Genomic DNA, 72,089 nt, shown 5'->3' on the forward strand with positions numbered 1-72,089 from the left:
GCTCAACTGCAGTGTGCATAGTATCCATGAGGATGCAACCTACAACTAAGGTAGGTTGGTGAAATGATGAACAACACTAAGACTACAATGAATTTTTAAATGATTAAGTTTCACTTTCACTGAGCTTGGCGCTCTGCTGCTCCATCTGTACCCAGAGTACACTCTGCCGTGAGAGAAAACACAGCTTGAGAACAAGAACATCTGTATTTGGCAGCGGATGCTGATGATGTGGCGGTGCGCCACAAATAAATGAATGTGTGGTAAATTCTGGCATCTGTATGAGACACACAAGGCTTTTAACTAGAATGTAAACCCATCCATCATGACATTATTCACTGGGAGCAACTGATGGAGTATAGAGAGCTAGAGAGTCTGCACGGGGAGGAGGTTGGGGTGGACAGATGTGTAAAACAAACACAGGTGTTTTTACCAAGGAGACAGGTGTTCGTGGCCTGTGTGAAACTTTTGGTTTCACACGAAACCATCATCTTTTCCTAACAAAGCAGTTCTGTTGCTGAAACTTTATTTTTCCTGTGATCATGTACGATTTCTTTTAAAAAGGCCCCATATGCATGCAACGAGCAGAAACTGACAAGACAAAAACTGACACTATAGAGGTACCTAGAGTGTCATAGTTTGAAGCTTTAGTGCCACTGACCAAGCTGCTGTATTTGATGAGATGGGAGTGAGAACTTGTTGGAAAACAATCTGTAGGAACTTAATTCACAGTATGGCTGTACAGCTCCAAAATTAAAGCACTGTTTCAGTTATGCCCATGATGTAAAAAATCTTGTGGTTCTGCATTTTGGAATACTTAAAAAGAAGTTATCATCACCAGTCCACTCCTGTTCATGACAAGGCTGTTCAACAGCCCTTGTGAGCTACCGATTCTGATGTAAAGCACTCTGTGGACCTTTATTTTTAATCTTGTACAGTCGTAATCTTAATAGCTAATTAATTTTTTTTGTTCTTGAATGTTCATTTTGTCAAACAATCTGCTTTTGATCCCTTTCGGTGAGTCACTTTTTCCTTTGTATCATTTAAACCTATAGATTGAGCACTTATGTATGGTGCATGATGCCACAGTGGAGTCAGAATAAAATGTACTTCATAACAGACCCTTACATGGGAAGTGTGTTGCTAGGAAACAACTGGATCCAAGCTTACATCCTATAAGCTGTTGACAACACCTAACAACAAACACTAACATGACCTAAACTTGAGTCTGTAAATAGTGTTTCTCAGTGTGTTTGCAAATATGTCAAACTGTAAAATCATCTATAAATAAGTAAAAATGGACGAACCTACTTGGACATTTACCACGCTAGTTTTCATCACCTTTTAGATGGAAATGTAATATCCTTGTATTTTTTTCACTGTTTGTCTTCCAGTGTTTATTTTCTGAAAACATAGCTTGTGAACAAAATGCTGTTCACGGACAGAGAGGCACACAGCCCACAACCGGAGGATCGCAAATATGATTGCAAGGGTTCTCAAAAATAGATATTTAGAGCCTTTATATTTTGATCGCAACATCCAAACACAGCTTTAGGAACACTATGATACACCAAGGAGCAATTTCAATTCAAATTTGTACTGTCACCCATTCAAAACAGGCTCAAATCTCAGCATTCCTGTGTCTAAACCAATGTGACAAGCATTGCATTGAGCACAAGTTACATACACACAACAACTTCCTGACCCCTGACAAGTTCACACAGTTGTAAGTGTTTACTTACAGTCCTCTCTGTCTGTCTTTCTTCAGGCCACAATTGGTCTTCTCCACTCCAGGTCCGACTCCAAGGGTTGATTCCTTCTGTGGACAAAAAGGGAAAAAAGAGCTGTTAGTGCAGCTATCTCAGAGGTTGTCAAAGAGTTAACAGGTCGTGGGGCCATCTGGAATAAGTGAAGAGAAAAGCAGGAGGGCCAGAGTGGTAAGATAAGGATGCTGGGATTTCACCGTTTACTTTCCAAAACCCAGACAAAACCCGACACTTCTTCAATAGGTTTGCCAAAAAGACTACAACAGAACAATTTAACAACCTGGCACAACATACAACACCTGCATCAGCGTGTAACAGTGAGTCACCGCCACATACGTCAGTTCTTCCTTTGTCTCGTCTGATGGGAAGTGAACGGGGGAAGCTGCTGGCAAACCAGTGCACAGATAACAGCGTTAACAGGATGGTGCTTCTTTGAAAATGTAAAAATTGACCTGAATTGAATTCCCCTCACCTATTCTGCAAGGAATATATGGACAGGATCAAGTTTTTTGGCCAAGATCCTAAATCAGTTATTTTTGCCAATATCCAATAATTTATTCTGACTCATTTTTGCCAGTTGCCTATGCACATGGGCCTATGCTTTTCCACCTAATGCAGAGAACATCAGGTCTCTCCTGTAGTTGAATTAAATTTTTAGGCCTGCTCTTATTGTGATGGCCTGCTGGTAGCAGATGCAGACCTAAAATACAATGATTTTCAAAAAATGTAGACATTCACTGGGCAAAACAAGAACACTACTTTAACCTAGGTTACATGTCAATATATGTTATATCTATTTTTTGGAAACAAATTTTAAACAAAACTGTAAATTCTATAAAATAATCAATAGCTTTTTTCCTTCCATTTCATTTTCACATGCTTCCAAATACTGGAGGCCTCGATTCAATAGCAGGCCAAGACCAATTACTCTGTTTGAGTTGTTGGAACTACAACTTTAATTTAAGACCGAGCATTGACCATTGAAAACACACAAAGGATATGATGGGTTTTTTTTAACAGATGTGTTATTCAATTTTATCTGTTCAACGTTTATTTAGAAACACTATTTACCTCTGTAATCTGTAAATGTTTATGAAAATGGATGTCTTTGTTTAAAATACTACCACTCCTGTCTGTCTGTATGTGAGAGTCGCTGTGATCCATCTAACAAAATCCATATGTTCTTCTGTTGAAGTTCTCAACCTTAAATAAACACTGAACAAACCATCCAGTAGTGTACAGCTCATTTCTGTACCCTTGAATATAGTTTGCTCAACAACAGAGCAAAACACAGATAAAGGTGTTTTAATATGAGAAATGGAGCTATTGGTTTTGTGCAGCTGTGTACAAACAGTATTAGGCCCACGAGACTCCCCAGCAGTGACGACGAGGAGCTGGCTTGTGTAGAGAGAATAGGATTTCTAAGTTGACGTAAACAAAACTGGATATGAACCTCCAGTTCTGGGAAATGAACAGATGCCCAGACATGCTATCCAGCTGTGTGACATTCAATAACCGTGAGACAGAAAGATGGTCGACAGAATGCAAAACCTCACGAAGCAGGATTCTTATATCGGCTTTTATCTGCAATGAAGTGCAGAAATGAAAATTTTAAAAAAAACACACAAAACTGAAGCTCTCAGTGTTTCACAAAAATGTGCAAAATTAGCTTCTGGGGAGCCTCGGAGGCCTATTGATTGGAATGCACGCCATGTGACATGCATCTCCAGTTCGATTCCAAGTGGGGACTGTTAAGCATATCGTAATTTTCTCTCTATGAAAAAAAATAATAAATTGTAATATCGTTACTCAACCAGAGTCACTTTGACTCAAGAGTAGATTACTAAGTAGGGATGCCACAGTGAGACAATTTTCCCACACGTTAATAAACTCACCAGAGATTTTACAAAAAAAGATAGTCATCGATGACGCTCAAAATTTGTAGAGCGCTATTGAGTTACTGCTGATGCACAACAATTCCTTCTGCTGCAGCTTCACACCAAAAGCATTTAACAGGTGAAACAAGAGTTGACTGTCATTATTAAGTAGTCAGAGTTAATGCAATTTGTTTGTCAGTGAGATGAGCAGTACTACTATCATTCATCCAAAAGGCATCTGCAAGTCAAGAAGATGATCTTTTTAGCATTTGTTGAGATTAGCAGATCAGTTTGAAACATTTCAGAGAGCAATGGAACAAAATGGAGCAGCCACAGAGAGAGCTGAAGAGCTGCAGGCGACAGGCAGCACACCTTCAACTTCTTAGCAATGTAACCAGCTCCTCATTAACATTATCAGGTTCCCTATTAGCATTGGGTTTAAATCCAAAATATTGCCAAATATTTTGCTTTGGCTTTGACACCAAATCCTCTGCCATGGTCTTGTTGGTCAACTCTCAATAAGTGAAACCTGACTCCTGCTACTCTGTGCTGTGACTCTGCTGCTGCAGGGAGCTGCACACACTCTGACTTTATAATTGCAGTGTCTGACTTATAAAACAATGGAAGGGGCAGTGGGGAAGTAATGTAATCAGTGTAAGCCTGAACAACGTGTAACACCCACTGCAGCAAGCCAAGTACTAAGAATACACTTATTTGTGAGCCAGAGCACAGGGCTGGACTAGTGAGTTTGATCTCTAAAACCTACTCTATTCAAGGTCTGGCACTTATGTTTTGCCCACACACCAGCAAACCCCTGTGTTCAGAATCAAAACAAGCAACCTTTAAACTACTATATCAGAGGATATAACCCAGAGCTTTCTAGGAAAAGATCTGAATGTTTCCCAGAGGCCTTTGAGTGAGACACGCACAGAAGTCAAGGATGCCTGCAACTTTAGTCTGGGTCAACTGTGTCTGGATGATGTGCCAAATAAAATGCGTCCACATGGAGGAATGCAACTGCCGTATTTCCTGGCCTCGGTTCAGTTTGAGTAACTGTGGTTCAAATATGAGAGAAGCACGAGCTTATGCAACTGTTTTCAGTGAACAAAATTGTTGCTCTCATCCAGCATTGGTTGTGGTAAAACAAAACAAGTATCTCAAGTTGTGAATGCACTTATGTGTGCATTAATTAATTACAGCAGAGCTGTGTTTCTCTATGTCATGATTGAAATTTTAGTAAAGGTATTAACCCCAATGGACATCCTTTTCCTCTTGATTCTCTAGATAACAAAAATACATATATTTGGTAATATTGCATAACAAATTAGCAAATATATATCAAAAGTAAAATAAAGCTGCAACAAAATAAAGTGAATTACTGAAGTTACATGACCATAATAGCACTGCATTAGGGTCGTCTTCAGAATACTACTGAAATTTTTGGTTTTGTAACATTTAATTGAAACATGGCTACATATTAGTAATGGGTTAGTAATGAAATTTCTCAGGTATTCTGCTTCTGCCTTGACTTGTTTGTCAAAGCACTTTGGAAGTTTTTTTAAAAAGGTGCTATAAGAATAAATTTACTATTTTAATAATTTATTTACAATTTACAAATTGTGTTCAGTGTGGCCAAGATGGTCTTCCATGCAGATTAAGGGACATAAAATACACTCTCAGCATACCTCACACCACGGGATGAACTGTCAAGAAGGCCAAAAAAGAGTTTGATTCTCAAAGCAAAACATGGGGGGGGGAACTGTTTTAGACTTCAGCAACTTTACAAGTGAAATACGGGCCTTTAGTTGTGGAGGCTTTAATTGTCTCATCTTTATTATGAAGCATTTTGAAGGGTATAATCTAAGTGATCATTACTGCACCATGAACAGCCTGCTAACATTATTTCTGAAATGCATAGCTAACAGCTAAATGTTAAATATTTTGGAGTGGCTAATCTAATTTTTTAGCAACGGTTTTGACTGTAATCTTAATACACCAAGAATATTGTACATTATAGATTATAAATTGTCATTCCAGCTCGGACTGACAAACCTTGAGAGGTGTTACAAGAATGTCTTTAATTCCTGTTACAGGTGTGAACTTCGAGCCCGGTCTGGTTGACATGTTTTCACAAAGCAGTTCTGTGAGTCTTCACCAGATTAATAATAAAACAGGCCTCGTCTAGTCACACTGGATCTGTGCTTAAAACATGACTCATTCTGGATTTTCTCAGAATTTAGTTTTAGTTCCAAGCTCTGTGGTCTACATGAGAGCTTGGTTCAGGATGTTTCCCCCGAATTAAAAACCACAGTCTCAAACGGATGAGGATGCCAAGGAAGGAAATATGCGAGCAGGGACGATGTGATACTTAAAAAAAAAAAAGCTAGCGAGCCACAGGTGAATCTTCAAATTAGCAACTATCAGTGAGATTATTGTGCAGTCTTAACTTGGCTCATGTTGCACCTAATGACTTCCTTTCGATGTGTATGCTGAGGTGGGTTCAGCTTAAGTCGGGGAACTGTCTGGAGCAGCTGCAAACATAGCCAGCGGTACAGACAGAATGAAAGACACTTCATAAATCACTGCTGGAATGCAGCCTCATTTCCTCTCCGACCCCACCTTCTCAACAGCTTCTTCCTCCGATTCCAGGAGCTTTCTGCACCAAGCAACAGAAACCTGACCATCACAATCATGACACAATTTGCAGCTGTGAGTCTCAGTGCTTTCTAAAGAAGAAAAAAAAAAAAGATTTCCCCACAGAAAACTAGCTCATATTTCAGTCATGCAGAGCAGGCGTTACAAAGCAAAACAGACACTGATGAGAGGAGGCAAAACTAATGATAGAGGCCGATCATACATGTTTGGGTTAGGCAGTTGATTCAGAGTTGATTTATGTCATTACTGCAAAGAAAAATAATTTCAAGCTTTTGCAGACATTGTTCTCATCCTTTCAAGTTTCCATTACGGATTTGAGTTCAGATTCTGTACCGCTTAACTGGCTCTGCAAAGATTCACAACAACTTTTACTGATGAATAGTAACCTCTGCTTTTTTTTATTCATTATTAACTGTGGCAATAGTGATAACAGTGGTGGTGGTGATGACAACAACATAATTAAATACACTGCTTTTCATTGATGTTGTTCTTTGAAAGAACCGACATTAAAGGTGACAACATCTTTACACCACTTGGTTTAATTAGTGTTGCACAGTGAACTGAATGAACCTCAAACCTCCGACTGCAGCACTCTGTCCCACAAATGCATACAATGTGCAGCTGGTTTAAAATGGTAGCCAACTGGAGGGGAATCTGCACTCCGGGTCAAAACAGTATACCATGACAGAGTTTGATGTAGTGAAACAAGGCCCCAAGTACGCCATGCTCTGTTGAAAATTGTACATAGTGGCCAAAAGTGGAATTACACCTTCAAGATCCTTCACATGATGCCCACTGGCCGAGAAAGCTGTTTTCCCATTGACTTACATAGGGAGAGATATGTCTGTAAATCAGAAAATAATTTTTTTGTAACTGTCAAAACCCCCGTGAAACGACGAATTTCACTATCTAGATCAAAGCCATCCAGCTCGATAACATTTGGAAAGTATCTAAAAGAGCCACAAGATTACATTTTTGGACCGCCATTCAAGGTAGAAGTCAGTGGAAGTCAGTCACTCCAACAGCTTAAGTTACCCACTCAGGCACACTCGGCCGCGCTTGGCTGCCGCAAGTCTCTAGTGCGCGTTAACTCAGCTTGTTTCTCTGATATCTAATGATCCAGACATCTGATCCTTCATCAAAGATTAAAAAAAAGGTTTAGTTAAAAATGACCAAGATTTTAAAAGCGGCAGTGACATGACTTCAAACAGTCAGAACATAGTTTGCTAAAAATGTTTAAATGTCGAGCCATCAGGCTGACAGCTTATGGAAAACTCTGATACAGTGGATGTAAGAAAGCCCTCCCACATGTCATGTAGAGCCTCAAACACACATCAACAGGCCAGACCGGGTCAATTTTTAAAATACAGTCACCCACTCTCAGCATCACAAAATTTTATTTAATATTTTGTCTCATGCCTAACTGTATCCAATAAGTATTCAGGCTGCAAATATGCAGCCATAGTTTTCAAAAACAAACTGGAAAGAAAAGCAATGAATCATTTAGTAGAACTTCTAGACAAGTGAAAGTCTGAAAGGTCTGCCAAAGTTCAAATGTTAGTGCAGTGAACACTATTTTTTACTTGCAAGCATTTAACTGTAAATTGGGTTCAACTACCTACAAATAATGTGTGATAGTGTCATATAATGGGCATGTAAATATAACATTTATCCAGACAAACAGCAGGTCTAAAAAAATTTATTATTCACAAGTGTTATATCCTATAATTTAAAAGATGAATAATTAATTTGCATGATACTGAGAGGGACATTCGCCAACATGTGTCTACTGCCAGAGAAAATATAGAAACATGTACATGACTTGACTGTCTTCAAAGGCATGTCATCTTTTGTTCTTTGTGTGATTTATTCGTTTCTTTTTTCTGTTATTCCAAAAAACTAGTCCAACAGTTAAGTGAAGCTTGTTATCAGAGGTTTCACTGATCTTTATATAGTTTCTTTCACGAACCCTTTTGTCTCTGCATGACACCAGTAGTTTGTATTAAATATTAATGGTACGTTTGGCAAGATTTATCTAGCAGTGGATTACATGGAGGATGTACTTGTATAATGGTCTTTTTTTCACTGGGGACAGTCAGTGGCACAGAAATCTACAGGCGGACAAAAATGTTCTTAGACAGAAGATTAAGAGGTGTTTCATCCCAGAGGAAATCATGAGGAACCTGAGCAGCAACATGCTGCTACCATGGAAACGCTGATAAGCCAACAGGTGCCATGACTTTGAGCAACACCAAAATACTTTAATACTCTATAGAGCAGCCATCCATCCTCCAGTGTATGTGTGGGATGCCCAGATCCACCAATCAGAATTGGCAAAAACAGTATATTAGCATTTATATAACAGCACTGATGTAAGTAAAATGATTGGAATATAATTTTTGTCATTTTTAAAGCAAGTTTAAAGAGTATTTGAATAGTGTCACACTCATTATTACATTTATCTAGTGTTTATACAGCTTGAGCCAAAAGTGAGTCAAATTATGATTTCACAGAATCAAAGAGAAAAGTAATTGCTCTTATATCTTTCTGCCAACCGCAGTGTCATGAATCAAACTGAATTACTCTGTAAGAAAACAGGGATATTTGAGCTTTATAATTACCATGTGATCACTCACGCAGGCATGCAGAGGGTGAGACAAGATGTAATCAATCTTTCATTCAGTAAAATATATCATTGTTTTTGAAGAAGTAATGACAGTGTGGAAGAATATTTCATTTTAGAAAAGCAACTGCAAAAAGTGTCAAATTAAAATGATCACAAATGGGGAGATGACTGTTAAATAAAAGAATGATGAGTTTAACACTCATAAATAATTTCAAATTAACTTAATAAATGTGCCTTTGATTGACATTTTACAGAACAGCGTGCATCCTGCAAAAATAATAACACAATCTGTGTAACAGGCAAACAACCTTAAAAAACAACATCACTTAGAGCCACCTCAGCTAAAAGTGATGTATGACTCGTCGGAAGAATGCATGAGGTGTGCACATTCTCACCGCATAGTCCTCCTTCATAAATGCCGGGCTATGGGTGGCAGTTGTATGCATGATTTTTGAGCATACACATCATTCACGGCTCTGGCCCCTGGTGCGTGAAGAACATCGCAACAGTTGTTTTGAAAGGTTTTGGGGAAAAAAGTTATTATAATTCATTATTGTATTGTATTATTGTAAGTATTGTCCTCTACTAGGGCTGCCTCATGAATGCCAAATATTCATATTCATATATCAGATTTTTTGAAGGAAAGCATCAGGGGAGCTTTTTTTTGTTTTTTTTGTTTAGTTTTTTTGTTTTTGTTAGTCAGTGTTTAGTGTACCTCTGGGGATGTTTTGGTTGGCAGATGAAGCTGCATAGCAGGCGCTTTACTCTCTTTCATGCTGCTGTCCGTACAGGAGGCTGCAGACCCAAACCCAGGATGAGTCTAAAACCCTTTTAAACATGGGTAAACCAGCTAAGAATATTTTATAGACTGCTTTTCCATTGAGAGTAGAGCAGAGCTGGATACACAGCTCTGCAGCAGACAAGTGTGGCTTTTTGTGTGTGGCAGGGTTTTTTTGGTGTCAAGTTCTACATCACAGATGGGCTGGACAACAGGTATACATTAGAAAGGCATGGATGAAAACCTTTGAAAACATTATGGCTGTTACTTCTCTTTATATATCTCTTACTTATTCAGTCTCTTTTTCAAACTCAGTCCCACCTAAGTTTGGATTGATGTTTTGAGTGCTGATGGTAATTGGTAATAGCCAGTCATTGCATCTTGCCGGTAAAGACGCTAAAATTAGCATGTTAACCCAGGTGTTGTGTTTCCATTAATGCTAGTTGAAGATGCAGGCAATAATAACCTGTGACTTCTGCAGAGTCATTTGATGCAGGTATGAATGTGGATTGTAACCTTCCCTATTAGATTAAAAAGCGATATGTTAGTAGACGTAAGCAGGTTTTTGGCACCGTGGAAACAGCGTCTGGCTTTTGTTTGATATCTAGTGTCAGCAAAACATGTTGTTGCACATGTCATTAGCTTAGTTAGCCCACATCAGCTCAGAGGGCCAACTCAGCCTGTTGACATTGTTACAAAAACACCACTGCCCCACTGAACCCATTTCATTTTTCAAACTCTATAAGTTACAAGCAGACAGTAGAAAATACATATTGAACAGCCAAATTTGATCTGACTGACATTATTCTGAGTCCTAGCTTCTACAGGACCTTTAACGCAGAGGCATCAGGTGTCAATTCAGAATTCAAATCAGACCGGTCAGTTCAGTCAGTCAAACATTATGTATGGATATGAATTTCACTAAAAAAAATTAGGACTCCTCCTTTGCCCTTTGGCCATAATACTCTGAATAACTAAATGCCAACAAGTTGCTCCTTCCTTTTTATATTTTCAAGTTCCACGAGTACACACAAATGCTGAGAGACAACAATGTCGCTAAAGTGTACATTTCAGCCAGGGGCTCTAAAGAACAACAGCCAGAGACATACTAGAGGAAAAAACACTATGAACAGCTGCAACAAAAAAACAAGAGTAGCAGAGACAGTTTGCTATAAGACACAGAAGGGGCCGAACCTTGTCAGTTGAGGGACTGCGTAGGGGCTCGGGAAAAGCTTGCCGGTGCTTGGGGGTACAGCGTGTTATCTGCAGCACCGCAGACCTTCCCCTTTGAAGTGATGCTGAGCCACCGACTGAGCCAGGGGCACTGGAGGTGGAAGGTGGGAGGCTAGAAAAGAAATGTAGAGAAAGCAATAAAAGGTGAGAAAACAACTATGGGTTACAATAGAGACAGAAACTGCAGAGAAATGAACAAATCGTGCCTGTTAACTTTCATCGTGTAATGTCAAAAAAAGAAAATGCACCTCAGAGATTGTTTATGGCAACTTAGAGCAGAGATAAAACTTTGAGGTCATGTCATTGTTTTCCTGTGTGTTCTACGTCTTGTTTAGGCAGGCCGTCTTTCCTTTTAGGGAGTAATGCAGAAAACATATGGTGGCCATGTGTTGGAGAGCGATAGGCTGCATAGGGAGGGGATGTACGATCAGATGGTAAAAGTGAGGAAAGTGAATTGTTTTGCTGCTCCTTCTGTTCACTGCACTCTCCCTCATGGATTATCCTCTCTAATAGACTTAAAGGCACTTTAACTGAGCCGCCAGCTGCCTGCAACCCCAACGGAAAGCCACCCAGGTCAAGTTTGAGGGAGGATATCCTATCATGACAATGCAACACATTCCTTTAGTGCCTTTACTTTGTTATGACACCCAAACAACCTGTTACTATACTTTGATCTAAAGAATAAGCAGGTAAAATGCAATTTAAACAACAAAAGCTATAAATTAACTCAAATGTAGATATCTAAACAGCGTTATTATTGAACATGCTATTCATGTATTTTGGGTGCATTCATGTCTGCTTAAAGCTGTCGACTTGGGATCAATTCACACAAGATGCATTTTAAAGCTCCAGTAAGCGTGACCCAGCCTACTTTAATTTTGATAAACAGTAAATAATTCATCCAGAAGAAAGGGAATGTGGGCCAGAGAACTGATCTACATAGCTTCAAACAGAGACGACTTCTATGTTGGCAAACTGCAGCAGGAAAAAGTCATAAAATGAATCCACAAACTGACTAAATATAATGTTTTAGACTTAACTGTCTCAAATGGTAAGGTTAGTTTTTGCAATTTTAAAGCTAGATGGGCAAATTCTACCATACTGTGCACATTTATTGTAGATATTATTTTCCCCAAAACAGTGCAGCCACATAACGGTGCAACCACATTTTTAATCACAATCTGGAAACAGTATGAAGGGCAGACGATGAGGAGTGTGCCAGCTGTAGACACCTGCGTGGCGGAGAAAAGACAAGGACGGGATGCTGCAGTGACCTTGGCTTTTTAGTTGATTAAACTGAATTTGGAAATGAATAATCAGGTCAGTGGTTCTCTTTCCTGCTCCACAGAGTACAGACTCTTGCTGGTTTCCCTTCAAGAATCATGGTCTAATTTAGACAAACGACCTGTCTGAGTGTATACAGCATCACCAACAAAACACTCTTTTCTTTGTGTCACAATATATTTACCTCTGTTATTACTGGGTTAGTCCTTCCTGACACCTACTGGGCTGTTGAAATGCCAGCTAATTATCAATTTATAGCTGTTCAACATTTGAATTTATGGAGGCACTACAATATTTTGAAATGATTGTGATTGTAAAAGCAAAAGGCTTCCGCTTATGGCTTACCACGACAACAACTCCTTTTAAAATGCAGATAAATGGAAAATGAATCCCAGAAGACATTCATTATTGGAAGTCTTATTCTCAAAAACACTGATGATGCTGATTGATATTTTTTCTATTTCAACCTACATATAAAGCGAATGTAATCCTATTCCGGTCAACATTTGTATCTTGTCACCCAGCAAGCTGTTTCTTCCTGACAAATTTGTCAAAATGATTGTCCTGTCTTTAGTCTATTGTTTTTTAAAGATATTCTTTATTGGTTATAGCTCATCTAATCTGGAAAACAACAGATTACTCAGCCTGTGTTTTCCACAGAACTTGAGTGTCATTCTGTGTCCCCTTTCTAAATTTAGAAATTTTTGTGGCTTCGTGAACGCAGCGCAGGCGGAGTTCTGTTTTTTCTTCAACAGCAGTTTGTGAGTCACAGGGCAGATTATTAATCTGTCAATACATTTAGAGCTGATCAAATAAAATCGATTACTGAGTGCAGATGCTGCTGCCTGGGAATTCAAACTTTTAAACTCAGCAGAATTAACAGTTAAGTTTCACTTTCAATACGCCCGCTGCTCCCTGTGCCCGGAGTATGCTCTGCACTCCAAGAATGTGGTGCAATCAAAAACTCAACTGAATATATATTGCAACAGTGCTCTAAATTAACAGTCCAGCTCCAAAGTAGAAAATGTATTTGTGGCAGCGGATGTTTACATTTTGGCTGGCTCCCACAAGTAAATGAACATGTGGGAAACCCTGAGTCAACTAATTATCTTAAAAGGCACAGCATTAGTTGTGATGAACTGAACAGTTCATGTACAAGAAGCAAAAACAATATATTTTACACAGTATTTAGTAAAATATGCAAAAGCTGAGAAAATCAACATGAACGCGTCATGGATCCAGTTCAGAGAAATACTAAGAGTTTGTACTGCTTGTGTTGAAAAGATCCAGGAGAAACACAGAGGACTCCCTGCTTAATTCAGCAATCTTTTGAATGTCCGTTTCTTTAAACTTCAGGTCCAAATTCCCCCTAAATATTCATTGTGAACCACAGATGAATAAGAGCACTCTATAGTGTTTACATAATGAGAAAATTAAAACATAAGACCCGCAGAAACACAACCAACCAAACAACTGATAGTTAAGAACCTGAAGAAAACAACAAGATGAGAGCGTCATCAAAAAGTACCATAAAACCAATATAAATTCAGATTTGGTGAATTTGTAAAGGTAAAGATTTTCTTGTAAGAAGTCTAACAGGGTCCTCTTGGACCATGAGACAGTGGGAAACCTCTGACCAGGCGTGTAAAAGAAGCCTCCATTCACAAAGACAGCCGTTTCCATGCCAACAGGACCTCTGCTGGGAGAGGCCTCCTTTCAAATGGTTTTCATCCTGCACCTCTGCTGCAGTCTCAGAGAAGGACTGGTGGGCATTTGAGAGGGAATGAGTTGTGGGTGGCAGTGAAGAGATGCAATTGTGTTAAGGCGAGATGGAAAAGGTCTGAGCTAAAAGCCCCAGAGCCTCCGACAGCAAATCACACTGAGGCTGGAGATGCATCTGTGTGCTGGGGAGATCCTCATATCTCTTTCACACCAACATTACAACGTGGTAAAGACCCATGTTTGCTGTCAGTCTGCATACAATAGGGCTGCAACTAATGACTGCTCCAAATACTAATTAAACTACTGTTTAGTATTGGGTGATTTGATAAATTATATCGAGACAACAGAAATTAATCAACCAACAGCGATATCATTATACCGCTATAGCTATCTTGATCAATCTACCAATATCTGGCTGCACTACACCATTGACCAAATAACAAAACCATGAGTATAACTGCTTGAGGCAAAATTGGATTTGCAGGAGCTATGAGAATTCTTTTTTTAAATTATTATTAAAACGAGAAAAAAAATGTGAATGAGGTCACTCGTAGTGATGACCCTACAGAGAAGAGTCTGCATCTCCCCTCAACTGTACTGAGCTTTATAGTGAGTTTCAGATAGCTGTTTAGTTGTCTGGCAGCGACCCACAACTCAACTGTTTTGGTATACTCTAATATTGTTTTTGGCCACAGCGGGCAGCAGAGCATACAGCAGGCATATTAGCAACTAGCCTATGAGAATACTGGAGCATTTAACAGATAAAGAGCCAAATATTTCCCTCTTGAGTTGGTAGAGACCAAAAACAGAGCTAAAAAAATATTGGATTAAAATTCATCAGGTAACCACAAACGGGACTTCAAATGAAAGATAATGTTGCTGTTTAAGTGCTTTATTTGTTAATAAATGGTTATTTGCTAATATGTTTGCCATTATCCACTTAAAGGTGATTAATTATCAATGTTGTGTCCAAAACCAGCGTCCCTCAAGCAGCCAATAAAACAGTTATTGTAGGTTTGAAGCGAGCAGGTTGAATTGTCAGATATTTAACTGAGTTGACAAATGTTCTTGTATCTATAAATTGATTCTCAATAAAATTTACAAAAAATGTAATATATTACTATAGATAGAATCCATGATACAAAAGGACATATACCATATTATACAACAATATACTGTATTTTTCATACTGACCATTAGGAGTGTAATGACACATAAATTTGTATCTATATATCGATTAAATAATCAATCAAAAATTATCGATGCAAAGTGACAACATCAATGAATATTGTCATGCCTTTATTTTAAAATTTCTATAGCACATCTGTGTCACCATTTGCATCCAAGCACATCTCCTTCCTAAACACTGAAACAGTGCTAGCAGCCTATCACCAGGCAGAGGATGGCAAGCAGCCAAGAGAAAGACATATACACATCAGTCACAGACCCTTTAATTGAATCGAATTGAGCAAGTATTGCATCACTGTCCAAAAATATGGCCACATTAACAATATACCTTGTTGTGATAAGACTTGATTTTCAACTCTATGTCCATCACTGTTGATAATTTAAAAAAGTGGTTACTTATCAAGACTTTAAACTGTAAAAGTGTACTGGTGACTGAGAGCTTTAAAGACATAACTTTATTGATTCAAAACAACAAATTTGAATCATAGATGGTGAGAAATTTGTCCAAAAAACAGTACAACTAGAAGGCCTGCTCTTTGTGAGAAAACTGTCCCATTATGTGTTCCTGCAGACATGATGAGTAAAAGGATACTGCAACTGTTAAAAACGTGCTTGTTCAGCACCAAGAAACAAAGGAGGTGTCTCTCCTAGGACAGGATGAACACTCTGCTCCACTCTCCTATCTGTTTTTAGTTAGCCTCAAATCGTACTGCCACAGCACTATTATAAACTATAATATATCTATTATTGACTTGTTATGTCCCAATCTGCACCTTCCTCTCGTCCCTGCACGATGTCACGCAGCGTTCGCAGTATAGCCCACATCAAAGCAATATGCCTGGGAGATTCCTCTCTGTGTTCATTAACCGACTCAGAGCTACATGGCACAGCACTGAATTATTAACGTGCTCCTTGTGCCTCACAGATACAGAGCAGAGGGCCATTCACAACTGCAGAGCACACCCACGCTCGGCTGTTGTTGCCTGTAATTCTCCAGTTAACCCTGAAAACTCATTAAGGAGGCATATTAAGAAAGCACGGACCAGAAAGTACCGTCACATGATTGATGGTAGCAGTATAGACAGAGAAATTGGATGATGAACGCATGCAATAAAACAAACAAAAAATACTAAATCTTAAGATATGGAGCCTATTTTTTTATGAGCATGAGAACAGCATACAATACTGGAGTGCTGAAGGGAACGAGAAGTGAATAAATGAGAAGTTACAGGCAAATTATCACAGGGAAGTTCATCTTAATGACTTTTAAAACACTGACGACAGGGCGCCTGGTGGCTCAGTGGATAGAGAGGGCGCCCCATGTACGGAGGCTGTATCCTCGCCACAGCGACTGCGGATTCAATTCCAGCCTTGGCCCTTTGCTGCATGTCACCCCCTCTCTCTCTCTTCCTCTTTCACACTTGTGCTGTCAATTAAAGGCAAATTGCTCCCCAAAAAATCTTAAAAAAAAAAAAAAAAACACCGACGACTTTTACTATGACACTAACAACTTAACATAAAAACAGATAAAGCCAAATATTATTATATCTACAGAGGTTCCATAGTACAGAACATTATCTGATTAATATCTCAAAACATCATCCATCATATCATTTTCCAACTTTGCTTTTTTTCTCCAGGATTCAACCTGATGTTTATTAAATGTTAACTTCTGGCTAACTGACACTTTATTTCAAACACAACAAAAGACACTGCATATCGTATTACCCAATCTAATAACTTGCAAGTATCTACAACTTCCACAGCTTCAACTTGACACAGGTGAAATGACTCACATGAAGTGTTGCTGCCACTGAGTGCAAAAGCTAATATTAGCATTTCTACATTCATGTAGCTAAGTGGCTAGGCATAGCTAGATCAGGGACTGCCAACCCACAGACTGGTACTGGGCCACAGATCATTTGATACCAGGGCATTAGCAAACGATATGATTCAACAACAAAAAAAAAAGTAACTGATCTTTACAGGTTGTTAAGCACTTTTTCACTTTATCTTTAGCTCTGTCTCTCTGTGCTGCACCTCTCCTCATTACTCCCTGTGAAATCCAAAACAACAGGATACTGATTTTGACTTAAAGTGAGCCGTCAGTACGCAATGTAATCAGTGTGTCATCACATGACAGGCTACTTGATTAGCTCCTAATGCTAGCAAGAAGCTAGCTGACACACGTCAGGAAGTGAAATTTATAGGGCAACAACATGAAAATTGAAGATTTGAATCATCAGTGGGAGACACCTCAGGCGTCTGAGATTCTTCAAGTCGAGAAGCAGCGTAACAGCGAGGAGTACTCACTCTGCAGGCTGCAGCTAAATATGGTGATTTTGGATGCAGCAATCAGGCGTTTGAGGAGGATTGAGAGTTCCTTCGGAGGAGGGAAGGTAGATAAAAGGCCTAAAGTGAGTTGTGATATCCAAACATTTGACCTACTTCCAGCCAAACCTTTACTTCCAGCCTCCTTGATGTTGTTGTCTGTTGTTGCCCCGAAGTCCTACTTGATGGGTTTCGGGGAGATTTTTTTCCATGAGATTTCCAGGAAAAGGAGATCTCTCTCTCTTCAAGGTGACTTGGACCTCCCCACAGAAAAGTCCTTTAATTTCCTCTTTCCTTGATCTCGCTTTCTCTCAAGTGCCTTTGCCTGCCCACACACACACACACACACACACACACACACGCACACACGCACAAACGATGCTGACGGCAGGCTGGACTTCTGTAGAGTCTGCTCTGCTAATCTTTTTGCCTCTCCTCATGTTTTGTTTCCTTCTCCATTCCCCCATTTACTAACTCCTCTAAAGAAGGCTCCCCACACATCATACGTCCTCCACTTGTTTCTTTCTGACTTTTTTCAAGTCTCTCTCCACCAATTCCCCCGCATCAACATATTTATCTCTTCTCTCATCCTCCTTTGACCTCCTGTCCTCTCTCGTCTAGATCAGCACATCTGTCCTCATCAACCCCATGAACGTCTAAATTCATTAAAATTAATGAAAAGGATATCGCACGTGTTTAACAAGACTGATTCATACAACACTTCCCACTTTAAGTCTCCCCTCTAAACTCAAACGCTGCAGCTAAAACCTTCCTTCGCCACTTGAAACTCAAACTGCTTTTTAAAACTCAAACACAGAAACACTGACTGTAATCTCCAAGTCCTCAAACTCATCTTGACCAAAAGGCCTAACTTGTGCTCTCAAACCCTTCTCCTGTCTCCTCTCTGGACTGTGGATGCCAATTTAAACTATCATCAGTAATTCCCCCAATCCAACGGATATCATGATTCACTAATTATCCAAATGTCCTTTTCACTGAACCTTGTTTTTGGGTTGTAAAAGGTCTGGAGGACTGCCCATCCTAATCAGACTGCACTCATTGCGTTACTAAAGCAGTTCAACCCAGATGCTTCTCTCTTAAGTCCTCGTCTTCTTGGTCCTTTCCATTTCCTCCACGACCATCAGCCAGATGGTCCCTGCCATCCCTGTTGACTTGGGGGTATTTCCAATGTATGGCAGGAAATTTAAACATCTACACTGCCACTGTCTCTTCTGACTCTGATGAACACATGCTTTATAGTGTCTGCACCTTGTTTTGGGAAGCTCCTGCTATAACCGTGCGCTCTAGAACTCATCATTCCTCATCCTGCCAAAGTCTTCCTGGCTTGTCTGCTAAACAATGGATGCCACTGAACAATTAAACCATCCATTTACATGAAGGCTACTTTACAGAGGGTGCGTACACAAAAGCTCCTTTTAAATTGCCTGGTCAAGGTGGGAGTATTGCGCCATTTTCTGTGGTTGTACCTTTATGAAAGGTACAACCACAGAATGGGGGGACAGCATTGTCTCACCTTTTAGCCGACAACGACGGTATAAACATTGCCACATCGAGGTCTGAAAGGACCAAGGACAGGACGGATGTGACATTTTGATGGCATGTTATGCGAGCGACCTAACTTCAGAGACATAAAAAGTAGCTGGCAGCATTTAGCAGCTAGCTCCCAAATCTCATAGTTTTCCCACAAGTTGGGAAAACAATGAGCTCCTTGCAGAGGACGAGATCAGCCACCATATACCAGGGACGGTAACTGATTGTTATTGCCATTTTATGCCTTTTTTATTGTTTCGAAATGGGCTGTCGATGCCATGTTATATGTCACCCTATAGGCTGTGTCACATGTCACGGCCATCACATTCATCAAGCCTCTTTTGTTTCTGCGATGCCTACATGCCGTCTAAAATCACACTGGAGCTACATGATGCTGCTGTTGTTTGGTTATGTGTAGGAAGGCAAAGGTGGCGTAAAGAAGGGTCTTCTTATAGCAGCCCTATAATGTACTCTCTGTGTAAAAAGGGCCGAAAGAAATGAGTCTGGGGGACAGCAGGAACCTCATTTAGAAGCTCCACCTGTCACAGAAATATATTATCCATAAATCTATAAAATGCATATCATGTAATCCCAATATTCCTGGTTCAAATCTGCCTGCAGACGTTGGTTGCAGTACTCCAACATGCCTTAAAACAGGACAAATCTATGAAGAGCATCCCCGGGTGAGTTAACAGTGATGGGGGACGCAATACAAAGCAAACCGGTCACTACAAATCAGAAGGAAATAGTCAACAAATCCAAAGACACTTATGTGGTTGCAGTTTCCCCATTTCCCAAACAATCCAAGATCATATAATATATTTCATGAATATGTAAACATTCAGAGGCATCTGTGTCTGCCTACAAAATATCTTATCAGCCTACCAAAATAAGTTTGACGAAGAAAGCGTTTATCAGCAATTATTAGTCTCACTTGAGTATGTACAAATGTGCTTTTAATTGTTTCTAATTATACAGAAATTCAGTCTCGTCTCGAGGGATGTTTGCCACCTGAAACTCTTACCCTCTACTGTCATCCTTAATAACCAATCTCACTCGTTCCACCCTTCATGTTTTGTCAATATGAGCTTCAAAGCCAGGAAATCTCACTGTCCGTATGAGAATGGTTTTAAGGAAGGCCCTGGGGTCAGTTACACAGCAACAGTCAGGAGTGTGGGAATGTGAAGCTTTCTACAAACAAAGTCTAGGATACCCCTCATCTCTCACTCCCCAAGGCCCTGCAGCAACAATCACAGCCAGTAAAATACTGGTTCATCACGTGGATCTATGTAAACTGAAAATTTGCCATTTTTGTCTCAGTACCATCAGCCTATCTTAGTACTTCTCGAATTCTCACTTATTTATATCGCCTTAACTGTTTGATAGAGGAACACATGTCCCACACAACATCATACAATGAACTGAGGGTTTTGATACATGCACTTTAAAAGTGATACACAGAGGGCATTTTGAATCATTGTGGGTAATTAAATCAAAACTGTAGCTGCTTGGTTTGTAAATAATGAACAGTCTTTTCCATTCATCACACTAAGTTGCAAAATTATAAATTACTGGACCATGAACAGACCAAAAGAAATGACTTTGTGCATGTCATGAATGCACAAAACATGAAAAAAAACAGTATCTGACATCACATCAAAGGCAAAAGTCCGCAAACTTACTATAAATTCCAAAGTTTACCTCTAAATTTCCAGATATTTCATACTACCACGACAAATTCCCAAAGTTGTTGTGGTAACTTATCAGCCTCATTGATGCATGATTATGTTGATCAAATTTTCTTCTTTTTTTTTCAAATGAGCTTTAAACACACTGCTGCTTTTCAAGTCAAAAATGAAACTGAACAGACTGAACTCCAGAAAACAAAGTGGTTCTTGTCTATTGACTATTGACAATCAAATGAGCAAACTTATTTCTGGTGACTGTGACTAACATGTTGTCCTCAATGGATCTCTTCTATTATCTATTCTAAGGGCATGCATACACACAGTGTATCGCTAATTACAACAGACAAAGTTAGAGTCTAGACTCGTTTGCTACCCTTCAAAATCAATACTTACACATAAGGGGCAAAACTTTTTTCATTTTGATAAACAGTTGATACTGTTGGGTTTCTATGGTTGGTTGTCAGAGCTGAAAAAGTGCAATAACAAACTTCAACAAATTAAGCCAAACTTCCAGAACTAGTGGGAAACATGCAAATGTTGCTGGCTGTCCAGACTACTTCATCTGTTCCACAAATGCCTTCCAATGTACCTCTTAACAGTATGTTGCTAAAAATGTCCAGAAATCAGTAACTCCTTTACAGCCTAACACAAACCAACAGCACTGAAATAAATCCTTCATTTAGGCTCTTTGTATTGAGCTTCTGTTGAAACTGTCTCAAAAAAATGTCAACCTCCCACTGTGGTTTACCAGAAAGATGTTTTAAATTGTCTATTAAGGAAAAGTCTCGCTGGAGTAGTGCAGATTTGACAAGTAAACGGTAAAGTATCTATTCAGTCCTCTGACTGCGTAACCAGTTGGGTTTTTTACACTCTGTGCATCAAATTGACCTTGCACAAAAAAGAGCACCTTTACAGCTGCACTTTTGTAATCCATGTGATACAGAAGAAGCATTACCTCAATTTCTCTTCCTGCGGATGTTGTGCTAAGATATGGCCCTCATCTGACATTGTCCTTATGGACACTGCCCCAAATTCAAAAGACAACTGACAAAAAAAGCAGCATCTATTACTCTTCCTTTCTTACATGTTACCATGCTGTTTCTGTTGTATGGAAAACCAGTTGTGGTAATCTAGAAAAAGGTGTTCCTTACTCTAGTTATCTCATGAGAGACAGGCGCAGACATGAGAGGTCAAGTGAAACCAGTTAAATGGCAGGTGGGGTGAAGAAACAGTAGTATTCTCCTGGAGAGGAAATAAGAGCCACTAGTCTTTCATGTCCTGTATGTAGAATACAGACTGCTCCCATCAGGTAAATGCTGTAAGGTACCAATTAAATACTGAAGATAGCAACATATGGATAAAAGCATCATCCCTCTACAGCCCAGTCGCCAGAAGAAAATGTTGGCATTGTGCACTTCTGCAAAACATGAATACCTTCCATTTTCAAATTTCATATCAACGTTTCTAAACGAGACAAAAGCGGTTGTTTTTAACAAGACATTATTGCATTTCCTGCCAAGATAACAAGCAATTGTTTTTTTTTTTACTGAGACACGGTCGCTTTGTCTGCTATGATTGCGCTCCCATAACTGCGTATATTAAGGCAAAACATGACCTTTTCCCAAGTGGTTTTTGTGCCTAAACCTAACCACACGTTTATTATAGTGTCATTGAAACATTAAGTTTCAATGTATTTCATGCATAATGAGCAAAGGTAACGTAGCTTGTTTTCTGGCAGTTGGGTTGCCCTCTATCAGTGAATCTCCTAAACTCAGGGGTTGTGTTTCTCTTGGTGCAAATAAAGTAATCTTGAATCTTAAAACAGACACAGTGAAGAAGGTTAAACCTGTGCTGGCTGTGTCAAAGTGTGTAATTCGACCTGACTTCACAACCCTCCTCCTGACCTTGGTTTAACATGGGTTGGAAGCTGCTTTAGTGAACTGTCTTTCTATTCGGGATGGTGTTCTACTTCAAGGACAGTAATGTTTTAATTAAATTTCCTGACTAAAACAAAACAGCACAAGAGAGATACACCATATGCTTATAGAGAATCAGGGTGCGGAGAGAAATGAAACTGAAACTTTTTATAATTATGTTAGGTGATTTTGTGAAGTTCTGATGTGTAGCAGTAATGTGCTATGAACAGTTCCAGACTATGGTTTGCGTGAATACACACCCACAGATTTCACTAACATTAGACATTAAGCAATGGGGTCAAACTCAGGTTGAAAGAGAGTGCGCTCTAGCACCTTCCCGGTTATGAGTAGCACATGTAAACATCATATCTTGGTGTCAGGGACCTTGATAAAACCTCCCAGTTTTGAAAAAGCTGGGAGTTTTCTCATAGAAACCTGGCTGCTGAGATACCGCACAGGTGCGTCTTTGACTTAAGTAAGTCAACAAAAAAAAGATGATTAAAAAAAATTATATTATGATGGACTAACTGTGTTGCCATTCTGGTTTATATACGGAAACCAGAGCGGTAAATGCAGCAAGAAATTAAACTGTGTTCATCCTCAACTATTGAGGTAGCTCAATAGTCAGTAGTCAGTACAGAAATGAGAGATCTGCTGGATACTGAGAAGTCAAAGACATGGCTGCACCAACACGGTTGGTCATAAACTTTGATAATAAATAACTTGATCAAATTATTATCATACTGCATACAGGGACATAAATAACCAGGTAAACATCCCACATAGCATCAAAACCAGGATGAGACTTAAAAACTGTAGTGTTTCTAATATATTATGACCATCTAATATACACTTTCCAACATCAAAAAACATATAATAGATATTAGAAATGCTTTAGTTCAAAAACTCGATAAAAACTGGACACTATTATCTTCATGAAGTTATTTGAAGGCTGTTACAGACTGGAATTCTTTTGGCTCGGTGACAAGAGAGTGTGAATAGATTACAGGTTGTTTTTACCTTTCTGAAAGACAGCAAGTCCACTTTTACTTCAAGAGGTGCCCTTTGTAAAAGTACAATCACTCCTGTAAATTGTGAGATCACTGTTGTTTAATAAGAGCAATCCCCTGTTTCTCCAAATATCTAGACAACCTACAAACGATTCCCTCTGTCTCATGAACTTCTCTTATCCACGTGCCCAAGAAAACATCTCGAATGACCAACATTATAAGAATCAGGAACAAGTTAACTTGGCATTGGGTCTGCTAGCATTTGGGATATAAAACCTTCATAAAATCGACATTATTCAGCTCCTAAATTGCAGCTACATATTTTGGACAATATGGTGAAGCTAAATAAAACTCACTTATGTTTGTGCTATCAAACTTAACACAAATAAGAAAAACAGTGCAGCTTTTTAACTATGTACCAAAACTATGGAAATCCCTACCCAAAGCTGGAAGAGATGCAAGCTATGTAAACACTTTTTAACGCCAACTGAATACATATTTTTCAGCACTGCCTGTAACTTACTGTCACTGGTCCTTACGTTTTCTTGTAATTTTCTTTCCCTCCTATCTTGAACTTTATTTCTGACTTTTACGCATGTTATTGTTCTTAGCATGCCAATACCTGCTATTCAGAGCCTCTTAGTTTGTTATTCATTTGATCAATTGTGTTATCGTGCAGTATTTGCACTTGTTGTAATATGATTTCCGATTAATATATTATTATTTATTCTGTAAATTTCTAGTTATAGTTTCTGTCTTTGACTTTTTTTCTGTCTTTTAAATGTCCTTGTTCTTGGCATGCTTGTTCTTGCATATTGTTGCCTCTTGTGTTTGTTATTAATTTAGTTACTTAGTTTTATTGTGCAGTTTTAGCACTTTATAATAAGCATGTTTTTACTCTGTTCCTTTAGTGTATTGTAAAGCATTTTGAGGTACATCCCCAGTATAAAAGTTGCCATTTAAATGCAATTTGTTTTATATTTTTATTATCTCTTACTATCATCATAAACGTATTTATCAATATTGTCATGTAAGTCTGACATGAAAAAAAATCTGTGTTTTGTGTATATGTCTGTTACATTTCTGTTTGTTATAACTACTTGTTTTGTCTGTTAAATTGTTATATTAAGGAGAAAAAAACCTTTAGTATTGAAATAGATTTTAGAGGTGAGGATTTGCTCCTATAAACCCCTTTGGATTTCTTACCGCTCATGCACAATCCCTGCTATATTTGTTTTTTCTTTATTTGCTTGTTTTTCCTTTATTTGCTTTTCATCACATCTCGTGTGCTAATAAAATCCAAATCTTCATCATGAACGTGTTGCATGCGGACTGAACTTCTGGCTCAGTGCAGCTTTTGACTCAAGTTTGAGCAGCTTGTTTAAAAGGCAAACTTTTAGCGACGAGGTGAGCCAACGCGAGTGCCAAAGTCGGTCGGGTGGTTTTAATTAATGATGTAAAGATCACGACAGAGTACGATCAGCCACAGCGAGCTGAATTTGACACCGACAACTTCTTTCAAATCGCTAACAAGCTCCACATCAACAGAAGTGCGTTAAGCTGGCTAGCGGTAGCAATGCTAACTCAGCTAGCGAGCGTTAGCTGGCTAATGCTAGGCCCACTTCCACTGGTCCATCGCTTCAATATCCCCCAGTTGTGATCTTGCACTTTGTGATTTAATTCTGTGTTTACCTCAGAAATGTGGAGGTGAACAAAGACAGCAGGCCTTTCCGGTGACTCCTTTGGGTCGTGTATCCACACCGAGATATATCCTTTGGAGCTTGGTGAAGCTAACGGCACAGGCTCCGATGAGGTTAAAACGCTCCTTCTTCGTTTCTTGGTCCCTCCAGCAGCAGCAAGTCAAGTGTTTGTAACTAACAGAGGCTAGCACGCTAGCCGGAGCAGCTAACTAGCCTCTGCAAGCCGTGTTCGTGTTATGTTAGCAGGCTAGTGAAACACCGCTAACGTTAGCTGCTCTGTCAAAATGACAAATGGGGTGTTTTTGGTCGACCCTTTGACTCTGTTCTTTTACTGGGCGACATGTGATGGCGTCCGACCCTCACAGGAGGGAAAACACATCCACTGAGAGGAAACAGCGGGTCAGTACTGAGTGATTTGCCGTTCACAGGCTCTCCAACAGCCGCCAGGTTTGTTCGTCTCCTGACTCTCCACCGACTGGAGAGAATGGCTGTCGCGACATGATGATGGAACGTTTTTGTTTGCTAGTGGGCGCCCGATTATGACGTAATGATATGCTCCCTGGATGACATCCACGTGAGAAAATAATCAAACCGGTTTATTCATTTATTTTACGGACGAGGAGTTTGCGTGCAAATTTAAACATATTGATATAATATTAAATTAACAATTAAAGCAAGTATGAAAAAAATTAGAGATACAAATACAATATAGGATAAAACTGCAATAAACATATGTAGACTTACAATATATTCGAATGACATTGAAAGAGCTGTGCAGTTTGGTATATTTATATATGATTTTTATATAATATACCAAACTGCATAATAATATATACAACATAACAACAATAGTTGTAATAATATTAATAATAATAATAACTTTTTGTTGTAAAATTACAACTGTTAAAGAATAAAATGCTATATATAATATGGTATAATATTATATACTGATGGGTATATTACTGAGGTGTAACATGTAATGGGTGATTTTTTTAATGTGTTCTTCAGTCCTAATTGGATATGCAGAAATTATATGGTAATGACCAATTTTTATTCCAGTTATTATTTTCAATTAATTGGTTTTAGAATAATTGCAAATCTAAGAGGATCTGAATGGATCTCTATTTGTCTGTGAAATGTATTTTGAATCATGCTAATTATTGTGTTTTTTAATCATTATTCTCTAGACCACTGATTTAGATTTGATTGTGGTATTAAATTTGATTAGAATTAGAATTAATTAGAAATGTTCAGAACATTTGCAAATTATTCACAACTGTTCTTTTTGCAAAATGACTCTCATATTTAAACTTTCACTTAAAGACTAATTTTTTTTTTTTTTTAATATCACATAAAACAAAACGAGTTTCTACAACAGTAAATGTTAATCTGTCAGTGTGTGCTCTTTAATTTACTATTCTTATCATTTTTAATGTCTGTTCTACTTTTGTTCCAACTAAGCATCTTCCATTCACTTTATCATGAACATCCTTGTTAAGATTAAATGTTGATATATTAATATCTATAAGTTTTTTGGGGAAAAAACATGGGAGGAGAGAGACTCCAAATCCAAATTTGCATGGTGTGTCATAAATCATGCTGGTTGAAAACCTAGACCTAATTCTTTCCAGCATGTTGAGCCTCATTTATTCACAGGAAAAAAATAAAAAAGCAAGTTATCGTGGATTAGAGTGCTGCTGCTGCTGCTGCTGCTGAAGTTAGCCCAGCAGTGCCAGCCATGGTTAGCTTTGGCTCATGGTCATTTTCATGCGCTGTATCTGGATCCTCCAGGGAGCGTCTGAAACCCTGAGATATCACTAAGCACCAAACATGTGATCCTGAGACGTGTGGAATTGAGACTGGCATCTGGTCAATGAAAACTGAAAAGCAGACCCTGGAAACAAAGGACGACTGTAAATATCCTCACTTTGCTACTAAATACTCTCTGTAGCTGTCTGCGCTTTTATGGAAATTGCTCCTTTAGGTCTACTCTTCACAAAAATCTGAACTCTGGGCCTGAGTTTGTCATTAGAGTCATCTCTCTACATGCTGTTTTGGTCATTTTGTCGGTGAAACTAAACACTGAAATATACTGCACAATCTAGTGTTGTATATGTTTATTACAGGATTTTAGAAATGCCATAGATTGTATCTCAATATTTCCTCAAACATACAAAACCAAAGTTCATTTGAAAAGACCTGATTCATCAGGCCATGTTTTATTACTTAAACTGTTTTGTTCTTTTTTTTTGTTTTGTTAGTTTTTATTCATGAAAAAAATGTTGTTCCTGAGTGTCCCTACAAATGTCTAAACAGTAATCTCTATAAAAATAAGTAATATCTGGAAGGACTTTTCTCCTTGGATTTTTCCATTTAAAGACTTTTTAGTGACCTAAAGAGGTAAGGATCCTAACTTAATTGGCAGAAAGTATGTTGGCTTTGTATATCTGCAAACCAACCAACCCACATTGTCATGTAGCGAATATGCTGAAACTTTACGATTCCATTATGCTGTGGGTTACGTATGGTTAGGTGTAGGCACAAAAAATGCTGGGTTATTGTTAGGAAAAGACTAAATAAATAAATAAATAAATAAATAAAAATAAAACTAATCAAGATACATATTTTTACATAGCTGAATTGACACCTCAAATTTGCAAACTTGTCAAGGGACCCTTTAAAGGGTCTCAACTCTCAGACTGGGAGCCACTGGTCAATAAGCTGTTTTTACAGAACTTTTGCTCCTCCCAGAAAATATACATTTTCCTTGTGAAAATAGATGAATTGTTATTTATCCATTTATTCATGAATGATGAGCAGCCAGTCTAAAACAAGTTCTCACGGAGTCCCATCATTTGCAACTTTCAACACAAGTACAGAGGACATGAACTCCGTGTCCTCTGGTTGATGTTTCTTATCAAATGTTGTCCACATGGTGCAAGAAGCAGTACGTCTTTCATAAGAGGCAACAAAACACGCTTTAAATTGCTCATCCCAACTCTAAAAAGAACCAAAGTCAATTGTAAAGTAAGTCTCCTATCATGACACACACACACACACACACACGCACGCACGCACGCACACACACACACACACACACACACACACACACACACACACACATGTTCCCTGGTGTACGCTGTGTTTTCCACTCAAAGATTGCCCAAGAATGACTGAATGCGATGATTGCGACAGAAGGACGATGCTCTATAACATCACAGCTCTTGAAGGCAAACAAACACGGCTGTGAAATGGAGCTGATAGAGTGTGACAGGCAGCACCAGTGCCTGCTGGGTAGACACTGATTCAGTCTACAAAAGCTTGGTAAATTCAGAGAGACGGGTCACTGGAAATATGATGTTATGAATGTGTCCTCTGGGGGATTACATCACATTTGTGTTCACTGTGACAGACGTGGCTTTAATCAAAATTATAAACCCATCCTGACACATACCAAGAAATATACCGCACCTGGTGTAAGACTATGTGCATATCATTTGTCACGGTCTTGTTTGGAAAGAAGGGTTGCTGTTTTATTTGCATGTAAACCAGTTTAGCCAGAATCTGGCGCAGCATGAACAAAGTTAGTGACGCTGCCGGTGTACTCAGTGAGAAAAAACCTGCTGCTGCAGAGAATCTAAGATAGAAGTTTTGCACGATTTTTGTACTTTCTCAATGAGATAATATAGTGTTTGCACATGTTAGCTTACAATATTTTACATATAATAGCTCAGTCTTTTTTTAGAGCACTTTTTAAAACTTAAAGTAAAATAGGCTGTAACTAAAGGGATAGGTAACACCAAAATCAAAAATAAATATTTCTCCTCTCACCTGTAGTGCAGTTCATTAATGGAGATTGTTTTGGTGTGAGCTGCCGAGTGTTGGAGATATTGGTGTTGAAATGTCTGTCTTTTCTTCCATATAATGGAATTCAAAGGCACTCAGCTTGAAAAAGAAAAGAAAAAACAAACACTTGAACAACTTGACAGACTCAAAAAGAAAATAGTTCCTACGTGAAACTGCTCACAAGGTCTGTGGACTATTTCTAGTAACCAGGTTGTGGATGTCCGGAAGGAGACGTTTGCTGTTGAGTTGTTTTAAAGATTATGTTAATAGGCAGATAGAGCGTGAAAGGGACAGAGAGCGGGGATGACGTGTAGCAAAGGGCTGAGGCTGCAATCGAACCCACGGCCGCTGTGGTGAGGACAAAGGGCAGCCCCTGTTGAGTTTTTCAAATGTATTTAATGTTTTTAGCACCACAAACCGAGTGCCATCTAGTTCCATTATATTCAAGAGAAGGTAGACATCACTATGGCCGATATCTGCAACTCACACCAAAACAATCTAGTTTGATAAATATCACTACAGGTAAGAGGAAAAATATGTATTTTTGATTTGGGAGTCAACTGTCCCTTTAATTAAATAATCTGTAGAATATTTTCTCGCTCTATTTGATTAATAATCTGTCAGCAACATAGATATTTAGTATAATATCACGAGACAACGATAAGCAGCAAAACCTTATATTTGGAAGCAGGAAACGTTGTGGAAATGGAATTTTTGTATGGAAAAAAAACCCCTAAGTTAAATTTCTGTCCACTGACTACTGATTAATCGACTAAGCCTTTAAACTCTGTTAAAATCACAGCTGATGAAAGCAAATGTAAATATTTAGAGGACAAATAAAGATGTTTATGTGAACAAGAATAACACAGAATTCCAGCAAACCAATAAAACAAAAAAAAGACCAACTCCTAAAACAAATAAAGTTAGCGTCATCTGATAAAAGTCTGTTTTCTAAAGAAGTAAAAGGAGACTCTTGTTCTCCCAGACTTCTTCAGACAGGTCGTCCCACAGCCTCAGGCCTGACAGCAAAGACTTTGTCCCATTTAGTTTCAAGTCTGGACTCTTAAATGATTTCAAACTACAAACAGACTTATGTGGGACAGAAAAGGTCAGAAATGTACCAAAGAGGAATGCTTTGATTAGCCTTAAGTCAGTGCTGCCCAGATATCCTAACGTTGAGTTTTAAGAGGAGTCAAGCTCCAAAAATGCTGAATTCTTTAATACAGTGTCTTTCCCCAGAGCCTCCCTGATACAGGTAGCACCCACGTCCCTCAAACTCTGACACCACAACGTTTCTGTCTTCTGATACCTGCGTGAAGTAAAATGAGTGCTTTTTCACACCTGACAAAGCTCCTCCAGAAAAAAACAGTTTTTATGGACTGAGTAGCACAAAAAATTATGAGTAAACTCACTTCGACATGTAAGATCTGTGCAGTGCCCCTTTCAACCTTTCTGGGAGCCATTATATACAGAGGGAAAGATGGATGTAATGTTCTGACCAGAAGCCTGGCAGCTGAGGTCTGTGCAGTCTGAAGCCCGACAATAATTTATTTTGTTAAGGACAAGAAGCCGGTGCAACAATAAAGGTGTGAAAAAGATAAAAGAATGAGATGGTGAGTGTTTTTCTAAAAATGTGAATTTATTTTTAAGGTGATAAGAATCATGGTTGGACGAGCCTTTAGGTGTGATGCTCTAAACTTCAATTACTTAAAAACAAAGCTGGATATGTAGCTGTGTAAAAGATAACTCATTATTTCCATGTAGATGTTAGCTGATGATTATGAAAATGCCGGTGCTTAGTCAGCAGGGACTGACCAGCCAGCCTGCAGTGTCGATGCAGACATTGTAAGGTGACAGACAGAACTGCCGTCTGGAAATCTAATGAGAAACAGAGTGAAAAGAAGGAGAGAAAATGGAGTGAGAGACCCGTTTCTCATTTGTATTCATTGGTTTGCATGGATTGTCTGCCCTTGCTCCTTTAGACCTTCCACTGGTTTGAATTCCATCAGACGTACAGAGCTTAAAGACGATGGCGGAGCAGACTCAGTGGATTTACAGCAGCAGACATAAAGTCTGACACACAGAGTGCACTGTGACAGAAACACACACGGGACAGATGTGAGACACTTTAAACCTGCCGTTTTACATTTAATTATCTGTTTTAAACCAGTATGATGCAACGTAACTTTAAATGTTTTTTGTTAAAAACAGGAATCAGCTCACATGTGTGCATGGAGGAAACATGCCATTAGTCTTGACTGAGTTGTATGTTTTAGAGACTATACATGATATACCCAGTCCAACAACACTGACAGTGTACGGCCATGCTGAAGCGGGCGAGCGAAGCGGTATTTAATGGTGCTTGAAGCTAAATGCTAACATCAACATGCTATCAATGACAATAGTAAGACAATGTTTTCTTTGTCTTAGTTTGGTGTGTTAGCATGCAAAATATGCTCATTTAGTACAGCTTGGCTTTCAAGTATGTGGTCATAAAGCAAAGTAAAGTTTGATCTCAGGATTGCGCAAGATGGAAAGTTAAATGTTTCAAGACCCAAAGGCCTAAAACTCCGTTATTTAGTGTGCCAGAGAAAGTGTAACAGGATGTGGTAGGACCCAATTGCAGCACAAAAGAGCAGGTGAATAGTTGGTAATGACCTTTATTTAATCTTTTTGCAGGTTGAATGGAGCAAAGGTGAGTATAATCAGGGTGAAAGGAGGAGGGAGCGGGGATGACATGTAGCAAAGGGCTGAGGCCGCAATCAAACTCACGGTCGCTGCGGTGAGGCCGAAAGGCACCCCCTGATGAGTTTTTCAAATGTATTCAACGTTTTGAGCACCACAAGTGCTGTAACAACAGCAGAGCTCTCTGGGTTGACCCCATATCTGGCAAGCTCGGCAAATGGTATTTTGTTTTACCTCAAGGTAACAGATATATGATCAATCTTTAGGATGCACTGTTATGACATAAGTGGTATGTCCCGATAGTGTTCATAGCGCATGCAACAGTATGTTCTTTGTAACGGTTGCTGCAGTGCATATTAAAATATATTCTAGATTTCAGAACGCAGCTAACGGAAAACAAAAAATATTACAACCTGGGGGGACATAATTGAGTGTGCCAAATATCATTGCAATCCATTTAATATTGTCAAGACATTTCACACAAAACCACAGATGTAAACCTCACTGTGGCACTAAACAAAATGTCAGGAGATCAGCAAGACCAGCAGGATTCATCCTCTGGAAAACACAAATGTCTGTACAAAAATGATTACAATCCATCCCATAATTGTTGAGAAAATTTATTTTAAAAAAACGTGGTGGACTGGCCGACATTGCCATCCCAAGAGCCACACTGGTATCATTTTTTCACAAGATGTAATTTATTGTAATTTTTTTCAAAGCTTCATCAGCAAAACAACAGCCATGTATGAAATATTTACAAAAGGCATTCCTTGAAAATAACATATTTTGGTATACTGTATTCTCATATTTACAGTGCAAAGTAACTGCAAAAATACTGACTGACACATTTAGAAAGTCACACTCACATTAATCAAAACCAGTGTCACAACTGCTTAGATTCAACACTTTCAAGCCCAAACTGGAAACAAAACATCCGAACAGCATCTGCAGACATAAAGTATTCAGTCAGAGAGTTTTTATCTACAGCATGGAGAGATGAAAATCTTATCAGTAGCAGCTTTTAGAAAGCTGTTTCAGCAACGGGTAATAATTTATCACAAGACTCAGAAACAGACTGATTTCACACTTTGAGATTTCGTTCTCTGAACAAAAACACTTTCTCTGTGAACCAGCTCTGCACAGGCATGAAAAGGAGTGGCCTCCTCTGTCATGCATGCCTGCAATCTTCAACAGGATATTTCCCCATTAAAACCTGCAGCTGGAGGGAGTCACACAGTGTAACACAACAAAGAGGCTTTGAGCTAAAGAGACGCCATCAGCAGAAACTATGAGCGGTCATATCTGTGAGGGGCGGAGAAGAGGATCGGCCAAATGCGCTTTAAGATGACCACATTCTCCTAAAACAGCATGAATCTGCAGAAAAAGGAATGTTTGCTCACTGCAGCACAGTACTTTTTAAGTTTTAAACTTAATACTTTTCATTCTGATTCATTGAGGCAGAAAATACTGTGCATTTACCTGGATTATAACAGATTACTGCTCGACAATACAATCAAAACAGGCAAGGCACAACTGAAACAATACATGAAAGGCACAACACTGATCAAAGAGCCACTGTTTAACAAATCCAACTGTTGCACATTGCTGTCCAGTGAGGACTTTCGGGAAGAATGACGACCAAGATGTTATTTTTGTTGCTGATTATTTTGCTGTAAAAATAAAAGTAAAGCTTTCTAGTGTCCTGAAAGAGTTGTAATGTTTCCTGGCGGTCAAATGAGCTCCTGTTGTCTCAGATGCTGCTGGATTATTTAAGAAAGGTCAAAACATCCAAGTTGGCATCAATGCATCACTGACTGTGTCCTTGCATGCAGGGAGAGCGTCCTTTGTTAACCTGCAGAAATCATAGAAAAGTGACAGTGTCAGAGAGACAGAGACAGAGACAGAGAGACAGAGAGACAGAGAGACAGAGACAGAGACAGAGAGGTCGTCCCTCTACAATTTTTGAACTGGTGACACGAGTCAGGAGTGGTCATGGAGTTCACAGTCAAAGTAGAGTGTTTTTTTTACCTAATTAAAGGTCCAGTGTGTGGGATTTAGCAGGATATATTGGTGGAAATTAAATATAATATAATAAGTATGTTTTCTTTAGTGTGTAATCACCTGAAAATAAGAGCTGTTTCATTTTAATTACCTTACAGTGAGCTGTTTATATCTACATAGGGAGTGGGTCCTCATCCACAGAGATTGCTGTGTTGCACCTTTATGTTTCCATGGTAGCCCAGAACAGATTAACCAAACAGTGGCTCTAAAAAGAGCCTTTACATTTCCCATCAGCCACTACAGTCAGCAACCTCTTCACAACAAGCAAAAAACACTGACTTTTTTATGTGAAACTGCTTTATTCAGTGTTTTTACTGGTTAAATCTGTTTGTTTTACAGAGGCAGAGACCTCTGTGAATAATTTGGCTCCTGTAAAAAACCTCCTGAACGTCTGGACGTTAATTTATCAGGACACAAAGGTGAGCGCACATTAGCACGTGCTATAGCCCATTACGAGCCGATGAGTGTAGGAAAAATACTGATTTGTAATGTAAAATTGCTCATTTTAATAACTTGGTCCATTTGTTTTGGAGAGGAGGAAACCTCTGAGGATAATTTGGCTCCCAGAAAAACCTCCTGAACAATAGAACTTAAAGAATTCAAACTTTCAAAGTTTCAGCTGGTTTCAATATGCAATCCTCACTTCTAGATGCCACTAAATCCCCCTAAATCATACACACTGGGCCTTTAAATCCCATATACTTTTTTGTCTAAATATCTTTATCAAACCACGTTTCATTCAAAAATCAGAGGAAGAGGTTATCACTGAAAAATCCCTGGAGTGAAATTTGGTCATGTTGCAGTTGCTTTTATTTACACACTGAGACATTACAAAGAAAAAAACTTTAAAAAAAAATAAAATAACTGAAATTTCACCCGTGTGCCAAGCGTGTAAGAGAACCACTGCGGCTGACCCAAAAATGTGAATGGCCCTTTCTAAAGCCAGATTTGTCCATTCTGAGCCACTGTAGAAACAGTGGAAGAGATCTGCTATGAAAATATAAACGGCTCATGTAAGCCCACAAAAACACGACAGTTCTTATTTTCAGAAGACTATACAATAAATGAAAACATAGTTATGAATATTATACACCAAATCTGCCAAAAGATGCCCCTAAATCCTTCACACTGGACCTTTAAGCCTATCGTTTTGCAGAGTTGAATTATTGTACAGATTATTGTACAGTTAAGTTAGTATTGTGCAGTTGAAAATAATGAAAAATGAGAAATGTAATAAATACAGTTAATAAATAAATAAATAAGGAGTTTTGAGAGTGAGTCTACAATTATGCAACTTTCTTACGTGCAAAGTAATTGGCAGGTTTCAAAACTAACTTTTGAAGCAGGCAGCTTCAACAACATTTTATACTTAAGTTTTCTTTCTTTGATTTGTCCAAGTTACTGTGGAGCTTCTCAGGTCTGACAAACAGTTCAGAGCTGCTGCAGAGTGCAAAACCACAGCAGCAGTAACATCACATTTACTTTTCTTTTCAGTTCTCTTGTGTAACCTGATGTGTACAGAGGGCCTCCATGTTGACTGAAAGTAGCCTCTAACCTTTGCACAGCTTTCAGAAACAAAATCATGGGAAAAGTCGTGTGTAAATGATGTTGTTCAACAGTTAGCGGCGTGGACCTTGACCTCGCCTTCCCAGCCCTTCCAGTAAGGAGACTATCCCGGGGTTAAGTTGCACCACACTTCCATGCATGCCTGGTGTAATCACTAGCAGGTGTTAGGAGTGTTTCAAACAGCACCATGTGTAACAACGAGAGGGTCACAGTTCAGCAGTCGTAGCTATACTGAAACCAGCTGGTGCGTCACAACAAACACAGGCTGGCAGCAAAAAGGAAATGGTTTGGAAACAAGTTGACTGTTGATTTGTATTGTGTTAACATTATTGTGTAACAACAGTCAGTCATAATGGGTTAGTCATAATGTCTCAATGTGTGTACAATAGGTGAACAGATATTTGTACGATTGTTTCCAGTGCATTCATAATGAGATAGTTCCTTAGACACAGGTTGTGTTCACACCTGCAGGAATGTTGCTTAATAAATGATTGCTCCTGCTGTGACAAAATGACTTCGTCATCAGGGTTCACAGAAGAGCAGGAAAGAAAATATTAAAGTGTAAAGCTGATATATATATTCAGGCACTTTATTTTATGTATTTTAGTTTGTTTTGGTGCCTAAAAATAACATTTTAGAATTGAAAGATAACACATTTCCAGGCATATTATGACTAAAAATGATATTTTTATAGGTTCTGAGAATCTGATAATGAGGGATAATTGACCAGAAACTAAATAAAGTCTGCATGGGATCATAAACTGGACATACAGTACATGTAAAAGGTGTAAAGCATGCTTACCGCCATCAACAGATTCAAGCAAGTGTAGAGTCCTGTAGAGTTTCACCTACAACAAACAAAGCGACAAACAGAAGTTTTCACAAGTTTTCACAATAAGAGCAACAGTGACCTCTGCTGGATAAACTCCGCAACTCATCTTAACTGTTAATTTTCCCCATTTTTCCTCTTTTTTGATGCTTTTCTTATGGTTTTCATGTCAAAGCAGACAAGGAAGACAAGTAATGTTACTAAACAGTCCAATAATAATGAATGATGCAACAGGAAACATCTTGATAATAAAAACTGTAACAGTCTGACCACATTTCACCATTTAACTTCCCAACACAATATATCAGGAAAATTATATAGAAAGTACTCCATTATTTTTTTTTTACTAAGAAAAGGACTAATGCCGCAGTGTAAAAATTCCCATGTTATAAGCAAAAGTCCTGCAATAAATTATTAAATTGTTAAAGACTTTGCATCAAAATAAACTTAAAGAACCAAAAGTAAAATAACTCATTATGCAGAATGATCCATTTCTGAATCATTTATATTATATTACTGTACTTTAATTATTAAAGTGGACATCACCTTAATGCTGTCGCTGGTAAAGGTGGCTAATTTAAATTATTTTGTACACTGGGTAGCTTATGAATTTACTCCCTCAGTAAAGTCTCATAACTTCTCATAGCTCAATACATCAAGTTAAGTTGTTGTGAAATGTGGTGAACTAAAAAGTTGGCTACAATATTTGCCTTTGAAATGTATTGGAGTAGGAGTGTAGGGCATGGAAAGGGAAATACTTATGAAGAGTACAAGCAGTTGCTGCACGCTTCAGCCACATTTGACATAGGTAACAAATGACCACTAGGTTTTATCAAATTTATCAGTAGATCGACTCTGAGAAAATCTGACCTGTCTGCAAAAAACATGAAACAGTGTTGGACAGATTTTTGAGAAACATGATACCCATTCTGCTATGTTTCAGTGTGCTTACAGGTTTATTTAAAGTTACCTACCATCCTTTTTCATCCATTGGCCCAACTCTTCCATTTCCAGTTCCAGCACAGAGGGCACGTCTTCTTCAAACATTGGCCTGGAAGATACAAAGTGTAGTAGAAAATCAAAAATCAGGTTAAAAAACAATAGATTTAAAATAATTCATAATAATTTCTAGATACCGAATGCTAACATGCATGGTGCCTATTCATTCCAGTCCATCCCTAATGATGACTTTTTATTGATGATAGGGTTTTGTGAATCTAATGTCCTTGTAACTGTACTTTATTTTAACAGCACTTTTGGTCTGTGTCTTGTTTATCTAATTTTCACTGAAGAATTAAATGTAGATGTCAAGGCTAAAACAACTTAGTGAATCAAGGAGACATGATGTTTGAGATTTGGCATATATTCCAAGTAGCAGTAGAAAAAGAAAAAGTGATGCCTCTCACTCTTGCATGCATATGAAACTCAAACTTCCGTTGCACAATAAGTCATGTTTTTCAAACAGGAAATAACACACAGGTGGTACCAACATTACAAACCTTTGACATGACGGCACTGAAAATTCCTCACACATTTCTATTGCAATTCAGCAATTTACACATTGAAAATAGTCCATCAAACTAGCAGCCACAGAATTAAAGAATTAAATTCTCAACACTTACATTGGCACCTTCTCTGTGCTGGACCCGTCCAAATATGGATCCTCTTTTCTCAGCTCTGTGAGAAGACAAAACACTTTAGTCAAGCATTACGGTAACTGAATATAGCTTTACCCTTAAAGATCCAAAAACGAAATAAGTTTTGATTTATTTACAGGTTACATTGATAACATACACTGGTTCACAGCTGAGGTATTTGAGGTAACAATTCAATCACAACAATGAGATAATACTTAACATCAATTCCTCATTACTACACGATATATATTTACTCATGCAACCCTGATGGCATCCAGCCACATGGAGAACTTAAGTATGGTTGTCATGTTTTGAGATTAAGTCGGTTTAGTGTGACAATTTTTTACAACATTAGGAGAACATTATACATTTTAAGTTATTACATACAAATGTTACAGTGGACAGAGGAGAGAATAATAATAAAATGGTTCCAACTGATGTCCTTTTTTTTTAGTTGTAAAAAACAAAAGTAGATTTTATATCGCACGGCACCCCCAAAGGTGTATCAGGGGCGGGGGCCACCTTGATACAAATGCTGTATTGAGAAAATTATTAGAGGCCAACGTTACTGTCTTTTAGAGGCTGTAGCACACCCATTTTTTTAAGCTGGTGTGAATGTAGTGGTATCTAACTAAACAACAAACGGCATCCATTGGACCAGCCAAGTCGACATAATAATAATAATAATAATGCTTAGGCGAGAGCACAAATTGCATAACCATTTTCAAAGCGGTCCCTTCGGCTCTCACCTCAAGATTTCTGAATGAAAAGGGGATTTATGGGCACCAATGTGTCTCCCCTAAATTTGAGAGGGCTTGTTTCCAGTAAATGTTTTGCTCATTAAAATCAATGTACTCCTTCATACTAAAGCTGCAAATTGAATTTTTAAGGAAAAGGACAACCAGCCTATCTGAAGAACAATTAATCACCAAACATGTAGCCCATAGACACCACAGCATTGTGAAATTCAAAATGATAACTGTGACAGTATTCATCTATTAACATCAGAAAACTATTAATATCAACCGTTAAATAAGAAATCGGTATATCAGTATGCAGCTCCTTAACTCTCCATATGTGCATATTTTCAAGAAGCCCATACACTTCAACAGCATAATTAAACTTCAGAAATTCAGTTATGGCTTTTGGTTTTAATGTGCCACCCCATGATTTTCAGTGGCTAACTGTAGGAAAAAATATCTCAAGGTGCCGATGCATCATTAGAAATCTCTGCAAATCATAACAAACCCATCTGCATTGGCCACCAGTGGGAACGTGGGAAAATTTGTTTTTTTGTGATTTGGGTGAACTGACCATTTAAAGTGTCCCTCTTGTGATAGACATACCTTGATCTCTCACTTTTTTATTCCACTTCCGGTTGATGAAAATACCACAAACTATCATGCCGATAATTAAAACCACCAGCACCACAGGGATCAGGATGATAATGAGGCTCAAACCCTCCTCCAACTTTGGAGTGAACGTCGAACCCGTAAAGTCAGGCCCCACCGTTGATTCTGTGGGCTCTGCAGGAACAGGACAACAGTTATCAGTCAGACATCAGTGCTCATTTGTGCGGTAAATGTTTTAATGTGTCCTGGTGTGTTATATTGTTCTGTTATTTAGTCTAATGATTGCTACAATGGGTAAATTATCTTTGTATGAAATAATTAATTTGAAACACGAATCTGTGCTGGTATGTTAGGCCACAGCTGGTCTGACATACCATCAACAGGGAGGTAGAGGCTCCTAAGTCCTGAGCCAGTATCGTCTTCTACTGGACTTTCAACTGTAAACAACAGTCAAGGAAAAAATTGATGATTTTACTGAAATGTGTCCGTGAATAACTTTTTCTCTATTCTCAACTAGTTTGTGCCAAGAAGTGATATGTAATGAGGTTTGGACATGAAATAATTAACAACTGAATAATTTGTGAAATACTCTTTCTGATTATAAACAGAGGGTTTAAGCAAAAACTGAATCATAAAGAATCAAAGCTGTCGTACGAGGCTCTTCTGTGGCGGAGGGGTCTGGTGGCAGTTCTGAAAAGGCATCAGCAGAAGTTAGGGGTATCTCTGCAGGCAGGGAGGGAGGGAGAGAGAGAGAGACAGAGAGTCGTCATCATGATGACTAACACTCATGAGTTGTGTGTCATACATGGCTCAAAGCACGTGGACATCCAAGCATTTCATGATAATTAAACATCTCATGCCAAAACCATTTGCATTACAGTAATATGCTGTTAGAATAGCTTCTACTCATCTGGAAAAAGAGTTTTCAACAAGTTATAACTTGCAGAAAGTCTTTCCAGTCATTTTGCATAGGCATGATTGAGTAAGTTCACATGGAAAAAAAATCGTAGAGTAAAATCAAAAAGTAATAGTGAACCTCAATGACGTTTTGTCCAGAACAAGGAGCCAATACTACTCTCCAGTGACACAGAAGAATAAAGTTTAGCAAACCAAGTCTCATAAAAGGAACCGGGAGTTTAACACAAGGCTACGGTTTCAGTTCATGACACAAAACATCTGTATACCTGTCAGTATGATAAAACAATGACAACGCTGTTGACAGAAAAACAGGCCGTGATAGCTCATCAGGCCAAGTGACATTATTTTAAAAGAGGAGACTGTGCCTGCAGTGGGAGGTCAACAGCCTCTGAAACAAAATACTCTGATGTTTTCTTATGTGTTCAGAGTGCATTATCTGAGCAAATTTCAAACATGTTTTCGCCTACACTGCTTAAAAGAAACCACTGCCCCCTAAACCACCCGCCACTCAGCTTTGAGCCTTTGAGCTGACTGTAGATCCTTCAAAGGTCGTCCCCTTGACCTGTGATACCAACCACAAGGACAAAAGAATGTCAAAAGTTTTTACTTTACCATTAAAAAATGTTCTCATTGTGGGTATTTTACATGTTCAAACTCAATAAACTTAAATAAGCAACCCTTGAGGCCAGGTGTCAGTGCTTATACAATACCGTACATATTTTTTTTTCCTATTTAATGACAGTAAATCACTGTTACAAGGGTCCTTTATAGCCTGTTGACATTTTAAAGATCAGTTTCAAAGGATCTAGACAAAAGCAGTCTTCTTAAATGTGTTTTTTTCTCAATTTGTTGTTATTTTTATTTAGTTTTGCAATCTCCTCCCTGTTTATGCATCATAACTGAATATTGTTTACTTTTACAGTGTGATAGTTGTCTTAGCCTGTTGTTTGTGTCGTATCTGTTGTTGTAACATTGTTTTTTATGCTGCCCTCTTGACCAAGCGACTCTTAAATAGGATATTTTAAAGTAGATGAGACTTGATCTTGTTTAAATAAAGGGAAAATTATTTTTTTTTAAAACAGCCTCAGTGTCCACATAGTGTATTATTATTTCTAGAATGTATTTTATTATTCACCTGAGGTCTCTGTATCACCATCAGGTCCTGGTTCTGCTGGTTCTACTTGTTCCTCTGGTTCTGCTGTCTCTGCTATCACCGCTTCTTCTGGCTCAGTTGTTTCTTCATCTTGGCAAAGCACTGCAATCCAACACATCACCTTACTTTATATCATGACACTGGCATGTCATTGACAAGTGGCAGTGAAGCTTTAAAAGAGTTTAGGGTGTTCAAGCACCTGCCCCTTTGCCCCCTTATGCCCTTTTGTTAAGGCACATTTTATTTATCTATTTTTGTGAAGGCCTCCTTGTGGTTCTTAGTAATTCTTATCTTAATTAATTTTAAAAAATGTTATAAATAAAAGGGACCTGGCTGCTGTCATTTTACATTGTCGTTCTGAGAGGACCCAGTGTGGCCAATCACTGCTAGGATTTTGATGTGTGTACGTTATCGTACAGGTACTTGGAGCGGCCAAAAAGCACAAAGAAAGATCTGTATTTCAGCAATAATTTCTCACATTTGATATTCCAATTAAATCATTATTATAATGTACATTAAACAAAATCCACTCATAAAATAATTTGAACTTATTCTGTTGCGCAGTTTTTATTAATTTATTTTCATATTTAACTCTTTGAAACCTCTGCAAATTTGCTTTATTTATTGAACCTGGGCTGAGGGCAATGAGCAACTTAAGAAAAAATGACCCAGAAAATAACAAGTAAAAAGTAAATTATGATAATTAGAAATATAGTTCTATATAGTATATATACTAATATATAGTATCTTAATATATATAGTTCTAAGTTCTTTAAAAATTATTTTCTAAATCTACTAATTTCTTGCAATTTGCAGGACATTTCTTGTCAAGTTGCTCATTGCCATTTTGCCTGTGATTTGAAAAAAGAAACCAAACCAATTTGTTTGGGAAAACTTGTGAAAGGCATCTGAATGCAGCACAAGAAAAGTGGCATTGATACAGATTTTAAGGGGGTTTCCTTCATGGTTAGTTGAAAGGATAATCCTGACTCTGATGATCCAAAGATTCATATGATTTCACTGTACATTTTCATGGAAATATAACAGTCAATCATCTCAAATTATGTTACAACACATTCATAATTCAGTCATTCATATAAATATGAAGTTTACGAGTCTATATAAAACTTTTGTTTCTGTTGTAGGATGACCCTGACTGTGTCCATGTCAGATTTGATTTGATTTAACTGTATAGTTTTTGAGACATTTACAGGGGAAAGTCAGCTCAAATGACTTTATCACATTCAGAATTTCCTTCTATTTATTTAGAATAATCTTCAGCTGATGAAATCAGAGGGAGATAATGACAATAGTATGATGTGGTTTGTCGTAAGGCTCCATGTCACATTAGGTTTGAGCGTGAGTCACTATAATTTCACAGATTATGCCATAAATTTTTTTCTGATGTTATAAAATACTGTTTCATGTGCCCTTTTTAACTTTGAGCACTTGCCCTTTTAAAAGTCTTTTTCTGTCAAAAATGAAACACACACGGGGATAAAGACAGTTAATTCTACAGGGATTTCACAAGCTCAGTTTCTAAAACAACATCTGAGTAACTGTCACAGTCAGCTCGCGCAGGAACTCGAGATTTCCGCGTGCATGGTCTCAAACAGTGGCTACAAAAATCTAAACTGTTGCAAAATTCACCGACTGGACACAGAGGAGAAGGTGGAGATATTGTTGAGCAATTTGTTACCGACAGAGCTTCGTCATGTTGTAAAAGATTTAACTTTGGGTGAGAAGGTTCCTTTTGTTCATGAAAATTAATAAGTAAGATGTGTGCTATTTTAAAAGTTTATTTGGGCTGATGTTAGCTTTTTAAAACTAAAATGTAGTAGGTGTTAAGTTTTTAACTGTGGAAAAAAAGTGGACTAAAGTGAGATAAGGCTGAACTGTAACTTTAATTTTTTGTGCTTTGGGTCCTCAAACCTTGCTATTTATTAAAGTGCTCTGTATTCATTATAGAACAGCCAAAATGTACTTAAATTTGACAACATCAATTAAAAAAAACACTCTTTACTTCCAGTCAAGACGTTATATTCACAGTCACAAAGTCAGTCGCGTTAACTGAAGCAGAAAAGGGAAAGAAGGGAGGAGACAGGAAAGTAAAGTTCAGAGAGTAAAGAAACTAATCTTCCTACCTGTCCTCGTCAGAGCGGTCAGCAGCAGCAGAAACAACAGGGGGGTCTTTACCCGGGGCCCTCTCATGCTACCAGTCCCAGAAGCAAACATGGTGCCATTGTGTGCCTGCTTCCTTTTCTACTGTCACAGCATCACACTTCCTGATCTGACTTAACATGTTAAATGGAAGGAGAAGAAAAAAAGAGCCTCACACACCCTCAGACTCACTCAGATAACTCACTCGGATGTGATGCAATCGACTGTGTGCTTGTCGCCACAAGTCTGACGGCTCCTCAGCTGCAGTACAATCACATTCCTGCCAGTTAGGTATGTAGCCCTACAGAGCGAGGGGGAAGCTGAACAAACTTTAAAGCAAGGAAAAAACAATTTGTGTGTGTGAGCTCGGTGAGGGCAGCTGTTCGGGTGTCTCTTTAGAGAATTGTGAACGTGTCGAGCTTTAAATACTCAGAGGATGTGAATTTGCTGAATATGTGTTACTTGATCTGTGTCTTGATACGAGCTCAGGCGGCCTCATAAGTCACTCTTTGTGGTAAAACACTGGTCATGAATTTTAGGGTCATGCTGTTATGATTATCTGTGGATGAAGGCTGTTGGCCTACTTTGAAAACACTCACGAAACAGCAGAAACATGGTGGAAGCAGGTTTCAACATGACGGACGGGCTCTGTGGTTCCTGTCAACAGCGACTTTCATCGGTACAGCTCATGTGGCATTAAAACACGATCTACGCCAAATCCTCTGAACACTGGCTGTCAGTTCTCACAAGCTGAAAAACGATTAGGCAACATTTGGGGGTTTTTTTTATGCGAGAAAAGTCTGGCTAAATGTGCTCTGTGAGAACAAACATACTTCCCTGGTAAAATAAACATAACTTTAAGATTAATATCTTACAGAGTTAATAGTCCACAGCCATTGATGTGTTACTGAACAAGCCTACCAGGCCCAGAGCTCAGGGGCCCAGAGCTCAGGGGCCCAGAGCTCAGGGGGCCCTCAGTCACAGCCCCTGCGTGAGGTCGCTGCTATCAACTTTTTATCTCTTGTCAAAGGGCTTAAGTGGGATTTATATGAATTGATGCTTAATTACAGCCGCCCGTTGCACGTTGGTTGGTCAATAGATAATAAATAAATAAATAAATTCTCAGTATTCATCACACGGGTTATAAACATCAGTATGAATTATACTGTGAAGAGCTTACACAAGATTCACTTTCTAGAAAAAAGGAGAATAGAGGATGAGACATCAGAGCTTGTTGCCTGTGGTCAAATTAAAACAACTTTCATAAATGTCTCCATAAAACTTTTCCCCCGAGGAAAACAAAAACTGAATGACGTTTTTCTGAAGAAGAATCTCTGTGTTTTAGATCCTGTCTGTGACAAGGAAATACTGTATTTTCTGTGATTGTTCACTACCTCAAAAGATTTATTTATCTGACTGAGTCATTCGAAATGAGTCATTAAATTAAAGGTCCAACTGTGTCGCGGACACATACTCGCTTTATTATTGTGAGTTTGTTGCTAGTGTGTTCCAGCTGTGGAAAAGTTTTGAGGTACTTGTACTTTACTTGTGTTTTTCCATGTTATGCTTCTATGTACTTCTACATCACTACATTTCAGAGACAAATGTACTTTTTTCTCCACTGCATTTATTTTATTTCTGTTATTTGTTATCAATCAATCAGGTTTTTTTTTATCACATGAAATTATATAAAGTACAATCCAGATTAAGACTTAAACAAAAGTTATGGTCATTTTACAAAACACAAAGCCTTGTTAAAGACTTAACCAGGAGTTCAATAATTTTGTCTTACTAACAACTACAAAAATAATTTGTATTTAAGGCCCCTTGTTCTTGTTTCAGATGTCGGTGAATTGTTAGCCTTTCCACCAAAAAGTGATATCTCTAAACATCCCACATGGTTTAATTTAAATGATTGTTTGATACCCAAAGTATCAAAGATTAAATAAATACACATTTGTGTAAGAAAACTGCCTTCTTTCCTTCCTTTCCCACTATTGACCTCACAAACCCTCAGATTTATCTTGTGACCTTTGGAGGTGCTTGGCCCGCGGGTTGGACCACTAAATTAAATTAAATTAAACTAAGTCATTAAAACTGGCTCCAGCTAGACCAGATACAGCAGTAAAATGCTGCAATGTGTATCAGTATTAACAATCTGATCATGTCAAAAATTAAATCGAGAAATCTGGAAGGGGAAAAAAACTAATTTGAAAATACAGCCTCCTCTTTCCTCTGACCTCTCATGCATACGCACAGACCTCATACAGTGACACAATGTTTCTTATGCAATAACTGATTTAATCTCGTTTCTATTGTAGAGCAGTTCACAGCTCATTTGCTCAACCGCTCCCCGCTGAACTCTCTGTCTCTCTCTTTTTTTAAGAACACAAGAGACAAGAATTAGCCAGCCCGCCACCGTGGGCTGCTTCCTCTGGAGGAGAGGCTGTATAGGGGCTCAGATTTGGCCGAGGCAAACCCCTCTAGCATCAGCTACTGGCTGTTACAGCAGGCGGGTGGCTATTGGCAGCCAAAGGTCTAACAGCAGCCATGAAAATTTGCTGATCCAGCAGGAAGTCAAACCTGTCTGCCCCCCTGCAGCTGAGGTTTGAACTGGCTGGATTCATGTTGCCGCAGCCGCTGATGTGAGGTTCTTCTCTGGAGCTGCTGCCTGCTCTCACTGATGTTAGCTACAGTACAAACATGAATTTAAAGCTGCAGCTGTAAGCATTTGGCATAAACAGATGACTAAACTATTAGCAACATTTTCTCTTGTATCTCTGAAACACTTCACCAATATGGACACTTGTTTTGCTGCATTTGCAGTAAGACTCTTTTGGACTCTTTAAGTCCGTCCTTATTTGTAAATGCTTGGCAGTGTCGCTGTTGTTACCAATGTTGAAATAGGAACTTTCTCTGAAGGGTTCTCGGCCAATGAATCAGGCTTTCACCATTTGAAGGGTTGTGCAGGCACATCTACATTTGTAGAAAAGCCAAAAGGAACACCCTCTCTATGAAATGACCTGTAATTGTTCAAAGTCAAAGAAGAGGTTTTCTTAAGCCTGAAAACTGAGCCAAGAGGAGGTGAAGAAGTCTAGTTTTCTCTCAGACCACTTGAATATGCTAAAATGTTATTATAGGATTTTTTAATCAATTAAACCAAAAATTAAACTGTCTTCTCCAGCTTTAAACACATTTTGCTCTTAAAATTTTGACGCAAGTAAGGATTTTGAATGCATAATTTAAACTGGTGTAGTTTTACATATTGGCACTTTAACTTCAGTAGTTCTGATACGTCTTTTGGTGGTGTGAGGATTTTCTGAGAAACAATACTCTTTTGAAAAGGTGAAAAATATCAAGTAACTTCTTACTTGTGTTTTTTCATCTTCTGTTGGCTTCAGTCAGGAGTTCTGAAGAAATCTGAGACCACTGACACTCATGAAATTTCCTGTTGCACAAAAGAAAGGTGAAGACACACATTTGCATGTTATTGTGAAAAGTGCATTGACACCTGAACATAAACCCATATATGATTGTTGAATATTTAATCCCACAACCACAGGCCTTGACCCACGTCCCGAATAGTCAAACAACAGAAATATCATTAATTAATGATAAAAAATACTTTTGTTTATATGGTCTCAACTCTTCTGAGATATTTTCTCACCGAATACAAAAAACCTGCCTTTAGTAATTTTTCCCCTTTTTAGCCACAAAGAGGAACAGTGAGGTCGGTTACTGATGTCGAGTGTTTGATAGGTTTGAGGTTGGAGCTCTCTGGAGACCAGTCAAGTTCTTTCACAACAAACTGGGTCATTTATTTATAGACTTTCTTTTGTGCACAGAGGTTCAGTCAAACTGTTGCCACAAAGTTGAAGGCGCTCCATTATCTAAAATATTAATGTATGCTGTCGCATGTGTAGTTTTAATAATTGGACCTGAGGGGAATTCAGAAAAACAGCCCCAAATCAAATGCACACAAAAGTATTATGTCAGTATGACTGTCCACATACTTTTGGCCAGTAATGGATGAAGTACCTGAAAGCCATACTTGTGTAAAGTACATATTTCTTACAAGAAAATGACTTTGCTAGAAGTTTGTCATCAATTAAATGTACTAAAGTATTGAAAGTAAAAGTAATTGCTGTTTATAAAAAGCAAACAGTCAGAATTTTGAGAATTACGACATTTAATTTACATTGTAACATGAACGTCACCTTAAAAACTGAGCCTAAATTACACAAAGTCTTTTTGCAACTTATAGGATATAAAGAACAATAAGCGGTCTTCCATTCCTTAATTCCTGTCTCACTTCCTCCCCTCCATACATTTTATTTAGGAAACGTAGTGGAGAAAAAGTAAAAGGTGACTGAAATATTGAAAACTAAAAGAAAGTACAGTTACTCCCTGAAAAATATGCAAGTACGGTAAGTATTATTACTTTGTTACATTACACCACTGTTTATGGCCACATAACACATCCTCGAAGTGTTATTTCGGCCACAAAAATTAAAGGTTTGTCTCATTTCAAGTTACGCTGACAAATACAACTAACAAACTTTACAGTGTTGATCTCTTTCAGCTTTTAAAATGACATTTTTAAAACAAACCAGGACTTGTTCCTTTGTCTCATTTCTTATCTTTTTAACATCTGAGCCGAGCAAAGCCTGAAGGAGCCTGACTGGTCTCAGCTGGTCTCAACTGGTCCCACTGAAGCAGCTGAACTGGACTGATCAGTCTCAATAATCGTCTCAATATGTGAAGATTATGCTTACCAGCAGTGATAACTGGACTGGTATTGTTTACACCTTGTGGGTCTGTATCATCAAGGCAGAATGTGAACCTGGCGTTGTGGAAACCTACTACAGGAGCTGTTTTGAGCTTTTTACCAGGTCTTTAAATGTCTGTCTATATGTGGACAGATTTTGTCATCACAGGTGTGTACTTGAGATCTAAATGAAGGCTGACCGCTTTGGAGCCAGATCAAGGCAAAAACTCTGACACTAAAAAAATGATCTGAAAGAGAAAAGAAGATCTGAAAGTGAAAAAAAAAAAAAAAAAATCTAATCCGAAACAAAAAAAGGCTTGACTGCACGAAAAAATATCTGAATCTGAAAACATTAAAGTAGCAATTGAAAAAAAAGTAAATATTGAAAATAATAAATAAAAATTAAAAATAATTTTTTTTTTTTTTTTTAAGGGTATCAGAATTAAATCCAAATTATATTTTTCATTGAAATTAACCTTTCACTACCCTTTCTTTTATTTTTGAAATTTTCTGATCTTTTTTTTTTTAATAATCCAGGATCAAAACTTGAACTTTCAGTTTCAAGTTGTCTTTTTCCCAACTATTATTATTACTTTTTTAAATGATCTTACCTCTTGGCCTTGATCTGGCTCCATGGGACTGTGAAGAGGAGTGTGGTGAGAAGAAGCCCCTCTCTGCAAAACGACAAACACAATGTGAATTTAAATACACGGTGTAATAGGAAATCTAAAGTTACCTAAGTTCCTAAGTATGCCATCGTCAAGCATAACAGCGGTTTGATAAAATGATTTTCTTTTATTAAATCACTTCACCGCCATTTGACTTTTTGTGACGCGTTAAAAACAGGAACGGTTTTATTTTTTCTGCAACATATCCGGACAGAATATGATGACGGACCGCACACTTCCGGTCCGGTTGTCAACAGAGAAGCAGCACGCGTGTCTTCAAACAGTCAACATGGTAAGGCTGCTGAGACTCATTTATGTCAGTTTAATGTTGATAATACAGTTATTTTACTCAGCGGCTAACTGGTCTGAACGCTCGCCGACTGTTTGGTTTTCTGATTGTTTTTATTTCTGATGATTTTCAGCCTAAAGCTCAGAGAGGAAACGGAAAAGCTCCGGAGAAAGTTGTTCACCCGTACAGCAGGAAAGCTGCTTATCTGGCGCGAGAGGAAATCAGACTGAAAAGGAAAGAAAGGTGCAAAGATAAATAAGTACCTAAACCTGAAACATGTAAAACCAAATCTGAATCTGCGTCACAAACAACAGTTTGATCCACAAAATCAAATCCCCGCATCTCAAATATATTCACAGTGCAGTACGTGAGCACAAGGTTACGTGTTTGTTATTATTTTACTTGCGTCCTTTATTATTTTTGCTTGATTTGCCTTCAAATACTTAAGTAGAAGTACAAAAGTATTAATTTAAAGTTTTAAAAGTAAATGTACTCTTTAGGCAGCAGCATAACTCTTTTGAGTGTCAGTTATTACATTTGCATTACTATGTAAGAAGTGTTTTCTGTAGTATTAGCTGGTCTAAATTGAGCACATTTTTACTATTTTCTGTAAAATCAGATTAAATTTCCTTCTGATAAGCATTAAAAAGCCCATATAGTTTATGTAAGTCTTAAATTCCACTTCTCTAATGGTGCAGGAAACCTGAAAATGCAAGTTTGCCTAATTATTTTGTTTGTCATAAAAACTTACTTTTCAGTTAACCACATATATGAGGCTAAAAAGTCTTCTGAAAAATATAAATACAAATGTAAAATAACATACTTAAGTGTAGTAAAACATTTCTTCACACACGGTGTTGTTGGCTCAGATTTCTCTCATTTAACTGGTTTCTTTGTTGTTGCAGGCAGAAAAATGACAAAGCAACTCGCCTGAGCAACATCGGTAAGCTTGTTTATCATATAAATTATACTGTCCACACTTACTGATGTGCGGATGAAAGCAGCCTCCATCAAACACCGTCTCAGTTCTCGTATTTGTCTCTTGGCTCTCAGGTGAGAAGCTGTTGTGGTTTCAGGGGCAGTTGGATCCAGAAAAGACGACCTACACCAAAAAAGACGCCTGTGACATCGTTGAAAGGTCAAACATTTGTGGTTTATATTTGTTTTTTGCAGATCATCATTTTAAGTTTGGAATGCATCAGAATATTTGACCGTAAAATGAGAAGAAAAACATTTAAAAACTGTGTGTGAGTATGAGAGCAGCTTTCTTACGTCTGACCGCACCTTGATATTAAGTGAGCGGATGTGTGTGTGTGTGTGTGTGTGTGTGTGTGTGTGTGCAGGTACCTTCACAGGTTTGATTCTGAACTCGAGCAGATTGAGCTGATGAACGGGATCAAAGGTCGGCAGGGTCGTCTCCATGGCGCCAGAGAGGCTGTCATCAAACAGACCATCGAGAGGGAGCGAGCGCAGTACGAGGGCGTCGGCTTTGGTGAGTCCGTCGATGTGTAAATAAATTCACACCTGTGCTAAACATGCACACACTCAGTGTTGGAAAATCCTCCCTGATCCTGTTTTATCGTCTTCACAGAGATCCCAGACATCATTAATGCAAAACATCTGAAAACATTCAGGTGAGTGAGTCAGTTACAGTGTGAATTTACTGTTTCATCACAATTTATGTATTCAAGAAGTGGCTTTATTTATTCAGCTCCAAGAGTATTAATAGTTTTTTTTTTTTTAGATTTTAGGACAGGATTTACTAGGGATGGGAATCAAGAACCGGTTCCAAACTGTACAATCTGCAGCAATTGAATGCCTCAGAGTTTTTTTCAGTTTATCTGTTTTATGAAAGCTGGGATGTTTCTCTGACAGTTGTGCATCGAGACAAAATGACGGCAAACTCAGACTACGTCTGTGCTGCTGGAAGCCTGCAATAGCAAAACACTCCTAAGCATGGTTTCATTTCGTGAAGGAAGATGACAACAGTGCTGCTGGTAATGTTTGTAAAATGATCATTTCAACTGAGGGTGGAAACACCAGCAACATGCTGAAACATCTTTATATGCAACGCTGGCTTAAATCCAGGACTGCCATGCATCTAGCGCTCTACAAACGAGTGTTACTGCAGCACGTTGATCAAGAAGGGTAAATGTCCTGTTATAAAAACATCAGCACTACACAGGCAGGCTTTGTCGATTTTTTCTTTGACTAAGAAAACCTTAAAGCGTGCAAATGTTCTTTCATTTCATCAGTTCTATACCAGTAATACAGCAGCGCTGACCCCGAAAACCTGTGTAGACCAACTTTTCTTCCGCACAAAAAATTGATCAGCAATCAATAAAGAACTGGACTGATAATGGCATTCATTAAAATCTTATTTGATTCCCATTCAAAGGATTTGCACAGGTGACAAGGTGAGGATTTATAAACGTCCTTTCTGATGACGTCTGATGACATTTGTTGATGTTTTGGGTGTTTTTTTTCCGGCAGGGAGTGGACTGGTGATCTGAAGAAACTTCCAAATATCAAACTGCGGAAGGTGTCTAACAAAAGTCTGGACACAAAGAATGAAGAGGAGAAGCATGACGACAAAGAAGACGAGGAGAAGCATGACGACTTGGAAGATTACAATGAGGATGATGATGATGACTTGGATGATGAGCAGCTGGATGACATGGTGCTGATGTCGGACTGAAACTCTTCACACCTGCGTCAGTATCAAAGACTGTGGAGCTGAGCTCAGACGGCCTTCAGCAAAGACTTCTTATTGAAAAAGTGTGTTTTTGTGTGTGTGTATGTGTGTGTGTGTGTGGGCAAAAGGCTGCTGCTTCACGACTGTCCAGAAGATGGTGTCAGACTCTCAAAATGGAAAGCTAAAATTTTCTGCCCTCCGTCAAAGTCTTCTTGGTGCTCAGTGACTTCACACCAGCCTGTGAGGGGTTCTACATTCATTGTTTATTGCACAAACAAATATGAATAGTGTGTAACCTGAATACTCCATTTTATCCAATCAGAGATAGAAAAAAGGTTTTGACAGAGATGTTGAGTGCTTTAATGTCGTGGTGGCTATAAGACACAGAGAAAATGTTGCTTTCTGTGACGTGACAGCGACACTGATTAAAAAACCAAATTAAACCTGTAGAAAAGTGGATAAGTGTAAACAACAGTCGCCTTATTTTAGATTCACCGGTCAGTCACTCACACAGTGTGTCAAGTCTAAAAACATCAAAGGATGGCAACCATGAGAGCTCTAGTTACATCGATGTATAAATAACAGACGTCATGATGCTGCAAACAAAACGTCATAAACAGCTGGGCTACTTGAGATTTTCTAGTTTAAGAAATATTCAAAACTCTCCCCTAAGATAATAAATAAAACCATCTCTCTTAAAACATTTTCAGATTTCAGACTGAACTAAATATACGGTTTAAATAATTGTTTCTCTGTTTGTCGTATCTTTACTCTTTGGTGTCTGAAGACCTGATTGTCCAGAAGGAGAGTTAAGGCTTCAGTATGCTTCAAACAAAGTGCTTTTATTTTTCTAACTGCATCTCAAACCTGCTTTCACGTGTATGCCCGGTTCACACTTAATGTGAAGTGTGCGGAGGTGTGACAGCAGGCAGGGCGTGACCTCCATCACGTCTCGTGCGTACAGCTGAATGCCATGCCATTAATGCCCACCACGACAGACTGTCCTGACGCGTGCACCATAATTTCCATTTTAATGACGACCATTTCTGTATAACACCGTGTTTAAGATGAGTGAAGCTGGATGAATAAACAATGAACAATGTCAAATAACACACTGTACAAACTAACGGCCTGTACACGTCGCATTTTTTTTGCTCTCAGATCCATCGTTTACAATGCAGAAGCGCAGCGGGCGCGTTCAAAAGTAAGAGCGACACTGTCACAGAGCCCATACGTTACCAAAAGCCTGTTTTTAGGGTGCCATGGCTGCGGCCTCAGATACACAAAGTTAAACTTTTGGAACGCAGCACCGCATACTGCATATCGTGATTAGGAACAAATCTTTTTTCTTTCTTTAGTAAATATCCATCTGTGTTAAACATGGTGAAGAGGTTTGTCATATTAGTGCAGGGCTAACTAGAACTTTATTGTCCAATGGACAGAATTTAGTCCTAATACACTTAAAAAACAACGCCTGCAAGAACATCTCCCAACCTAAGATTTCTGCTAAGGAGGCTAAGATACAGTGCTGGTTATGGTCGCTTAGCAACTTAAGATTCAACCTGCCTCCGTAACCTTGAGAGGGTTTACAGAATCATTTATCAGTAGCTGAAATCCCCGACCACGTCCAAGAATTTTAACTTAGAGTCTGAAATTTATAACCTCACCAACAAACTAGTGGACATGTTCTTATAAATAAATGCAGAGAACAATTGTAGTTACAACAGAACCACGTACGTGCTCACTGTCTGTGTCCGTGTGAGCACAATATCTGCCCTTTGTGCACCGATACTTCTTTGTACAACCACTTTGATCAGTGTTTACATGGACCACCACCACCGAGTGCAACACCATGAATCCCTTTGAGGAGAGACGGAAGTGTACAAACGTAAAGTACAATACCTCTCACGTGGCTCCTCTCTGTGGCAGATGACCTCTGGCTGTTTGGAAACAAATATAAACATTTTTGCCTTAAAACGTGTCATCTGAGGTTTGTTTGAAGCATACTGAGACCTTTAATAGCATTATCAGGGTGTTCACACCTTTGACTCATGTCAGTGCAGTTTGAGAAAGTGCATACAGGAACAAAATTGTCGATATATCACATAACTACAGTTTTTACAAACTTTCTTGATGATGGCTTTATTTTCCTTTTCATCTCCTCACCTCTCTTCTCCTCTCTTCTGGCCTGCCACATTCTGCGTTTCTTTGCACGTTCACATCATCTTCAGCCCTTCAGCCTGTCAGTTTTCCTCCATCACAGAAGGACTTTAAATCCGCCTTTTGTGTCAGCAGTCACAGGAGCCGAGACGAACAACACTAAAACACTGTACGAGTCTACGTCACACGGTGCTCACACCAGCTACTGGATGAGCAGGGTGTGATTCGAGACTCTTTCTCTACAGGAGAGAATCAGTCAGACGGGGTTTTGAGCTGGAGCCACCGCAGCCTCCACCGACATGTCCGAGTCCATCTGTGCTTCTGGAGCCGGGACGGGGGCCGGGCCGACGGGAACCTCCACGGTCTCGTGTCTGCCGTTGGTCAGGGCGCTGGGCCGAGCCTGAGGGTGGTGCAGGTCTTTCTCCGGGCAGTTCTGCACAGTGATGATGCGGTTGAAAGCCTTGAGGCGGCGCCACAGCTGCAGGTAGACTTTACACTGGATGTACATGAAGATGAGACCGCCCGTGAAGCCGATGGCCACCACAATCAGTTTGGTCCAGAAGGGCCACTCCAGCACACCTGAGGACACACACACAAACACAAAGACAAAGACGCAGAGCACATGTCGGTCAGCCTGCAGGACGCCTGATGGATCATGATGGCGGTGTGTGCAGAGCTGTGCTTACCCTCTGGCGTATAGTACTTCAGAAGAGAAACTCTCCATAAATCGTCTGCAATCAAGAGTGAATTTAATTTCTCATATTTCTTTTGACTCTGAGTTAAAGTGTTCTATGCTATGATTTTTTTATTACAATGAATATATATTAATGTCTATTAATATATATATATGAAGTGTTTTTAACATACTGCATCTATGATTTCTGCCTCTAACCTCAAATCCTACAGAGTGATAATACACTGTAAACACAGCACAACACACAACACCATCAACAAACACAACGATGACCACAAAAGCACTGAGGGGTCTATTTCACTGAAAACAATGAGATAAACTGTGACCAGGTCAAATGTGATTGAAGCTAATGTGTTCATTTGGCTGCCGATGCCTGTTTTTTGTCTGCAAAGAACATTATCAATGATAAAGTGACCTGTCAAAGTGTCAAACACTGGGCCACATGCTCACTTATATCTCTTTTCCACCAAATTAGCTCTGGTTCTTAAAACGGTTCCCTACAGGCTCCTTGGTGCCGGTTTGGCGCAGAGCCATTGTGATAAAGGATTCATCATTAAGGGTCGTTGCACAATTCACAAGAGAAGTAAACGGTAGCAGCAGAATCGCAGATTATATGTATGCGAACTTTGGTTCTGTTATTACATGTATTTGTTTTTATCCAAAAACAAGCATGACTCAACAGTTTGTTAGACCGCAGCGTACTCTTTTTTTGACTGACAATTTCTCACTTCACTTGTTGACTTCGTCATCCTCTCTTTCCAACCACAATATGACACGCCCACTAATGTCATCACGGTCAAGTTTCAGGTCAAGGAAAAACTGATACTTTTTGTTTCAAGCTGAGAATCATACTTTTGAACTCTGAACCAATGTTTTTTTTTTTTTTGTTTAAATGCTCTGAATGGTTCAAAATTAAGTGCGGGACCCAGTCTGTTCTCTTATGCTGAAAAACAAGTATCAGAGAAGATAAACATGATCATCATATCTTTTAAAAGAACACACTGGTGTTTTGCACGTCTCTGCTCATGAAAGTGGAAAGTTTTTTTGTTTTAAAAGTGCTTTATGAAAGTCTCATTTGACAGTGACACTCAACAATCAACTGTCTTTCTCCAGATTTACATACAGCAACTTTAACTTTTGATATGAAGTTACTTTTGACTCCACGACATAATGACGCCAAAATATTGACACCACCAGCGTTTACAGCGGCTCCCTATGAGCCTCTCTTTCACTGTGCAATTCTGTTTGATACCGGGTACGATCTCCCAGGAAAATGAAGGCTTGATTTATGGCAAAAGGAGGTGCGTCAACCAAAACAGGAAGGGAATAGCAATTTTGTTTTTATCTACCTTTTAATGAGTCTAAACATGCATCTTAACTAAAAATCTGAATTCAGTTATTTATTTTTTTATGAGTTGCATGTCCCAACATGTTCTTAAACAAGCAAATCAAACAAATGTGTCTTTTTAATGATGTAGCAGAAACGTCATTTCAAAGCTAATGCACTTTGTTGCCTCATTTCAACACAACCTTCCGGTCATTTTGAGATAAAACTGTGTAATTGAAGTCTTTGAATGCATCAGTATGTTACAGGGACAGAACTCCATGTTACTTTGACTCACTGAAGATGTCTAAAACAAGTGTCTTCGCTCCAGAGCTTTACCTCTAATGTGCAGAGGGACACGGGGGGGATGACCATCACAGCAAGTTTATAAACTGGGAGAGTTATACAGAACAATACGCACGCATACTCTACACGACAGAAAACACAAACATAATAAGTAGCCACACAGAATATATATCTTCAGAATCGCATCACCAGAGTCAGACAGGTGTAAAGGTCAGCGGGTGAAAAAGCTGAGGGTACCCGTAGAGTTTTTTTGCGACTACGGGCGCAACAGTGCAGTATTTTAATGGTCCTGTATTGTTTGTATTCAGTGTTTTACCTGCATGATGTGCGGATGTGATGTGGTACTAATTTTTGCAATTTTTTTTGACACTTTCTCGTATCGTGTGTCACACAACTGTGACATATGCACATTTTACATTTCTATATAATGGAAAAACTGCACAGCCGTATGAACCTGTAGCATTTGAATATCTTTTCATTTTTTTCATTTTTTTGCCAGACTCCCTTTGAGAATACGACGTATTAACAATTCCTTCTGTTTCATCAAAAACACATTACGATAAAAGGCGTCATGTGTTGACAGTATTCTATCAGTATAATCCACAAAAATAAGCTGCAATTGTGAACAAACTTTATATTTTGGATTTTTTGCCTCAGTTTACTACCAGCCTCGGTTGGTTCACTGTGTTATTTTAGTAGGAGGAGACTGTGGGAAAGAGAGGTCTAAAAAAATTAACATTTGTAAAACAAGTACTGGTTGGTGGAGCAGATACACGCTGAACTGAACACCGATTTTTGTTCACTCCACAACTCCACCAGTTTTTCCTCCTTTAACACAGTACAAGAGAACTGAGACTTGTTCTTGTGCCTCCTCAGAGTTTTCTCCATGTTTACCGTGTACACAGTTTCATGCTGCCTGTTTGCTGCAGTTTTTGGTCGTTGACAAATCACAGTTCACACCATTGAACTTCAGTATTTGAGTCAAGACTATGGACTTATGGTAATATAAAACACGACAAGACTGACTTAAGGCAGCTCAGGCTGAGAATTAAAACCGCTTTACTGCAAACGATCCAGATCACTGGAGCGCACAACGACGGGGTAAAACTGATGATTTTATTCTGACATTAAAAATGTGTCTGTGACCTGGACATTGCTTCAAAGGTTGTTTGGTGTAAATGAAATGGCAAACACATTACATATGGAGAGACTGCGATTCTATAATGAAGAAAAAGGTGTTTTATTTGTAATGTAATGTAATTTTATTTAGACAGGGACAGCGCACAATAAAACATTAACCTTATCTAAAACAATTTGATATGATTTGGGACCCTGTATTGAAATTCTTTCTGGGCAAAGACTTGTGTAATAATATTTTTAAATAACGCACCTTGTTGTGTATATTCCTGCTTTTCTGTATACATAACATTTTTTTAATATATTTTTTTAACAACACATTGTACTAATCACCTTGACTGTGGCTACTATTACATATAAGGTGCTTTGCCTGTTGGCTTTCTGTTTTTATCTATGTTTTTTTTTATTTCTATACTTGAAAAATCAATTAACATTTATATTTGGGAAAAAAAGTTGTTTGGTATAAGGCTGGCAAAATGTGCATTTTCAGTCTGATTCTTTATTGCGCACTGGCCTTTTTAGCCTCAAGAGTATGCCACCCTGCATTTCACCGCACATTTTTTATGACCACGTCGCAATAAAACCGATTGAAAAGACAGGAAAACTGCACGCTGATGTAAAAAATGCACTTTTAGAAAATTTAAGGTATGCACGTTTGTTGAGGTTAGAAATATTTGTTAGACCTTACTCACAAAAGGTAAGAAATTCTGTTTTGCAATCAATAAACTCCCATGGTACCTTTAGTTTGCTGTGGATTGTAACCCTTCCACTCTGTGTGTCTCTGGTGTGAGCGAGGGAGCGAGGGAAAGTACTCACCATTCTTCCCAAGTCTGATCTCTTCCGCTGTTCTCTTGAACAGAACGTAGACTGACCACAACATACACACTATTGCTATCAGGTGAAACAACACTGAGCAGAAGATCTTTCTTCTCTCGCCCTTCGACATGTGTAGCCTCTCCCACTGGAGGACGGAGGGGTGGGGAGGGAGAGAGGAAGAGAGGCAACGTTGGTTGAAGGGAGAGAAATGGTGTTTGATATTACAGCCTGAAAATAGATCCCAGTTTGAAGCTGTGTGAATGACATTTATGAGTGTGCGCGCCTACCTTGCGTAAAGGTTTGAGCTTCGTCTCCATGACGAAGTCAAACTTGCAGAGTTCACAGCAGCGAGTGTCTGAGGATTTGATCCACTGGTTGAGACAGGCCTGGTGGACAAAACTCAGGCTCCCTGTGCAGCGACAAGGCATGATCAACGGGCACTCGTCATCCCCCTCACAGTGGCAGATCCTACACACACACACACACACACAGAAAAAAAATATACATTAAACACATACTTGTATAAAAAAAATTACATTTTGTCATATTTACTGAATCTGTCACTATATCCTGACAGTAGTACATGAGACAGATATTCTGTGAAAAAATCATGTTCCTCTGCCTCCTCATAGTGCTTTTTATGGCATTTGTAAGAATCCACTACACCTAAATGAAAACAACCAAGCAGAGCTGAGGAGTCTCTAACCAGGCTGTCAATCACTGCTCGTGCACACGCTGCACTGACAATAGCAGCATACATGACAAGTAAACAGAAGAAAACCAGCGCCGCAAAAGCTTGTTTTCACGTTCAGTGGTCTTCATCTGTTTACGTCTTTGCAGTGTACACTGCGTTAGAAACTCAGAATCAGAATATCTTTATTGTCATTGTACAGGTATATACAATGAAATTTAGTTTTACTACCCGAGCAGAGTTCAATAAAATAAGAATAAAAGACTAAAATAATAGTGAAAGGTAAAAAGTGCACACACACTCACACACACACCAGTTCAGATGTACATGCTCAGTATCCACATATGCATAGACATGAAAAGCTATGTACAAAAAAAAGGAAAAGACTGCACATAAAGTGCAGACTCCTGAGGAGGAGTCTTTTTGTCTTTTTGTTCAGACTTGGTGGATTCTTGCAAATGCCATTCAGTATTAAGAGAAGCACTAAGAGGAACCTGTTTTTTTTTGTTTGTTTGTTTTGGGTTTTTTTTTACAGAATATCTGTCTCCTGTACTACTGTCAGGATATTGTGTCAGCTTCAGCACATACGATTTATTAGTTATTTCTTTAATAAAAGTTGAACTGTATCTTTACGAATGAGAAATAAAACACAACCTCTATGACAGGGTTCCCCAATTAATTTTCCCCAAGGGCCAAAGTATGTGAAATATTCCAAGCTAAGGGCCAGGTCCAGTTTTTTTCCCCACTTTGCTAAGAAAATTTCATTTATACAGATAAGTCGTGTTGCTGCCGCTATCGTTATTATTGTTGTTATTTAATTACAATATTAATACAATGTGGATGCAACAGTTTTTATCATCATTTTATCATCATGTTTTTTTCATCATTATTTAAAACCTCTCCAACCATGTCTATTGCACACTTTTTGATTAACTCGGCATCAACAAATGGTTTTTTAGCTTTTGCTAAATTCCATGTCACTTGCAGGGATGCAGCTGTGGCGTTCTCCTGTGCAGAGGCTGATTTTACCATGGTTGAAATGGAGTGCTTGTATGAGGCCATCATGTTCGCAATTTTTTGTTTGCGTTGGTCTGAATTGGCTAGGTAGTTGGAGGTAAAACTTGCAGAATGCATCGTGTTAAAGTGCCGTTTCATATTTTCTGCTTTGCAGACAGCCACAGTCTGCATGCATATGAGGCACGTCGGCTTGGCATTTACATGATCAGGCAAAATGAAGCAAAAATTATCAGTCCATTCAGCTTTGAACTGGCGATTTTCTTGGTCCACTTTTCGCTTTTTACTACAGGCCATATGTTATTTTTGTCATATCTCAGTAAGTGGGACTTACTTTTGGCAGGCTGCTTGCTGCTGAATGACAGATGCGCATGATACGTGCAGTTTGTTATTGTTGAATACCCGCTCTCTGTGTAATGAAAGTGTACGGTGTGCGGTGAGGTCAAAATAACAGAGCAGCGGTAGCTTTGTACGTGAGCCTGAGCATGTGTGTTTGTTTGTGTGTGTGCGTGTGTGCGCGGGCACGAACCTCGCCGAAAGGGTGAGTTGTGTGCATACTGCATTAATGCCAGTCGGTCGGTGCAGCGGTGCGGGCCAGATGTTTGGCTCTCGCGGGCTGGATGTGGCCCGTGGGACGCCTATTGGGGGAACCCTGCTCTTCGACTTTCTTTGTTTTTTGGAGGGTATTTGTTTGAGAAAATTTCCCTTCATAAAGATCATAAAGTCAAAAATGAACCTGATATAGATCGTAAGTGCCAACACCCACACTCTTGTGAGGCTAACTGATACCCACTAACCTGCAGACTTCCATCTCTGAGTCATCAGAGATCTGCCGTGTCGTGCCTCCATTCATACCACAGTGTTTCTGTGGTGTGGGCACTGACATGTCCCCACCCCCTGACCCCTTTTCCTGGTATTTCTTGGTGATGAGCTCTTCACCGTCTTCTGCCAATGAGGAGCTGTCCCCTGACTTGTAGCTCTTCTCCTTGTCTCTGCTGTGTGAGCCTTCTCTCTGTGAAACGCTGCCGTCTCTTTTCGTTGAGGCCCTGCTGCTGTGGCGCTTCTTAAGGCCTCCGCTGTCCTCCACCAGAGGCTGGTTCTCCTTCCCTTCATCCGAGCCCACCGACTGCAGCTCCATGATCTGTGCTTTGTCTTCTCCTCCTTTACCCCCGTTTCCTCCATCCCTCTCTCGGCTGCTCCCGCTGCGCCGGCGCACTCTTCGGGCTTTCTCCTTGCTCCAGCTGCGGGCCTCACGCCACGCCTCATCCTCAGAGGTAGAGTCTGACTGGGGGAGCCCTGTGCAGCGGAGGCGAGGTGGGAGCTCTCTTCGGTTCTTGGAAGACCGCTCCCTCTTCTCCCCGTGCTCGCTGCGGTCAGAGCTGAGCTCGCTGCGGTCGGTCTGCTCCTGTTTGCCGTTGGTTTCCACGCAGTCGTAGCCCGTGCAGCTGCTCCTCTTGCGCCGGTGGCGGCGCTTCACCTGCTTCTTCTGCGCCTGAGCTGAGGAGCCCAGAGTTGTGCTGGTGACGGTCATCACAGAGGTGTGTGTGTGCTCATTGTCTTTGTGTGATTCTGAAACATCCTCCTCTAAAGGGGTCAGCTGGCTAGAACACACACACACACACACACACACACACACACACACACACACACACACACACACACACACACACACACACACACACACACACACATGCAAACAGAGAGATGGAGATGTGTAAAAATAAAGTGAAACAAAATGGACAGACATGAATGTGATGACATTAAAGGAGCAGTGTGTAGGATTCAGGGGGATTTAGTAGCATCTAGTGGTGAGGACTGCAGAATACAATCAGCTAAAAACTTCTCCCAGTTAGAATCCCTTCAGTGATCATTGTTCAGGATTTTACCAGGAGCAGATGTATCTGCAGAGTCTCCTCCTCTCCTAAACAAGCAGACCAATAGACTAAAACTGCTAAAAACACTGAATAACGCAGTTGCACGTTACAAATCAGAGTTTCCCTGACACTTTTCAGCTTGTCCCACTGGGCCGCTGGCCTGGCACCTGCTAATGTGTGCTCACCTTTTAAGATTCCTCTCCAAAACAAACAGTTTGTCCTTTTACACGCCATAAACACACTGCACAAAGTGGTGCCACATTACAAAAATCAGTGTTTTTCTGACACTGCCCTTCACAGAGGGGTTGCTAACCATGGTGTCTGACATGAAAACAGGGATAACATTATCTATTGCCAGTTATTTGATTTGACTGTTCTGGGCTACTGTAGAAACATTGCTGTGCAATATGGTGATCTCCGTGGATAAGGATCAGCTCCCTGTGTAGATATAAAATGCTCATTCTAAGGTAACTAATAACCAAACTATTCTTATTTTAAGGTGATTATTCACTAAAGAAAACATAGTTTTTATATTATATTACACTGCACTACATACTTTAACTGAACAAATGGGCTGAAATGCTTAGTTCACCCTAATACAAAAGTCAAATGGCATTTTATAAGTCGCATACTATTTAGCCACTTTATATGCCAGTGTTTTCATACTTTGAGATACCTGTTTCTGCAATTTTTGCTTTCACCCAAAACACAAGTGGATTTAGATTTCCTCTGTATTTCATAGAATCTGTTCATTCACTGTCAAATATTTTCTTCAAAAAAATTAGTTCACAGACAGATCTCTTAAATATACTGGATATTAGTGTTTATGTGTCAGTGTTTTGAGCACCATAAACCAAACTTCATTCAGCTCCACTGTCACTGAGTGAAAGCAAAAATCTCAGGAACAGAAAACTCAAAACATTGGCATAATAGTCTAGATAGCAAGTAACTTAAAAAATACTGTATGTCTGAAAATCTGCATTGCTAGATAACCTTGAAATGAGGAGATACTTTTTTGTTTTATTTCTGGAGAATTAATCCCCAGTGAGATTGACCAGCATCGTCCACAGCTGACTGATATCTGGATAATATCCAGCCTGATCGCAGCTTCTGGATCTCTGCTCACTTCTCAAATCTTTTCAATGATGATTCAATTATTTAATTCGAAGTGATTCAATTGGGTGAGTTTGAGGACTGTTTCTCATTTTATTCAAATACCAGAGCTCATCAGATATTTGTTGGTAAGACTGGTGATGTCATATTCCTATAAGTCAGAAAAATAACCAACTGTGGATGATGTGCAGCTCTATAGTAAGTCAACTTATAGAAACAATCAGTCTAAATTCAGCATATTTTTTCCAATCATGGTGGAAAAAAAGTAAATATGTGTATATATATATATATATATATATATATATATATATATATATATATATATATGTGTGTGTGTGTTCCCTTAAACTCCCACCAGCTTTCATGCTGACTGGAAATGAAGTTGGTGGGCCATGTACGTAGTTTGCGGTGGTTAACGCTAAATAGCAACTCATAATATGTATGAATGAGTAACAACAGCAACAAAATGAAATGTCAATTTTGTCAGATTATCAGACTTGGTAATGATGAATATGAATGATTTGAGCATGGTATGTGAAAAACAGAGGTCCAAGCACTCACGTCCATCACGTGTTTCCACACTGCTGTAAACACAGCGTCCTTTCAGCCTTGAAACAACACGATTGAGCCTGTCAGCGACAATGACCACCAGCAGATATAATAATCTGAGGGATCACATTTCTGCAATCAGCCAGCTTCCTCCCATTGATTGCGCTACGGGAGCATCATCGGACCATTTCAATTTTGTGAATGCCCTCTGGGTGCAGCAGACCATACTAATTCGGTCTCCCACTCAGTGGAGAAGAAGATTTAAACTGTGCATGTTAATATCACAGAGAGAGCTGTATCTGCTCTAAGATGTGTCAGGATAACATCTGTCTTTTACTTTCTGCGCAGCAGACTGTATTTCTGCTCAGCAGCTGACTCACCTGCATATGTCCTGAGAAGACGGGGTAATTGATGTTCTTGAGGCTGTGGTTAATCCTGTGGTGGAGTTGCTGGCCTGAAGAACAGAATCAAATTAGCCTTCATGCTGTTTCGCAAGAACAACAAATAACATCAATCAGCTATCACTAGTTTATCAAAAAATCTCAACTCACTTTCTAATGACCACATGATGAAATCAAGATTTATATTGATGATAAAAAAAATACACTGTGTTAGGGGGCACAATTACCCCAAATAACCTGAAAAACATACTAACTTATTATAGCTAGGGCTGCACAGTTGATCTAAATATTACCAAGATTTCAATATGGCATCCTATCGCAGGAGTAAAATTGATTATAAATGAAGAGTTATGGTGCTACAGAGATGCTCCAGCCTACAAATCACAATTCCAGATGTAAGGGAACATGCTTGTTTGGTACAGACCCCAGCAAAAATCAAATCATCATAATTTTTTTATTTTTAGTGAAAATATAATGCAAAAAAAAAAACATTTTAATGAAAACTGTGTCTCATATTGCATTTGCGATATCTGTCAAAATAATCATTATCTGCTTTTTTTTGCATATTGTGCAGCCATAATTACAGCCTTATTGAGTATTGCTAACATATTAACATCCAGTCGAGAGAAGAGACACCAGCACTTTGATTAATTCTGTTCACGCTTCGCTCTCTTTTTGGCTCTGGTTTGGCTTCCACCACCTTCTGAGAAATGTATCTGAATCTTTAGATTCTGGAAGTTAGAGACCTTTTTCTTAAGCTAGTGGTTAACTTTGTCCTGATTTATTTTTTTTTCTTTGGTTTATCTTTTTTGCAAAACAATTTGCTAAAAGAAACTAAAAAGGCTCAGGTGATGATTCTCAGAGGGTTTATTACTATGTGCAACCACACACTGTCATTTTGTTCATAGTTCATTTAAAAAAAATCAATTAGGGGAGCTTAAAGCATCATTTAGTGTGTCATGACTTGTGAAACAGTTTGTGTATTGATATCACTTCAGCATTTGCACATTCACACAGATCAGATTGGAGTAAACAATGGTATCAAACACTGTGAGTTGTGACCCTAATATCAGCCCTTTATTACGCACTCTCATATTCAGCCGTTACCTTGGAGATGTTGCTCGATCGACTCCCTGAGCGCCCGGGGGCCTTCCTCCCCTGCAGGGAGAAGGAGAGACGGAAAATCATTGGAGACCACAGAGAAGTATGTGATGCTTTATTGGCACGTGGCAGTGCAGCCTGGGGTGTTTAAACCAGTGATTTGTCTGGCACAAAACACTGGGTATAATATTAGTAACATATTAAAACAATATTTCACTGCACTCACATAGAGCACAGGAGCTGAGGGCTCATTCATCTCACCATAACACTTCAGTATGATCTGCTGTAGATTATTGTCATCATGAAAAAATGCGCAGATTAGTACACTGGCAAACTGATTAATAATTTATTTTTCAATGGCAAGTTCTGGAAGCTGATGTCTTCAAATGTCCTGTTGTGTAAAATATCTGATTAAAATATTATAAAACACAAAGTCAGAAAATCTTCACATCTGAGGAGCTTTAAACCAGAAAACATTTCCCAAAAAAAACCAAAAAAGAACAAAAAAAAGGTAAAAATCAGTTGATCGGTTATCAACATTCTTGGATTTCAACTTTTTACTGATTCTTTCAGCTCTAACCTGCTGCCAGTTTCATTTAGCTAAAAGACTTCCACATCAGAAATCGTACAAGTCACTGTTAACATTTTCAACGAGATTTCCAATTGTATGTTCTCTACAAAGCTCCCTTAAAATAAGTGGGTCCACTCCCAAAAGGTAGAATGTGTAAGATACAGGCAAAATTGTAGTTTCAAACAAGTTAATCACAATGCAGTCAAGGTCCCTAATTAACAAGTTAATTTTTTTCCAATCGTGTTAATCACTGGCCAACACACCATGCTGAGTTTTGAAGCTAGAGTGACAATACTAGTACCATATAACTCATATGTTTACATTTTATTCCAGCCTAAAGTTACGCATTGAGTGATTGGCTGTCAGCAAGGCGTCATTACAGTCTTTAAGTGCATAACAAAAAAAGTGCCATGTAGAATGTATAAACATAGATGTCTAGAAACATCCAATGTGAACAAATGACCTGTGTGGGGCTGCTGTGACTAGCCCCGGGCCTTCGGTCATTTTCGACCAGACCAGATTTGGTGATTGTTGGAAAAGTCTAAAGACAAACCAAGAAGCTTGTAGCTTTATTTTGTGTTGTGAGATGTCTTAACAATGCAATCAAGCTAGTCTTAGTTTGGTGAGAGTGAGAAACTTCAGAAGGTTCACAGTTCTGGGGATAAATAACATACGTGAAGAATCGATTTTGAAAGTTTATTTTGTTTATTCAGAGAGCTTTTTCTTGTTAAAGTTAAATGCTGCTCCCCATCAGTTTGGATCATGTGGACGGGCATTAAACATTGAAGTTTTACGTTGTTAGAGGAGCTCAAGATAGACAATTGGACAGGCTAATGCTTTAACTCAACAATAAAAACAAAAACATTATATAATTAAACTAAGCAGCTTTTAACATGACCTGTAGTATTCAGAGTCATTCCACTGGCTGTGTGTTGATTGGTTAAAATCCAGCGTCAGGAATCATGCGTGGTTGGGTGTCCTTGTTATTTCATTCTGACCCGAGCTAAAGCCAGCCAATCCTATTACGCTGCCGTCCTCCTCTAAGTGCTCAAGATGCTGCTCTGCAATGTGTCTCTATTTAAAGCAAACTAAGAGCACTTTTTCTAGGACTTCCTAGAGCGCTGATTGTCCGAACTCAACTGTCAGACCTTGACTCAACCCTCAGACATCTGTGGCCTCATTCACTGTCTGCAGCTTCTTACGCAAGTTTCAGTTACGGTTCTGTGTAGGAGGTACCGAGCACTGACACTGATAAACCAACATGAATGAACAAATATCTTCCCAGGAATCTGAATCATGTTTTTTCCAAGTTATTTTCCAGACACACTCTCAAGCCAGGTCAGCCCACAACCAAGCAAGCCCCTTTTCACAATACATGAACTTTTATATTATCAATTTTAATCATAATAGATTACATTTTCTGGAAAACTATTTGAGAAAGTATTAATGAATAAAATAACCTGACAGAAATGTCTTTTTGTTAGGTGATTCAGGGGAGTAAATACTTGACAAATCTAAGTCGCATTGAGGCAAAATCATATAATAAAAAAAATAAATAAAAACATTATTTTTTAAAAAAGAAAAAAAGAAATGACCTGGAAAAAAAGTGCTTAAAGAATTTCTAACAACTGTATAACATCATTTTAAATATGTAAGTATGATAACTATAAATACATTTTTTCCCTGGCTGCACTTTATGGAACAATATACATATATAAAAAACTAAAACACTAAAGACTAAAAAACAAACCTAGTTTAGCTGTATGTTCAAGAGTTAGAGGCTGAGGATTGGTTTCTGCAGGGGTTTGGTAGTTTTTTGGCACTAACTCAACCAAATCTCTTGGCAGGTGTTTAAACACAAAATGTTGACTTAACACTTACTTTGTTAGAAAAGCTGTGATTAGAAACTACCAGACTGCAACAAGAAATCTGAGATGAAACACTCCTTTCTTCCTGTCCATCTAACATCTATATTTCCTCCATCTCTACTCTCGGTTGGCTTACATCCAGAGCCACACTGGTGATGTTACTGGCAGTCAGGTGCATTCTGGGATTAAATACGTCTTGTCCCAGACAGTGGACACACACCTCCAGCCTTGGCTGTCTTTACCGTGAAAAGGTGCGGGATTCTGTACGAGGTATGTGTGAACATTAGTCCCAGTTCCTCTGAACACTGAACATGCGATGGGGTCAAGCAGGATAACCTGCCAACTGTCTGGTGTTGGAGTGAGTGGGCAGTGGAAAATGAGCTGAAGAATAAAACTGAGTGAAAGTTAAAGAGATGTTTTTGATAGTATATTCACAAGAAGGAAATTTTTAAAATGATCAGCATTTGTTTATGTCTTTCTTCTTTTGCATGCTCAATGTAAAAAAAAAAAAGAGGGAACTGCCCATGTAAACCCAAGATGTAAACTGTGTACTTTTGCTGATTTCTCTACATAAAAACAGAATTTTTAAAAACAAATAAAAAGACCCAATACTCCAGTCTCCTATGATATGCAAATCTATCTGCAAGCACAACTACTTTTAATGTGTGGATATATTTCCAAAGCTATTACAAAGAGTGCTCCATAACAACTGTTTACTGTTTAAAGTTTGAGCAACTACAGGTGCACGCTACCGCACGGGATTACTGGTATGTCATATGGAGACGTGAAATCTTTTGGTCATCTGTCCTGAGACGACATCCAGAGGGCTGAAGCTTAAACTCATCCAGGAGTGGATGGTCCATACAGTCCAATATAGCAGTAGCCATTTTAAGGACCTGCCTGTTATAAATGTTCAAGAGCATGGCCTGACTCCTCCCTGACATCTCACCGGCCATGCTGACAAGACTTCCACGTCTTTTCTTATTGGACATGATTAGACTTCCAAACCAAGCAATGATACGAAAAATAAAACAAATTCAATTAAAAATCCACAAAAAAAGATCTTCTTAGAAGAAACATTAAAAGAGTTATTTTTTCTCAGGGAAAAAAGTCTCTTCTGGACCTTTTTGGTAGCAAGTGTTGGAGTATGTAAGTATGTAACCTAAATGTCTGTAACTGAACAATCATTCCAGCTAAAGTGTGATTATAGTGCTAGGATAGGGTAAGATAGAGAACAAGTTTTATGTGACATGAGCCCTTAAGGCTCTGTCCAAGCAAGGCTAGAATTGTTATGTAACTGCAAGAATGCCGAAGTAAGAGTGCTGAAACTGGCGTTAGAAGAACTGAAATGCTACTGTATTAGTCATTTAGGAGTGTCATGTGAAGGTCACCCGTATGCAGAGAAAAAAAAAGAGGAAGTATTTAATGTGCATGTGAGACAAGAAAGGTGTGGGTGTCTGGTCTCTGTGATTGTGTTTGACAGGACTTGCAGGAATGAAAAACAGCTCCTAATAAGGCGCTGTGTCATGGGGGGTACAGCAGAATGATCGGTGTTGACCAATCCAGAGAAGACCCCGCGCCCTTGAGAAGAGCCAGATAATGAGGGGATCCAATCAGAGGGAGACAACACCTCCATGCAGATTTCCTCATTGCAAATAGTATAAAATACTGGATCAGGGAAAGACAGGTTGTCAGAATGCAGGCTGACTCGCTGATGTTATCAGCTAGGGAGAGGCATTTCTGATCCAGAGCTCTGTAACTGCTCACTGCTTGCTTGAAAAGATTCACTAAAAGGTTTGAACTCAAAATTCCAAATTCTGTGTGGACATTCAGTTATTTACTGTTTACTGAGTTGCTTTTAAGAATTCTGCACATAGCGCTCACCCTGGGAGGGTGAGAGTTTTTCTACTTGCAGCAACCGAGAGAGAAACTCCTTCACAAGTGAACTGAAATTTAAAATCACTCTAATAGTATCTACTGAGTTTTAAGATGTATAGCATTTTCCCGCCAGGGCCAAATGCCCTATCTCAAGATATTGAAAAAATGATTTGTGTATCTGCCCCATCATTTGGATCTGCTTTAAAATAAAACGGGTTCTTCATTGGCCCATGCTACACCCTTTCACCAAGTTTTACGAAAATCAGGCCATAAGTTTTTCCCAATGACTGTATTTGTAATAGACCAAGCTACTGTGAAGTCACCCATTGATTTGTGAACTGTCAAGTCAACTCTTTTCCTCAAGTTTGGCATTTAGTTTGTCGCCATCTTGGTGTTTTGGAGCCAGATTTGACCATATTTGGACAAGAGGCTGGTGCTGTCGAAAAAGCGAAGAGTGGATCAAGGACACTATCGATGGAGAGCCTGTCACTCAAACGCACCCCTTAAATATGTGTAACTTTGGGCCTTAATAAAATGTAAATGAAAGGGGTTGTAAAAAAAAAAGAAAAAAAGATTTGCTCCTTGTACAGTGGAAACCAGTGTAAAAGTGTTTAGTTTTTTTTTTTGTACCAGGCTGTAAGCATGTTTACTTCTGCTGTAAAGTTGGGTATTTTAACATGGGGGTCTATGGGAATTTACTCTGTTTTAGAGGTGGCCTCAAGTGGCCATTAGAGGAACTGCATTTTTTTGCACTTCTGCATTGGCCTTAGAGGTTACTGCTTGTTTTTTTCCCGTAACCTTGATGACAAACAGACAAACCAAACCGAAAACATAAGCACAAGTGGGAAAGATACTTAAATTTCCAAAAAAGCCCAAGTAAGTAACTGAAACATTGTATAACTGTTCTTTTTCAGCCAATATTGCTCAAACATGAATGGGGACTATTTTCAGCTGTGAATAAACATTACTGCAGCAGGCCGGTGTAATGTGGAACTGACTCAAAATAAACAGCAGAGTCCATGTTAGTCTCACAGAGATGGAATAAGTCATTCTCGCTTTGGATGCAGTGGAGGACTATGGCTCAGACGAATAAGATACACAAGGCTTTGGCCACACAGATAATAATTGTAGGATGAAGTCATTGTTTTGATCTTTCAATGGGAATTATTGAGTATTATAATATTCAACGACAATATATAACAGCTCGGATGACCTTGATGCAAGTGTTAAAAAACCCTCAGTCTCTAATACATGCCTACTAACATGTAATTCATGTCAGAGCAAGTGTTGGTATTTACATTTAGTATATACAGTATAATGTAGCAGCATCATAAGCCAGCGTTATAAGCCACATGCGTCTTAAAGTTCAAAGTTGACGATTGTAACATCTCATGTGGGAGGCCTTTTTATATTTTTTTTATACTTGACATACAAAAAGCAAAACAGAGCTTGCCTGCACCAACTATCAACCCACACACAGACACAGTTGTGGGCACACTCTGTGCAAATCAGTGAAATAAATAAGAGAGACACAAGTACAAGGCTACATCATCTAAGCTGATCAAGGGATTTGCTGATAACCAGGTTTAAATCAGTAGTCCTGCGTGGAGTCAAACACTCTGCAGCCTCCTCTGGGTGTTACATGGACACATGTACTGGGCACAGGGCACATGTTTGCACTCTTTCATAGTTTAACTGGTATTCATTATGACTCGTGAAACAGTAATACACACATTTCTCCTCCAAATGCCTATAATGTAGTTTAAAAAAAGATCAAATTAAAATAAATAGCTTTTATTTGCAATGGTTGTGTGTGTCTGCTCTCAAGGTGTAGCAAAATGTTGCAAAGATTTTTCAACATTCTGAATTTGCATTTCACAACAACCTAAATTAAGTCTAAGCGATAAATCTGAAACAAAATAATGCAACCAAGAGTGCTGTTTCCATACCCTTGAAAACTGAAATCCCCGAGTAGTCCTTTAAAGTCTTTCAGGTGGAGACAGTTGTGTGTTTCAAAGTTTATTTATTTTTTAACCAAACTTTATTCTAATTTGGAGTAACGGACATCATGAGAGCACGGACCAAATTAAAGAACACTGTCGAGGATACAGATGTTTGTGCTACTTTATCACTTTAGTGCACTCAGCATTCATACAAAGCTCTTGATGTCAAAACCCTGAGTGTAGGCTGCGTAAAAACACTGCATCCACAGCTAAGCTGTCAGAAAATAGAACAAACAATAAACAAACACGATCAGGACTACAAGAACAATGAAAATGTGTCGCCTTTTTCCCCATAAAAAAGACTTAAAAACAATATTTAACAATTTCTAGAAATGCAATCGCTTGATTTCTGTTTTAGTACATAATAAGATGGGATCAATTCCCTCTTTGCATTCAGAAGAGAGATCTGGTCTTACTGGTGTTTAACATGGCTTAGCACAAAGACTGAAAGCAGCTAGAGAGCTTGTTAGCTCGTAAGCTAGTCACATATACTTAAAAGGAGTCTCTTTGATATGTGCAAATCTACAAAAGCATGAAAAATCGCCAACTGTCACACATGGGCTTCTAAAAAACATGTTAATATGACAATTTGAGTTGGTAATGAATGTATGTTTGACAGAGCTAAGATAGCCGTTTC

At 38.8% G+C, this 72,089-nt stretch overlaps 3 protein-coding genes and 1 long non-coding RNA gene across 7 annotated transcripts in view; 1 reads left to right on the forward strand and 3 right to left on the reverse strand.

Moving 5' to 3' along the window:
* Window positions 1–1,739: 1,739 nt before the first annotated feature.
* On the reverse strand, window positions 1,740–25,795 carry LOC121941958. Its single transcript, XR_006105787.1, has 3 exons — window positions 25,315–25,795; window positions 10,894–11,044; window positions 1,740–1,816 (listed from the first exon to the last, which is right to left on the reverse strand). It is a non-coding gene; the product is annotated as an uncharacterized LOC121941958 (long non-coding RNA).
* A 6,662-nt stretch (window positions 25,796–32,457) lies between these two features.
* Window positions 32,458–43,732, reverse strand: tmem154 (transmembrane protein 154). 3 transcript variants are annotated; one of them, XM_042485689.1, is made up of 9 exons: window positions 43,517–43,704; window positions 41,355–41,474; window positions 39,956–40,024; window positions 39,676–39,738; window positions 39,296–39,475; window positions 37,935–37,989; window positions 37,287–37,363; window positions 36,286–36,331; window positions 32,458–33,708 (listed from the first exon to the last, which is right to left on the reverse strand). In XM_042485689.1, exons 1-8 carry the CDS (start codon window positions 43,605–43,607, stop codon window positions 36,300–36,302), a joined length of 687 nt encoding a protein of 228 aa, XP_042341623.1. In that variant the 5' UTR covers window positions 43,608–43,704; the 3' UTR covers window positions 32,458–33,708; window positions 36,286–36,299. The 3 variants fall into 3 exon arrangements, with proteins under 3 accessions (XP_042341623.1, XP_042341625.1, XP_042341624.1); XM_042485691.1 differs by lacking the exon at window positions 41,355–41,474 and having other exon boundaries at window positions 43,517–43,732; XM_042485690.1 differs by lacking the exon at window positions 39,676–39,738 and having other exon boundaries at window positions 43,517–43,700.
* Window positions 43,733–49,185: 5,453 nt separating this feature from the next.
* Window positions 49,186–52,409, forward strand: tma16 (translation machinery associated 16 homolog). The gene is made up of 7 exons (XM_042484787.1): window positions 49,186–49,260; window positions 49,391–49,500; window positions 50,163–50,200; window positions 50,311–50,395; window positions 50,601–50,749; window positions 50,849–50,891; window positions 51,751–52,409. Exons 1-7 carry the CDS (start codon window positions 49,186–49,188, stop codon window positions 51,953–51,955), a joined length of 705 nt encoding a protein of 234 aa, XP_042340721.1. The 3' UTR covers window positions 51,956–52,409.
* Window positions 52,410–53,521: 1,112 nt separating this feature from the next.
* Window positions 53,522–72,089, reverse strand: part of march1 (membrane-associated ring finger (C3HC4) 1) — a 25,303-nt gene continuing 6,735 nt past the window's right edge. For both annotated transcript variants that reach the window (XM_042484783.1, XM_042484785.1), the window contains 6 exons: window positions 65,139–65,189; window positions 64,011–64,084; window positions 60,892–61,701; window positions 58,677–58,857; window positions 58,390–58,534; window positions 53,522–54,691 (listed from right to left, as the gene is read on the reverse strand). In XM_042484783.1, coding sequence (XP_042340717.1) covers window positions 54,369–54,691; window positions 58,390–58,534; window positions 58,677–58,857; window positions 60,892–61,701; window positions 64,011–64,084; window positions 65,139–65,189 — 1,584 coding nt within the window. In that variant the 3' untranslated portion in view covers window positions 53,522–54,368. The remainder of the gene's footprint in view (window positions 54,692–58,389; window positions 58,535–58,676; window positions 58,858–60,891; window positions 61,702–64,010; window positions 64,085–65,138; window positions 65,190–72,089) is intronic.

The sequence above is a fragment of the Plectropomus leopardus genome, chromosome 4, assembly GCF_008729295.1.
Source record: "Plectropomus leopardus isolate mb chromosome 4, YSFRI_Pleo_2.0, whole genome shotgun sequence".
NCBI classification, from domain to species: domain Eukaryota; kingdom Metazoa; phylum Chordata; class Actinopteri; order Perciformes; family Serranidae; genus Plectropomus; species Plectropomus leopardus.

What these genes read in the sequence shown, in the direction of transcription:
- tmem154 (XM_042485689.1), bottom strand. Translation starts at nt 43,607, where the DNA reads ATGTTTGCTTCTGGGACTGGTAGCATGAGAGGGCCCCGGGTAAAGACC. An exon ending in GACCGCTCTGACGAGGACAG is followed by an intron (nt 41,475 to 43,516) that starts GTAGGAAGATTA and finishes GTTGGATTGCAG; the next exon opens with TGCTTTGCCAAGATGAAGAA. An exon ending in CTCCGCCACAGAAGAGCCTC is followed by an intron (nt 39,739 to 39,955) that starts GTACGACAGCTT and finishes TGTTGTTTACAG; the next exon opens with TTGAAAGTCCAGTAGAAGAC.
- tma16 (XM_042484787.1), top strand. Translation starts at nt 49,186, where the DNA reads ATGATGACGGACCGCACACTTCCGGTCCGGTTGTCAACAGAGAAGCAG. An exon ending in AGACTGAAAAGGAAAGAAAG is followed by an intron (nt 49,501 to 50,162) that starts GTGCAAAGATAA and finishes TTGTTGTTGCAG; the next exon opens with GCAGAAAAATGACAAAGCAA. An exon ending in GTACGAGGGCGTCGGCTTTG is followed by an intron (nt 50,750 to 50,848) that starts GTGAGTCCGTCG and finishes TCGTCTTCACAG; the next exon opens with AGATCCCAGACATCATTAAT.